At 35.6% G+C, this 72,089-nt stretch overlaps 1 protein-coding gene across 1 annotated transcript; it reads right to left on the reverse strand.

The window, feature by feature from the left end:
* Positions 1-19,094: 19,094 nt before the first annotated feature.
* On the reverse strand, positions 19,095-54,804 carry LOC138694204 (gelsolin-related protein of 125 kDa-like). Its single transcript, XM_069817764.1, has 5 exons — positions 54,707-54,804; positions 42,793-42,900; positions 42,415-42,507; positions 35,957-36,294; positions 19,095-22,116 (listed from the first exon to the last, which is right to left on the reverse strand). The coding sequence occupies exons 3-4, from the start codon at positions 42,502-42,504 to the stop codon at positions 36,025-36,027; spliced, it is 360 nt and encodes a 119-aa protein (XP_069673865.1). The 5' UTR covers positions 42,505-42,507; positions 42,793-42,900; positions 54,707-54,804; the 3' UTR covers positions 19,095-22,116; positions 35,957-36,024.
* Between the last annotated feature and the right edge of the window lie 17,285 nt (positions 54,805-72,089).

Below are 72,089 nucleotides of genomic sequence, written 5' to 3' on the forward strand. Positions count from 1 at the left end.
TTCTACAATCATGCCTTAACGAAATCCTAAGATGGTCAAAAGAAACTGGTTTTAAATTATCTCCAAGCAAAAGGAAAAGTATACTATTTTCAAGGAAAAAAGCTGATCATCGTTCCTTTAATCCACAATTGAACGTCATAATAATTCCAACTGTAACAACATTAAAATTATTAGGAATTATATTTGATAAAAAACTAACATGGTTACCTCAACTCAAGGCTCTGAGAGCTGATTGTCTTCGCAGAATTAATATTTTGAAAATACTGTCTGCAAACAATTGGGGAGCAGACAGCCATGTATTAATGTGTTCTTATAAGTCCATTGTTCGAGCCAAATTGGATTATGGAGCTATAGTTTACAGTATAATTCAGGAAAGCCTACTATTTTGAAAATGCTCGATACAATACAGACTTCAGCTCTACGTATAGCTTTCGGAGCATTTAGAGCTTGTCCCACCACAGTATATTTATAGAAGTTGGTGAAGCGCCATTACACATTCGACGAAAACAACTAAGCATTAACTATGCTCTCAAGACAGCTTCCCTTCCAAATTCTAGAATGTATATGTATGTTTTCTCCTCTGCCTTTAATCATAGAGTTCTTCCGCAAGTAACACATTCAGTACCATATTCTACAAGATTACAGAAATATCTCAGTGAAATAAATATAGAAATCTCTCGGACATCGTCTAAAGAAATAGAAACAAGTATACCACCTTGGAGGATCAAAGTACCATATGTAAATACAGAATTATGCAAATATCCAAAAGAACAAACGAATAAAAACATTTATCAACTATTGTTCAACGAAATCTGTGGAAAATATCCAAATTATCTTCATATTTATAAGAATGGTTCCAAAACTGAAGACGGCACTGCATGTGCAATAGTTTATCCTACCCACATCATGCTGCATACATTACCAACATTTTATACAGTTTACTCTTCTAAACTATATGCAATTGAAAAGGCCTTTGAGAATGTACTAAAACATCCTGATGGCGATCGGTATCTGCTCTTTACGGATTCTCAATCTGCCATAAAAGCCCTACATAACTCATCCTCTAAATCTCCACTCATCAACGAAATTCAACATTATTACACTGAGATCTACAATCAATCAAAGCAAATTATCGTAATCTGGATTTCCTCCCATCAAGGTCTGCATGGAAGTGAACAGAATGAAATGGCAGCAAAAGAAGCAACCCGTCTTCCTATACAGGATATGGACATTGACACTTGGAATAATGATATAGCCACTCACCTTAAAACTAAGTTAAATGATCTATGGTACTCCAATTGGCTTCAGTCATCTACTAGCAAACTCAGGGAAATTAGAACTGCTTCCAGTTTATCCTATCCAACTAAACATCTATCAAACGGAATCAAGTTTTCATCAACCGACAACGTATTGGACATTCCAAGCTCACACATGGTTATTTATTAAAGAAGAAACCTCCTCCAGTTTGTAACACTTGCACTGAAACTCTTTCTGTGAAGCACATCATCCAGGACTGTCCTCAATACAATCAGTTACGACAACTAAAAATCCCCAACGATATAGCAAGATCTCTTGGTGAACCTTCTTACTGCAATAGTGTCATACAGTTTTTCAAGTTAACTGGGTTGTTTGATAAAATTGTGTAATGTTTAGTGTAACTTTCTAAATGTTATGTTATTGTTAAAATTAATTCGGGTCGCGATATGACTTTTGTTATATGTTAAAGCGACAATAAATAAATAAATGAAAAAAGAAGAGTATGACAAACGTGAATGACTTAGCCTACACAGAGACTGAAATTATCTAAGAACTCCTGTACAGAAGACAGAACTTAGCCAGTTACAAATGCCTTGCAATAAGGAAGCAACACACATTCGTTCCAGAAGACAATACGTAGCCTGTTAAAAGTATGTTTCTTTTACAAGGTACGAAATATTCTTGTACAGGCTTAGAAGATGAACACTCAACTGAATTTGAAAAAGATTGGACGATCATATATTTAACAGACAAAAGTTTAATCTGGAGGTTCCTGAGTTAGAAAATATCTTTCTTGCACCAGCTGATGCATTTCCTTTAATGTGTGTAGCTAATAATTTACTGTAGGTTGAGCTGTTATGTTGAACCAGCATACAGGAACTTCGAGTGTGACAACAGTTCCTGGCTAAAAAGTATAGACCAATTGTTCACAAACATTAACGTTTCTGGTAACAATGCTGACTATTATATATCCTGGAAACTAGATGGGGCGTGTTATTGTGTCAGTTTTTGATTCAGCATCGAATAAATTTAATCATCTACGTGACCAGTAGGTAATGGATTCCTCAAGCATTTATTTATTTATTTAACTATTTATTTATTTATTGTTTGCTAATAATTGAAACATAAAATATAATATATACAGAAAAACTTTAGCTCCAAGAAATAACTCCACCGATCAAACAGTACAATCCCACTTAATAGTGGCAATAGTACACAAGGAATTTACAGTAACACAGGTTACAGCTTTAACACGTTCAACTTCAGTTAACAATTTAGAGAAGCAACAAGATTCTTTCCTGCATTCAATGTTAAAATCACACAAAATCTGCCAACAGCATTTGGAGTCTCAGGTGCTTTAACAAGCATTTGTTCGGGCACAGAGTGACTTTAAACAACAGTTTTGAGCTGCTGATGAAGTTTCTGTTATTTCGGTAGCTGTAGAACCCATAGGGCAAGTAAGACCGAATCTTGTAACTAGCTTAGGAATGGAGAAATTTTCGAGAAATATTCTTAATTTCCCAGCATAGAGACGAAAATCATATTGCAATAGTTGCATGAAAATTAATGGAAGAAGGAATGGATTCTGGTCAGAATTTTCACAGAAAACCAGCCATTAATAACATAATGTAACGACATAAAAGTGGGAATGTAATGACGCAACAGAATGCGTAACTGAAGTAAATGTTACATTGTAACGTTTACAATGCACTGTCTCCAAAAAGAAAGTTAGAACTTACATAAATACTCTATTTCATTTTCTTCATACAAGAATTATGAATATATACAACATAGATGGTTGGAGTTATGTACTCTACGAGACTGATGTTTGGAGGAACAGCAGATCTCCATTTCGTGGCCCACAGATCGAAGATTTAGCTCACACCGGAAACTGAATATTTTCTCTATGTTAGTCTCCTTTCTCATTGTAGACATTAAATCATATCTTGGAGATTGTCAGAAAAGAGTTTCGCGTTTTGCAGATGATTCCAGAAATGCTTGTATTGATTTAGCTTCAACTCTTCAAGATAACTGGGAAAATGATCCGGAAATTTGAAATTAATCTTATGAAGTGTGGTCCACATATAACACTACAACATTAAATTCACGGACATTAGTTAATAGCTTCGACGGATGTTCCCAAATATTCTATGCAGTTAACAGAATTATGAGCGGACAGTCATAACATAAATATTTGCCGAACAAACCGGAAAATATTGGTAACACTGTCATATCTACATCGAGCAGTATTCTAACCCATCGTAAGTTGGATATCTATTTACCCATGAAAACATTCATATCGGGCAAACGATCATAAGGAATATGTATTTTAAAGGACTCTGGAAAGTGTAGAACTTTCGTTTAATATCAGCAAAGACGTCATCTCTGCGGTAGCTGAATAGTCAGACCTCCAGCTTGTCACGCTGGCGGCCTTGTTTCAAATCGCGGTTATTTTTGGGATATTTCATTGAAAAATTTATAATCGCGCTTGTTGTCGAACAAGGACGCAGTAGTGTTTTCTCTGAGCTCTTCCGTTTTTGCCCCTTATCAGACATCATTATCATTCTTTCATCATTTCTCCACTTCGTCGTCAATTCAAGGCATTCCTTGATCGGCGGCCATCCATACACGCTAGGTCCCTAGTAGGGACGAGGTGGATTGCATGGTCGAATTCTGTGTACACAGCGAACACTAGTGTATTCGGACGGTGTGTGTTTGGGAATACGCCTAACTTGAGGTTTAGCACAATAGATCAGAAAAGGTCGCAGTGTTCGGCCACATTGCCCTCTTCCCGTAAATTTCATTCAAATTCCAAGGAAATACGTCACCTCATTCAGAAATCAAGTGTTTTTGCGGATAATTCTGCAGATCAATTTAAAAATGAAAAAGGCGATAAATTATATTTGTGCAATGACACTGTAAAGATCTGTTCAAACAGCACAGGCAAACACTTAATTCTCTGACTGTGAATCCCGGAAATAATGCATTCTCTGACACGATGAATATGTCAACTCACCGGGCTATTGGAACAAATAGCAGACGACATTCTTAAGCACTGCAGAGAGGTACACATGTGTTCCTTAAAAGTGTTCCTAATTCAAAAAATCAATTTAAGTATGGAGAATATAAAGGTGAGCAAAGCAAAAATGAAGGAGTTACACAGAGACACTTAAATTAACTAACAAGGGTTGTGCGTGACATCGAACGCTCAGAACCGCACGAAAATGTGCTTAAAATATAAATCGCTCATCCCAAAAACAGTGGTATGAGTCATTTCAATACACAACTCAGATGTTGTCTCCTAGCGCCATTCGACGGTTGTAAGTTGCACCTGCACTAAGAAACACTTACTCTAGTTATGTGAAGAGTATAGCTGCAGTAGGAGGCCGTCTTTTGGAGTGTTCGGTTTAGGTTAGAGTCTAACAGTATACATCAATATCATGTGGCGAATTAATCTCATGAATGTTGTCAAAATGTTAGAGGCAAAGTTGCGACGTGCTGAATATGGAAACGTAATCGGAGTCGAGAATATGGAGTTCACGAACGTGTTATACTGTATAGCATAATAATACACAAATTCAATGGGGATGACACAGAAATGCATGAGGATACGTTGGTTAGATATAGTGATTTTGAAGGACAGAAAGAGCCCGTACCTGAAGTTAGCTCTTCCAGCAGTACAGTAGCGTGCAAATTAATCCGAACACGACATATTTTCACATTTTCTGTCATTGTTGGCCTCACAGCTGCTCATACCGCCTTAATTGACATCTGTAGCACGTGTAATTCCATTGTTGAAGGTCAGTCATTATTTTTTTTATAATATGTGACATTTTGCCTGTTGTTTTGTACTTATAAGCATTTCAGTTGTGTTGAAGACTTAATACTGCAATCCTGTGTACATTCTGTCGTCTTCACAAATGGATACAACTCCACGAAAACTGTCTAAAATTATAACATTAGCAGAGCATTCTTCTATGACACAGAGGCAAATTGCTGCAGAATGTCACATCGGTTTGGCTACTGTTAATTCGATCATAAAAAGATACAGGGAGACTAGATCCATCACACCCCGGAAAAAAGGAAACTGTGGCCGGAAAAGGAAGACTTCACCTGCAGATGATCGTTTAATTGTCAGGAAAAGTAAATTAAATCCTAGACTATCTGCTGTCGACTTTACCCGCGAGTTAATGGCTACCACTGGGGCGAATATTCACGTCACAACAGTGCGGCGTAGGCTTTTGGAAGTTGGACGAAGGGCTCATAAGCCTATTAAGAAGCAACTGCTAACCCCTGTTATGTGCAAAAAACGCTCAATGTGGGCAAAGTTACATCAATACTGGACAGTGAATGACTGGAAGAATGTACTTTTTTCAGGTGAGTCTCATTTCGAGGTCCACGGCCACCGTGTTTCTTACGTACGGAAAGGATCCGAAAAAGTAACAGCATCTCATCTCCAACAAGCACCAAAATACCCCCCTAAAGTAATGTTTTGGAGTTGTTTTACAAATGAAGGGCCTGGAGCATTAATACCTATCAAGGGAATGATGAATTCTGACAAATATATTCACTTATTGGAAACCAGAATCGTACCCCAGCTGCAAAAATCATTTCCGGATGGCAGAGGTATGTTCCAACAAGACATGGCACCATGTCATACGTCTCGAAAAACTACAGAATTCTTCAATAAGAAGAATGGTGAGGTACTCCCCTGGCCAGGCAACTCACCCGACATCAACCCCATTGAGAACTTGTGGTCAATTTGCAAAAGAAGAATGCAAAATATGGATTGTTCTACAAAGGAGAAGATGATTTCTGCCCTCATTGGTGTATGGTTTCGCGATGAAGAAATGAAGAATATTTGTGGGAAATTAGTGGAATCCATGCCAAATCGTCTGAGAGCTGTTATTAGGAACAAGGGAGGCCACATAGATTACGAGGTATGTCTTAGATCCTTTTTTATCCCGTTTGAGTGTTTTTTGTATAAGTAATTACGTTGTTCGGATTAATTTGCACGCTACTCTACAAGACTTTCATCCCCAGAGGAACAGGAACCTTCAAATCTCCACCCAAAATGTAGAGGCCCAATGCATTACAAGATATTGATGACAACATACAGGAGAACATCTATGAAGACTATTACAATTGTGGCTTCAACTCCTATAACACTATAAGTGCATTCGAAGTAAATAAAATTGCAAGTTAATATTAGATCATGTGACTAGCAAAAGGCGAGTTCTAGTTCACTTCAAGGGAAACAGGCTGTCACAATTAAAAACTTTAGAAAGAATATGTAATGTGAAATTTGATAAATCAAGAGCTTATGGAGCTGAAGTTCACTATTAGCTTCTCCAAATGTGGGCACTAGAAGCGTCTACTGTTTGGCCTGGACAATTTCACAGCTTCCATTAATTTTATCAAGGAACTGAATATGCCATTTCTTCCTTACATATTACTCTGTTCGTCACACGTAAGGACATACAAGAAGATCATACTATTCGTCAGAAGGCACAAGGGCAGTGGTCGGAATTTTCCGTGCACTGTGATGTCATACCACAGAGCCGCCACGCTCTTTGCTCGGCAATCTCTGGATACTGAGCACAGCGTGGAGAGAAGGTTGAGCTGAACAGTGACGTTACGGGGCCTATCTACTGACAGAGCGCGATCCTTTCTTCTGAGATAGTATGGGAACAGCACAATTACAATACATTTGTACGAAAACAAAACCGTAAAACCGTGATAAATCAATGTAGCATAATATTTTGGTTTGTATTCAAATTTAATCTACTTACTATAACATGAAATTCAGAATACAGCCAGCTGCAGAAGCGTTCGCATATATAAATGAGGCTCCGAAACTCTTGTTGGCATTCATGAATGTTGAACAGCAACATGTGTTGGTGATTTGTGGTGTTGTGGTTATGTTAGCATTAGATTATAATTATTTTAGCTATATTATTGTATAATATATAAGTAATTGAACAATGAAAATTATAAAACTGGAAGATATTCTTCCTCAAACAAAAGCACCTGAAGATGATAAAAATGAAGAACAGCACATTGAAAATGACAGCAGTGAAGAACCTGATTCAGATAAAAAAATAAGAAAGCCACTTCAGTCTCTTGTGGACGACCAAAATCCGGAACAGTATGGAAAGAGAAAAGAAAAAGTTTCTCATCAGTTATTAAAACACAAAGATTAAGACTATCTAAAGAGAAAAAGGATCTACTAAGACAGGAATTTAAGAATGTTAAAAATCATTCGAGAGCTTTGATAGAAGATAAAAAAGGAGAAAGAAGAAAGACGTCTTCGTAGGCAGAAAACTTGAAACGACAAGAAGAAAATAGAAGGAAATCAGAAATAGTTGAAGTGAATAAGAATACAGCCAAAATAAAGATAATGAAGAAGAAGCACCTACGACAAATTGAGAAGAGAGATACAATAGTCGTAACAAAGTAACAAGAAAACTATTACCGATACTCTCTACTTCTAAAGTTTAAAAAATATATTAAGGGATATGAATTTGAGCCGAGCTCGACGTCTCAACGGGCATACTTCTCCGTTATACCACCGATAGTGTGCACTCTCCTCATAGGATACTGACAGCGTCCTCTTTTTCCCTTCACTTCTTCTCTTCTAAATCCTAATTGGCCGGTTAGATTATGATGTATTCGAGAGAGAGGGAAGGCGAGTTTTCCTGTTTACGGTTAAAAGTACGGAACGACACTCGGGAACAAGTCGTCGATTGGAAAGGTTAAACTTGGGAACAGATTGTTGGTTTGAGAGATTGTGCTTGGGAATTCGTCGTTTGGAAAGGTTCTATTGAGAATGTATTATCGTTGTTTGTACTATGTGCTCCACTCAGATATTTGCATCATGTAGTTAGCTTGGCTTAGCCATTTGGTTGCTTTCTATCTGTGTCTTTTCATACACTTGATGTACTGATTTACTGTTGTTGTCGTAATACTAGCTGGAGAGCTTATTTACCCAGTAGAATTATATGTAGATAGAAGGATACTTGTTATATATATATATATATATATATATATATATATATATATATATATCCTTTCTATATATTGCTGGGATACATGCTTTGACTTTATTTATGGGGATAATTTAGTGCATTTTGATACGATAGTTTCTCCAGTTTACGCGAAGTGTATTCGCGGGCCTTTATACATTACTTAGTGTATGCACAAATTATCTGGAAAACTGCGTGTGGAACTTTTACGCCATATTGAGATTTTCATTGTAATTTCTTGCGTAAATATCATGAGTGCGGGACTGTTCGATATCGGGATAAAGTATCTAATACACCGGAGGTCAAAATGGGTTGATTCTTAACTAGTTTTGATATCGACTTTCCGATTTATCATCTACGCGGGGTTTGACTTATTGTCATCTTACCTTTATAAATGTCTCTTTATCTCTCTCTCTCTCTCTCTCTCTCTCTGCGATATCAAATGTGTGTGACGTTTCCAGTGCGGAATATCTTGTAAGTTATGATATTGATAATTGTGGAAGTTATTACTCAACTCAAATTAAAATTATCAGAGATTAATGGAATCTCTAGCACGATGTCAAATTTTGCACAGTCATGTATTATATTCATTCTGATTATTTCATCATATTATTTTCTTTACTTAATCTTATTAATCCATCAACTCATTTATGTATACATATATATTGTTGGTTAATTATATTTATTGTTATAAATTCACACTGTCTTATTTCGAAAGTCTTCTACTGCGCACATCCCGAAAACCCAATGCATATTTAACATCTGTCGAGTTTCACACCATATGGTGAACATTTTAAAATTGAAAAAATGGGATGTTTAGGACATGTACAGAAGAGGATGGCAATCGACTGAGAAAATTAGTGAAAGATATGAAAGGGCAAAAACTAGCTGATGGTAAGATCATTGGGGGTAGAAATAGAGTGACAAAAGACGCAATTGATTTATTGCAGATGTATTATGGCAATGCTATCAGAAATAATACAGATGATATAAATAAAATGAAGCGGGCTGTGTGGGCAACGTATTTCCACAAGTTGTCAACCGACGAGCAACCTCACCATCAGCTCTGCCCTAAGGGACCAGACTCTTGGTGTAAATACAATGTGGATAAATCAGCATAAAAACATCATGGATTACCAGTAGAAGTGATGACAAAATTGAAGCCAATATACAGAGACCTTGCTCATCCAGACTTCCTGAAGAAGTGTGTACACGGATTGACACAAAATCCAAATGAATTCTTCAACAATTTCGTGTGGTTGAGGGTTCCAAAAACTACATTTGTGGGCTTGAAAACTTTGAAAGCAGGAGTCTATGACGCAGTAATCAGTTTTAACGTAGGCAACATAGGACGAGCTAAGTGTTACAGAATTTAGGTATAGCACCGGGTTATAATACATTGACATTTCTCAGAGAGTTGGATGATATTCGAGTGGCAAAGGCAGAACAGGCAGTTGAATTGATGTCCAAGGCAGCAAGACAGAAGAGAAACCTCAAAAGAAGAAGAGAAGATGAGGAGGCCAACAGTCCAGATTATGGAGCTGGAAAATTTTGAAAGGTATATGTAAACTTCAAATGCAATTTTCTCATTTTTAATTTTTTCAATATGAAAGTGCACTTTACTAAGAAACTACTAAAGTTAGGAAGCTGAAATTTTGTGTGCTCCTTCCCTAGAGAAAGCTCTTAAATCGCAAGTAAAACTTTTTGTGTATAGTTTCAAAATTTTCTCTTGGCGAAAAATTTTCTGTTGAAAATTTCATACAAAATTTAAAGTTTAAAAAGTAACATTAATTCAAAATAAATTAAATGAGTATTGGTTTTTGCTTGCTTTTGCTCACAGAATCATAGATAATAACATAAAAAAAATCAGAAGTCTATCTCCAATATTTCTTTAGTAATGTGCACTTGAACATCACCAATTTAACATAGCAGAGATAGGAGTACCGGCTCAGTACAGTCTCCCCTGAATCTATTTGTGTTCAAGGGAACTGCCGTAACGTATTGCAGAAATGCAATGTGTGTCGTTGGATATGTCATAGTACGTATTTTTTGGCCTTAAAAGGGCAGCTTAATGTTGGAGCATGATGTACTCCTAAACTTCATCTCTCAAACTTACGAATCTACGCAAAATGAGGTCGTAAGTGTAATAGCGAGATCTGAATTCTGCATCAGTTTGCAGTCTCGCGTAGAGGGAAATGTAATGTCTCTCGTGTTTCGGTTGTAATGCTTTAGTGAATCTGAGAGTTTCGAGTAATAGGGGAAGCGAAGTGCCATTCGCGAAAGCGAAAAGGGCAAGTTTGAACCTTTGCTTGTAATCCAAGTTTTTCGTCAAAAATAACTTTCTTATCCATTTAGACCACGTGTTAGCAGGGCCTATAACATCTTGTAGTAACGTCCAAGGATTGGTGCAAGGAGTCCACGCCTGTGGAGTAACGGTTAGCAAGTCTAGCCGCGAAACCAGGTGGCCCGGGTTCGATTCCCGGTCGGGGCAAGTTACCTGGTTGAGGTTTTTTCCGGGGTTTTCCCTCAACCCAATACGAGCAAATGCTGGGTAACTTACGGTGTTGGACCCCGGACTCATTTCACCGGCATTATCACCTTCATCTCATTCAGACGCTAAATAACCAAAGCTGTTGATAAAGCGTCGTAAAATAACCTAATAAAATAAAAAAAAAATTGGTGCAAGGATTCATAGCGGGAGACAGTGATGGAATGGAGAGGGGGACAATGACCGAATAGCGTGGGTAGAAAGTGGCGGGCTTGTGAATGTCTCTTGGTAGGGATTGTTGACTGCGGAGGTGGCGTAACTGTTAACGCGCTGGTAGAACATCATTGTGTCCGTGTCCAGCTTCGAGTACAGACGTAACCACGTGTTGTGATGAGCCGTACCGAAGACGTGTACTTCTTCCTCAAATTGTGCAGGGAGAATTTGAAGGCGGATACGATAAGTTACTGTAAGGAGTATGGACTACTTGCTAGTCATTACGAGTGCCCAATATGGGAAAAATATGAAATTAGCGCCGAAAAGCGATGCTACTGATGGTGTGCATTGGCATTGTTTCGGGCAGGGGAGTGAAGTTGCACATCGTGTTAGCCGTTCAGTGAGGAGTGGAACGTCCAAACTCTCTCCTAAGAACTTGGGGGAATTGCCTGATCGAAACCTTTGTATCCAGCGAACACTAATGTACTGAGAGTATGTCGGTTTTGAGAATGCGCCTAACTTGAAGGTTAGCCCAATAGAACATAACAGGTCGCAGTGCTGTGCCAAAGAAAGACGTCGAAATCAAGTGCTATTGCGAAAAATTCTACAGATGAAATTATAAATAAAAATCCCACAAAAATATTTACACAATGATACTAAATAGCTCTGCACATACGACACGCTGTCATTTAATTCTCTGACTAAGAATCCATAAAATAATGCATTTTCTTACACAATGAAAATGTCTACTCTCCGGACTCTTGGAGCACATAGCAGACGCCGTTCTTAAGAACTGCAGAGACAGGAACATGTGTTCCTTAAGAATGTTCCTATTCCAAAAAGTCAATCTAACATTGGAGAATATAAAGAAGAGAAAGGCTAAAGTGCAGGAGTTATACAGAGATTGGGAAATCATCTAGGAACCCCTATAAAGAAGACAACACTTAGCCAGTTAAAAATGTGTGCTGCTTCAAGAAAATAACACATTCGCATATAGGCTTGGAAGATGAACACTCAACTGACCTCTAAAAACATTGAAATACCATATATTTAGCCAATGTATAATCACCAGGTTTCTAAGATGGAAAATACACAGATTGCTGCAGCTGATGCCTTACCTATGGCGTATGTTGCTTATAACGTACTGTAGTTTCAGCCATTATGTTCAATCGGCAGATAGGCCTAGAAACTTAGTGTGACTGCAATTCCTGGCTTAAATGTAGGGAACATTCCCGTCACAAGCACCCCCTTTCTAGAAACAGTGCTGATTATTACAAATCCTGAAACCTGCTGAATCATGTTATGTTTTTTTCTGTTTTAATTCAGCATTGAATTCATTTAATGGTATATCTGGCCGGTATGTAATGGCTTCCTCAAACATTAATACATCATTCCCCTTTGTGATCCAACAATAAGTGCACACATCGGACGATACAGTCCGGCTTATTAATGCCAATAGTACAGACGTCACTTACAGTAACACAGGTTGCAGCTTCAACAGTTTCAACTTCTGCCAACAGTTAGTGAAGCAAAAAGATTCACCCCCCTATTCAATACTAAAACCATACAAAATCATTAACAGCATTTGGAGATTCAGGTGCCTCAATATACATTTGTCCAGACACATGCTGGGGTGAAACAACAGTTTTCAGCTGCTGATGATGTTTCTTTTCCTTTGGTATCTCCAAACCCACAAGGCATCTAAGACCCAATCTTGTAACTAGCTGTGGAAGAGATTGTTTCGAGAAATGTTCTTAAGGTTCCTAGCATTGGAAACGAACATCGTAATGCAATGCTTGCATGAAAATTATTGGAAGGAAAAATGGAACCTGGTCACAAATTTCAGAGGCGACCGGTGTTTAATAACATAATGTTATGACATAAAATGGGAATGGAGTGTCGTAACTGAATACAAATGTCGACCATTTGTTTTATTGCAAATTTTTCAATACACTCTATTCAAACAGAATGTAAAAACTTGTTTTACTTTTCTATTTCAGTTTCGACGTACAAGATTTACGGATATGTTCAAAATGTGATTGTTGGAGTCATGTATTCAGCGAGATTTCGTTATGTGTCTGGTGTTTGGAGGAACACCAGTTCTCCACTTTGGCGGCCCATAGATCAAAGTTTTAGCTCACACTAGAAACTAAATGTTCACGATGTCAGTTTTGCTTTCTCATTAACAGTGGAATTCATATCTTGTAAATTGTAACACGAAACTTTCTTGTTTTGGAGATGAATTCCAGAAATGCTTCCACAGCTTTAACTCCACTTCTTGAAGATGACTGGTAAATTGTTGCGGAACTTTGAAATTCATCTACTGAAGTGAGCTCAACTTAGAATACTAATTATTAAATTCACCAGTAATTCACCGACATTAGTTAATAGCTTCGACTAATGTTTCGAACTATGCTACGCAGTTAACAGAATTATGAGCGGACAAACACAAAGTAGTAATTTGCCGAAGAAGCCGGAAAATATTTCTACCAATCTGAGATGGATATCAAGCAATATTGTAGCACCTCGTATGTGAGAATTATATAGAATATGTAAAACTTTCGTTTCGTGTAAAGAGAGACGTCGGCCTCGTTGAGAAATTAAGTGTTATTGCAGAAAATTCTGCAGGTGAAATCATAAATAATGCCTACAATATATCTTCACACAACGATAAATAGGCTACCTGTCCATCAAGGACCCGCGAAACTTAATTTTCTGACTGACAGTCCCTCAAAGAATGCATTTTCTGACAAGTTGTTAATGTCTACTGTCTATACTATTGGAGCATATTGGAGACGCCGTTCTTAAGACCTGCAGAAAGATAAACATGTGCCCCTTAGTATTGTTTCTATTTCTTTAAATCAGTCTAAAATTGGAGAACATAAAGAAGAGAGTAGCCAAAAGATCAATGAATTACACAAGTAGAGACTGTAAAGTTTTCTATGTACACCTCTACAGAAGACAACACTTAGTTAAAATTGTGTTGCATTAAGAAAGTAACACACATTAGTGTAAAGGCTTGGATGATTAACACTCAACTGACCTCGAAAAAGACTCCGTGACCATATATTTCATAGACAAATGTTCTTCCCCATTTACGAAGAACGGTAAATTCTTCACATAGGTAAGAAAGACGTCTACGTCTGAACCACCTTCGGATATAAAAGGTAACAATTGCAGTTTCGATATGAGCTAGAAATGAATTAGAGGTGGCTCAGTGTTTACTGTTAAAACCACAAAGAAATAACTTGTTCTTAGAAAACAGATATATTCACGAAAGAATTTCCGACACAATAGTATTCAAAATTCAAAATGTCCCCAGCTTTCCCACTAGAAAATGCTACAGCGTTACAAATGAAAAAAGCTTAACCCACCTGATTTAGGACAGAGTAAATTTGAGTATCCAAGACTAATGTCTTCAGGCATATTCAAGTGTGAAAAGGCCATCACAATCAACTCACTAGATCTCGAAACTCCGAATCCTGGCAGTCTGAATATCGGCAATGGTATTCGAATGCAAATACGTCGGAGCAGTCAGTCGTACAAGAAAATCAGAATATAGTGACGTAGAAAGTAAAGGTACGTTGATTAGCAGAAAAAGGAGAGCGTAATAATTCTGTGAAGTCGAAGAAATTAACTCGCAGCACCTGATATTGAAATGAAGAAAAACAACAGACGTGGGCAAATGTTGAGCATGCAGAAACTCATGTGACGAGGGACATACCAAGGAGAAGAGAAGGAAAACTCAGCGCATGACAGAATTGTTATATACAAACTGCATGAAAGACTTCAGTATTAATAATATTCTTGTCTGGAAATTGCTTATCTGTAGGGTTTCCTTCTCGTAGATGAGAGACCTTCAACCTACACTCCTTTGGAGTTCCATCAACTTCCAACGTACCCTGTGGAGGGGGGCCCTTACCAGGTACTACCCACCGGGCCAGTGGGACCTGGAGCTCACAAATGGGCAGGGGCGACTACTCCCTGAGAAGAGCTGACTCCAAGAGTGTCCCTTCCTGTTACTCTCATGGTGTAAATCACAATTACATCCCAACATGATATATCCTCTCGGTGCTAACCAGTGCCTTAGTCAAAATCCGTTGAGTGGCGATATTATTCTCACCTTATGAACAGCTGCATACTCCCAGTTCTCCTGTACGGAAGGAGAGTGGAACATGCTGAGAAAGTGCCAAGGAAATATGGAGAGGAAATGATGAACATCACACTCAGACACAAACTACGTAATGAAGACATAAGGAATTAAATAGATCTCAAAGACGCAGGAGGAACGGCCGACAAGCTGAAGAAGAAATAGGCAGAACACGTGATGCGACTCAATATGAACCGATGGACACATTTTTACGACGTGGGACCCAAGGATTGATAAACGCAACGTTGGAAGACAGAAGACAAGGTGGGCGGACGAACTCAGATCAAGATTCGACCATCTATGGTCAAGGACGGCGAAAGAACGAGAACAATGGAAGCTCAACACAAAGTAACTTGCAACCCAAGCAGTGAATAGTGAATAATGGACTCTTCAATGTAAACCCAGACAGCATCTTATACACACCATGACATTATAAATGTGATCACCATTCCCGGAGTAGCCAACAGGGAATTGCTTGACAATCCACCCTGCATAGTCAGGAAGTCCTTCACGGGATTTCGTGGTTAATACTTAATTATTCCCACCATATGCCACAACTCATTTATATACAAAATTCTAAATTTATAAATCGCACAAAGCGTAGAATAAAGTTACTCATTCTAAGTGCCAAAACACAAAATGTACTTCTGCCTTGAAACATTTCAGTCTTCAAACGAATAGTCTTACAGAACTTAATATTTCACCATTGCAAACGTGTCCAATCAGTCACAATCCGGTATGATCTGAGATATTTCCAGAACGAGTCAAATTTAGTTTGAAATTCGCTTGTAATTTACGAAAATTAAATATGCATTTCATTTTTAGTTATGGACTATTCTGTTCGGAGGTCAAGTCTTCAACCGACGTTATTTGATACAAGACGATTTTTAGTCCAGTTCATAATATAGATTTCGACTACTATTTTGAAGCCCTTGTGAAATAAGCAATAAAATTCTATTAAACAAACCATAAAATAAAATTTACTTTTTTATACACTAATTTCTGCCAAGTAGTCATTAACCCGAACTAATCACAAGACTGCTGAAGATATCTCCAATGAAATGTCTCATCATTAATGATAACCATTCACTCCCCAAAACTTAAATCTGCAACCCTGGAGGTTGGAGACACTCATTTGGAAACTGCAGCTCTTCCGGTTGGCCTCAAGAGAAATTCTTTATCTGTTGTGCATTCTTCACACTTCTGTAGAACATACTGAAAGCTATATTGAAAACGAGTTCATTCTACGTTCCTTACTATAGAGTCGGTAGTATTACTGATGAATGAAATGTCTACTAGTAGCAGTAGGTTAGATGTAACTTGCTTTAAGCCGTTACATTAGCATAGCTGAGTGCACGGTACCATTTTCCGCACTCTTCTTAGGGAGGTGGATATGAAAACAATCCTTTCAGCTCCTCTTCATGGTGTGTGATGTGTTCTTCCATTCTTCAGAGGACACTCCGTACTCTCGTGTACATTGATGGAGTCCAAGTTAACGTGATGAGATTAAAAAACACTTTTCCTATTCTTCCACACATGCTGCAAGTCCATTTTGTACGTTCTCTTGAGGGATAAAGCACAATCGCTAAATAAGCGATCTAGCCATCATTAGAGACATAATCAATCTGATAACATAGTTAATACACACATTATTATACTGTAAGTCCTCACTAGTTTTGAATATTTATTCAGTGGTCAATCAGTTCCATTCCAATACTCAAACACCGTTTTAACGAAGCTACAACCGCATTGTCTCTTACCGACAAGCACAGAATCATTGTGTGGACCACACATTTGCATAATTTTTTCAAAAGTAAAAATATGCTTCGCCACTTCAAACTTCACCTTCATTGACCAGCTAGTTTCTTAATGACGTCTCTGCATTTACACATCGACAGTAAGTTATCTTCTTATGGAAATTGAAATATTAGAATTATCACTTTCTATAGTTCACATACCCTACCACACAATCGCAACACAATTTGAACAGCCTAGTTTCGTTATTCATCCAGTGTTTACATTTTTCCAAACGGATATTAAAATTGCAATGCAAAATAACTCAAGCGAAGTATGCCAAAAGTAATGACGGATTTAGTTTTGAATTATTGGAAAATGTTCTAAGAGACAGCGGTATGAATAAATCTCAATATGTTCAACATTAATATCAGAGGATATCTTACAGAGTGGTGCAGAAAGGGCTACATACGGAGATTAAGGAAAATTAATCTTCAGTCTCAGATACTACCAACAAAGCAGATCACATTTAATTCCAGTCTGCAATTACCTAACATACAGAGAAATCAGATGGAAATTACTTTCAATTTCAACGACTGAAGAGACGTCTTAGCAAATATCTGCGTCGCACATCAGGATAAAAGAGAGCTACATCTTTAGAGTTCGGGCATATATTATTATTGTGTTACATGCCATTAGACAGGAAATTATCCATATTGATTGTGTTGAACAGCAACCTCTTATGTCAAAAAAATGAATAAAATGTATCTTCTGCAGAAACAACTTAAGTCATGGATATAAAATTTACAAGAAGAGATTGAAATAATATCTTATGTCTGATATTTGTCCATAGCGAAGATATTAAAATGTTTTTCTCTCTTCTATAAATTTGAATATTTTGACATACGAGGTTGCTGTTCAACACCATCGCTATGCAAATTTCAGCGATATAGTACTTTTCGTATTAAGATTACCAACACATCCTGAAATTGATCATGTGATAAATAAGTGGGCTACAACACCTCAATGCTAGGTCTGGCTCAATTTTGACAATCCTGAAATTATGTAAGTACAATATTAACTAAAGGTATCGATATGTGATTATTCCCACACCCAAGACGAAAATTGTATACCATTTGGGGTAAAAAATAAGCCATCTTCTTCATCCTGTTTGATTTACGTACTCTCCCGGATTTCTTATTTTCGGAGACGAATTAAGTTCTTCAGTTGTGCCACTTAAGGGCATGTTTTTATTTTTCTTCCCTTACAAAAGAGGTAGACAAGATGAGTTAACTTCAACGAATAGATGTGTTTTGTCATATGTATCTCAGGAATAGATGAGAAAATGCTCCAAATGTCAGCACATTTTACACTAATACAGCCCTAGGAATCCCCATTATTACCAATATTCCTACAACATATAATAATCCATAATAAAGTTATTGTATGTCAAAGAGTACCCAGGACGTTTATACAGAATATGAATTCGTAGTACATTGGACTCCAGGTTGATATTTATTACATGATATATTGTAGAGTCAGAAATCTCGTGAGGCTTCATATCCTCGGGCGCACTGAACATAAAGATAGTGATTCTTTTTAATTGACCAATGTATCACATTCTGTGAAAATTGTCACGTTATAAATAAAACGACCTGATGTTCGTTATGCACGAGAGGGGAAATAGTTGGGGGGACTTGTGAGAGCACACTCGCGCATGGTCTATCTCAAGACTCGAAGTCACCGAATAAACCCCCCTCCCTAAGTACAACATTTCGTTGTCCAGTACCTACTCTGCGCATCTGTCTGGGCAGCATCAGGTAGTTTTACTCGTTTTACTAACACTGTAAATTCCAGTTTATCATGTGAGGACTGGGGATAATCAGAGTAGGAATTTCAAAGAAGTAGCACATTATTATAACAAATTTCCTAAGTACTATACTTCAAGAGTTAGGCTTTAAAATGCAGCTAAAATTCGTGTTGCATAATTGTTATTGTAATCATTCCGATGAAGGTGAGAGTAATCTGGGCATTGATTCTCTTTATGATAGAAATTTAACAAAACTGCATTACAAGTCATTCTGTAGTTTCCGAAAGAAAGGCAGTTTCCAGAATTGTTGGCAGTAATTGTAATAAGGCTGAAAACAGCAGAAGAGTAATGTTATAAACAACAATAATCCAAGATATTACTCACTGTAAAATACAATAATCAATACTTCTTACTAAATCTCATTTTAATGAAAAAATACATTATACAACCATCAGCCAAATCCTTCATGATTTTATGCAAGTGACATCAATATAATTTCACAAAACTCATTACATTATGTTTCATAATTAATAACATGTACCACCGTCCGTCTACATAATAATTCAGTGTATCGTGTACATACCAGCAACGAACTAAATACTGATTATTATTTTTATTAATTAGCATCATATACCTCCACCATCTACAAAATAATTCAGTAGGCTATATTGTATATATTTCAGCAAAGTAGTAACAAAAACTGATTATAATATTTTTAATGAATAACATTCACCACCATCAGTCTAAAGAAATAAGTATACGCCTGTCGTGCATATACCACAGCGAACGCCTTAGATTTGTTTCAATCCCTCATTCTAAGAGTATGCTTTAAGTAAACATACAAAAAGCAAAGCTACTTCAAAAAAACAATACTACAATAGCAACTTCAGTACACTTTGATTTAGAGTAACTCAAACAAGCAAAGAACACCTTACGTTCACGTTTTCATAACTCATCCCAGATTTATAAGCTGACCTGGAATTTTAGGGTAACTGCCGTGAACATCAACTATTATTAATACAGGAAGCTGAGAATAAAATTTAAAATTCGAGAAGGCAGTTGGAGGATCAGATAAGAGATAATTGTAACAGTGAATTAAAGGAAAATCCTGGTTTGTCAGTGCTGAGGCCTGTGAAGCTAGGCATGGGAAGAAAGAGTGACGATCTCCCTGTTGAATTTTAATCCTCCTGCTGAAATTTGAAAGCAAAATGTCAGTAAGTTCATTTACGCCCCTCTAACCTCTGTGTGAAGCGCTCCATCTCCGCTTACAAACTGAAATTCACTGATAAACTCAGCTTCACTGTGTATAATTTCGAAAAGATGATTGACATGTATTACATAGCAAATTATGAATAAAAATGTTGTAATTTTTTATTTGTGTATAAATTGAAATAAAACTTTTGAGGACCTGTTTTACTAATTTAAGTGCCTATATATTACTATTTTACAAGCTCTTTTTATGTGCCTGAACACACATTTTTTAGTCTCGAGAGTCCCAGGCCAAGTTACAAGTAAACATTCTCAAAGCAATGTCACTGTAAATTAACTAATGCAATAGCAACTACTGTATACTTGGAAATTACTGTAACTTAAACAAAGAACAACTTAAATTCGTGTTTACATCACTCAATATAAAGTCATGAGTAAACACATATAGCACAATGCCACTATAAGTTAACTATAAAAGCATCACCAGTACAATTTGAAATTAAATGTAACATAAACAATAAATAAACGTATATAATTAATACAAATTGGTTGCAGTCAGAGTGCTCCAGTTGACGCTGTAACTCAAGAAGCAGATTCTTCACTACCTTCAAACATTTCAACGACAATATTTAGGCCTATTTCTTATAAATCAGAGTGCATTAAGCACAGGCAGCCGAATTTCTTGTTTCGTTACAGGTATAAAATTATAAATTTTCAATTACATTTCAAGTCCTATTTGAATGCTTTCAGCCTTGAATTGTACATGCAGAATAACAACGGAATTTGGAAGTGGCGCCAAAGGAGCTCCTCTGCAATCCAACTGTTATTTTTCACGAGACAAAGACGATATACTCGCCTAAACGCAATATTTAAGTGGATGGTAGTTGATTTCAAATAATCACAGGGCCACGGCATGATGATTAATTTTTATTATTTATTCATTTTTTCAAAGAAATAAATAAAAAAATTCTTCATTATTTCATCTCAAATTATTTAAAACGTTAAGATGTTTCCAAGATGATTGTGAGATTTCAAATAATCGCATGTGACTTCATGATCAACATATTTGTCACATTTTATTTATTTATTTATTTAATTTCAGTAAATAATGAAAATGTTTGTCTGGTTATTTGAAATAATTATGAAATCACACAATTGCATCACAAGAAATAGATACAGCATTTCCTGATCAGATCACTAATATTATTTTGAATGCAAAAACATACGATGGTATTCAAAATGCATATTCATTTTCCAATAACGATGTGTTGCGGGTTGCATCGTTCTCCCGCTAACACTCAAGAAGAGCTAAGTATTAGGCCTACAGAAATGCAAGTGAACATTTTCCCTGCACAGGTGACTCCTTAAATGTTCCACGTTAAAAAAATACAAAAAAGATGTAAATGCAAGAATTTCTCACGTCCATATCAGATTTTTAGCATATTACCTACTGCCCTCTTCATTTGCATATAATTCCTCTAAAAATGCGTCCTGTACTACTCCAAATCGGAAAAGAACAGTTGGACGTAAGGTATTACAATTTCTCAATTAAGTATTCGGTTTGAATTACTGATAGGCTATGTGCAAAAACAGAGAGGTTATTTAACAGGTTAAGACTTAATTTTTTTTTCCTCCACCATTGTCTTCAAAGTCACAGCAAGTAATTGTTTTTACGTGATATTTAATGAGTTATATTATCTGTACCTCTTAGCATCAACAGTAGAAAAGCTGTATTATTTTGATGTAAGGTTTACAAAAGACTTCAGGATAATAAAATTCAACTTCCATATATATGTTTCACACACATCTTTCCACTTGAAATCGCCACTGATGTTTACAAGACATTAAATTTTGTCGAATATAAGCTTTACATTATTACGTAGAAAGATTTTCCACATTAAAAATAATTGTTTGAACTATTAACGCCTTCAAAACAAGGTTATTAATAATACGCAATGCAAACATAACAGTGATGTGGTCACGCATATGACAATGAATTAGAGAGAACAAATCTCGCAATAGCTTCTCCAACCACACATATTAATTACTATTGTCCGGATATTCGGTGAAATATATTGTAAAATTTAGTGCCGATTCAGATCCGAAGAAATTTATGAGTGAGTTTTCTGCAGAAATACATTGTACATGAGTACTCAGTCATTCCATAGGCCTATGAGTCATCCGCTCTCTTCTTCACAGGACATCAACATGGAACGGTGCAACAGGAAACCTGTAAAGAAAAAGAAAGACGTACATTACTTTTATCCTTTCTCTGCTTTACCTTTCGATTATTTGTTTTGTCATCATCTGCCGAACATTTTACGTAATAGCCTATAGAGAGATTCTTCTAAACATCATCTCCGTTCAACATCTATTTACAGGATTCAACAAAGATCTGTTTTCAGAAAATGGGGGGGGTGATAGTAGGATAATAAAAATAAAGTGCATAAAATTTGCTTATAATACGGCATTGGCGTTGGAAGAGGAGATGAAGGGATATGCTAATAGCTGTGAGCAGTATGGGATGAAGATAAATGCAGACAAAACGAAAATCATGGTTATCGGAAGAAAAATAAAGGCGGTAGGTGTGCGAATTGGAATTGAGACAATACAACAAGCGGGAAGCTTCAAATACTTAGGGTGTACTATGAATATTAACATGAGCTGCTGCCAGAAAGTCGAAAGGAGTACAGCAATGGTAAAGGAAGCTTCTAATGAAAAATGAGCATTATCACCAGACGTTTTCAAATAGAACAAAGAGACTAGTTAAGATGTAGACATACAGTACCGGTGCATGTGGGAAAACTGCTTCGTTCACTGAAGTGTGAACTGTTAACTTGCAACTTGCTCGATTTACACCTAGCTAGTATTCAAAGTAACCAAACGTAGGTCTCTAATTATTGATATATTTAAAGGCGAATTAGGTTACACAGTACTCGCAAATCGGCGACTAGTACTCTTCGTGTGGTTTTTCACAGTTACTTAGGCAGATGCCGGGTTGGAATTTTCTTTTCCACGGTTCATTTTCCCTTCCCCTCCCGCGTAGAAAAGGAATTTAGATTTCATATCATATCGTGTATCTTCTTCATCTCATTCAATATCCATATTCAGGTCAAGATGCAGTCTTCATCCGCTTACGAGAGGGTGCGTCTTCTCCCCATCTGTTCCCGGGTTCCCCTTCCGCAATATATCGGTCAGGATTTATTCCTTAAGAGCACTTCCAAGGGCGCTTCGACAACTTGGAAAGGCCGTTGGAATAGATTCTGTGATACTTAGTCACCTTGCCGGTATGAACTTAGAGCGGGGAAAGATAGGAGGCCCACATTGGATGAGCGGGTGAGGGGTCACATGCTGCCGGTGGGCTGGTACACCTTCAACCTCATTTATCCAGTAATATTCGGGGTGCACAATAGACCTCAGTATTGCCGACGTGCCAAGAGTCGTCCTAACCCACCCGTGGCCCCCGTGACCTACCCTAACCCTACTACTCATCACAATCCGGCGAGGCTGTTATGTATCACCTCATAATAACTTTTGGGAATAGGACTGTAGACATATACCGCTCAATCTTTGCTCTCGTTTTAATAATAATAATGATAATAATAATAATAATAATAATAATAATAATAATAATAATAATAATAATAATAATAATCTTGAACACAGACGCCGAAAGAGGCATACAGAGTTGAAAGCTGTAAATAAAAGAACTGAAAATAAATGAAGCTGACCTGAAGTTCTTCTAAGACTTTTCTAAGGTTGCCAATTAATACTAGGGACGCGGCGACATAAAACGACCTACCGACAATAAAAAAGGGAATAAAACTTATTCTCAGGACTCCAGCATGTAAAATATTTGACCGTGTTTTAAGCTAATGTTGTAGCAGCCACTGAAGCTTGAAATTTAATGGCGATATGGTTCATAAGTGCAAAGGCAATTGCTTTTCTTTTATGAGGCACGCTCATGAGGGAACACAGATATCGGACTTCTATATATTTTCTTCCCGCTCTGCCTTCAAATTTTAAAGCTCAAAACTTCCCGACGCAGCGTCATCGTGTCGCACATCTGCAACGACTGTAGTCGAACTAAAATATATTTATTTACTTATTTATTTATTTGTTTGTTTAATTGTTTATTTATTTATTTATTTATTTATTTATTTATTTATTTATTTATTTATTCTGGTGCAGTTAAGGCCATTAGGCCTTCTCTTCCACAACACCAGGAATACAAATACAATAATAGAAATAAACATAAAAAATACACTATATACAAAGTAAGGCTACACAAGAAATAAAGAGAGAGAGAGAGAGAGAGAGAGAGAAAACACTATAAACAAAGTAAAGCCAGACAAAAATATACACAGGTTGCAGTCACACAAATTTTAAATGAGTGATTAAGTATCATAATTAATTGTATCCTAACTAATTAACCAACATAAAACAAGAAACTTGCAATTTTAATCTAGATTAAAAAAGAAAAAGAAAAACAAATCAATACTTCTAGCAATACCTAAAAACATTAACTAAGACAAAATTTTCCAATTTAATTCTGAATTGTGATAAAGTCCGGCAGTCCCTGACGTCATTAGGTAACGAATTCCAGAGGCGAGGTATTTCTACAGTATAGGAAGATGAGCATAAAGGCGTTCTATGATGAGGGATAGAAAGATGTGCTTGATGTCGGTTTCGGAGAGTTTTAAGAAATGGAAAGCGCGATAACAGATAATTCGGAGTAGAAGTAACTTATGCATGATTCTAAACAGAAGATACAGTGAATGTATTGTTCTTCGTTCCTTCAGACGCACCCATGAAAGTAACTGGAGGGAAGGTGTTATATGGTCAAATTGCAGATGAATCCTATGCACACATTATGAACACGTTGTAGTCTCTCACCTAAGAGTGAACTTACATTAGTTAGCAAGGAATCGCAATAATCAAAATGGGGCATTACAAGCGTCTGAATAAGATTCTTTTTTAGACTAAGTGGTAGAAATTCTTTCATATGAAACAAGGAGCGAAGTTGAGAAAATATTTTTTTGCAAATGTGTGTTACTTGAGTGTTCCAATTTAGATCGCTATCCATAAAAATGCCAAGATTTTTAACTGTTTCACTGTATTTAACAATAATCCCATTCAATATTAGGCCTATATGTGGTACAGTACTACTATCAAGAGTGCTTCGTAGACGATTATGTCCCGTTACGATTGCTTGCGTTTTACAGCATCTGGATTTAACCTTAATCCAAATGTGTGTGCCCACAGTGAAATCGAATTCATGTCTTCGTTTATTTTATTTACTGCGTCACCATTCTTGTGGGGCCCCCTTTCATCGACTTCAACCGTGAGAATAAAGTTGAATCTTGGTTTCTAAAAGGCCGTCATGCTGTAACAGACGTCGGAAGAGAAGAGCGTAACACAAAGGGAGAAACTTCTGAAGGAATGGCTATGCTGTGCAAAGTCTTCTGATGTTTTAGGAACCGGTATGTAGTTTTGTAAATGCCTTTGTTGCAAATTAGGCCTGATTATTAATTTTTTTAACCCAAATTGAGTGATTTTATACTAACATGGATTTAATTTACATTTCTTTTGAAAGGTACATTAAGATGTGAAAATTAGTAAGGGTTAATTATACTTTTAATACGCTTTTCTTTCTGACTATTGTTTAGGCCTTGAATTACCGGTATACTTGGCAGTAATCATCTCTCCGTTTGCTCCAATGAATTTTGCACAGTTACAACTTCCTCTCTAGAAAAAGGCAACTGATTGTTGTTATTATTATTATTATTATTATTATTACTATTATTATTATTATTACCATTCATTATTAATTTCACTCTTTGACTATCTGATAGTATATTTGTGACCTAGTTGAGTGTAAGAGGAAGCCATATGCCCTTAAGTCTGCAAATATAAATTAAGAATAAAATTTATTATTATTATTATTATTATTATTATTATTATTATTATTATTATTACTTCACATGGGAAGTAGTAGCGAATATGAAGCCTGCAAAAAAGAATATTTTAATTGGCTAAGACTATCATTTTTCTTATAGCCAACCAAAGTCGAAATTGAGCCACAAATTATTTTACGTGACGTTAATTGTTTACGCAGTTCCAAACACAAATGAAACTGAACCAAAAAGTCGTATTGTATGTCCCTGGGCCCGTAGACTTATGTGTTTGTTTTATGGCCTCGCTCGCATTCTTACACTTTGACTCACATCCCAAGAATAATAAAAGTCTCAATCTGCCTCCCATTCCATCAAAGTTAATGCTCGTTTCTTCAGAAACTGACGCAAAGCTTTCCTTGTACATATTTTAATTATGAGGGGACAGATTTTAAACGCTGTCATTTCTGGGTAGCTTGCAGCCAACATCTTGTCAATATGAATTCCTTGGACTGATCCGTCTTCCGTGACAATGATGGAATGTTCGGTGCCATCACCTGCAGCAGTGGTAGTCAATTTTATTTGTTAACGTATCCCCAAAACACCTTTTTTACCTATGTACCCCATTGCAATTCTATAAGAAATAACAAAAGATTATGACTGCTGTATACAAAATAAATAAATAAATAAATAAATAAATAAATAAATAATAATAATAATAATAATAATAATAATAGTTGCTTTTTTCTACAGAAGAAGTTGTTGTAGTTATGCAAAATACATTGGTAACTACTGCCTAGTGATTACTGCCTAGTGTACCGGGAATTCAAGGTCTAAACAATGTTCAGAGAGGAAAGCACATTAAAAATATAATTAACCTTTATTAATTTTCTCATCTTAATCCACTTTTCAGAAGAAATGTAAAATAAATCCATGTTAATATAAAATGACTGAATTTGGGTTAAAAAAAATAATAATTAGCTTGCAGCAAAGGCATCTACTAAACTACCTGTACATACCGTTTCCCAAAATATCAAAGATTTTGCACAGCATAGCCATTTCTTGAGTATTTTCTCACTTTGTGTTACGCTCTTCCCTTCCGACGTCTATTACAGCATGACGGCCTTTTAGAAACTAATATTTAACATACTTGTCCAGGTTGAAGTCGATGGAAGGACTCCCCACAATCAAGTTGAGCTGGGAAAATGCCTTACAACATACTGGCCACTCGAAATTCCAACTCACGATCGCTTTTACCATTTACCAAGGGGAATGCACTTTTGAGGCTTTGGTAGTTTTTCGATAGACCTATTTAAATAAACTTTGTTGAAAGTACATTAGTTCAAAATAGCTTCATCTACATTCCTATGTGGAACTTAAACTCCTATACCGACCTCGTCAAATCTTCCCTACCTTTAGATATTGCCTTCCAGTTAACAATTATTCATTTCCTTATATCTTTATATACACAGTTCTACAAGTTGAATTCTTATTGTACATATTTATTTAATAAAACTATTATAAAGGTTACTTTTTGACTCTTCCTCGTATTGTAATTATTTTTCAATTATACACAGTATTGGCACAAATTTTTGTAAAAAGATGTGCGTTTCCTTGCATTCGCTGTTTGTATATAATTTTATCCCGATGATGTACTAGTATATTATCTACTGCATTCTGAAGTTCAATGTTCTCTCGTAAAATATGGAGGTGAAATATAACGTCTAAATTCCAGTACTTTAAGATGATAATAATTAAAGAAAACGCTAGCAGACGGACAGAATTTCGGAAATGCATTGATTATTTTCAGTGTGTGCTTTTATTACTGACCTGAAGATGTCATAAGTGTTTGTACCTTTCATTTTAATCACATAGGAAATATTTACGTTAAAAAAATAGTGATCTATTTCAATGTAATATATTATATCCTAAGTAAAAATTTAATACAATCTATGTAACATAATTTCTGAAGGTTAATTCCTAACCACGTGCCGACATTTAGGATACACGGCCACTAGCTACCAAAGATAATTGTCATAAAGATCTCAGAATGAAGCCATTGCAAAGAACTGCGAGTTACATGATAATAGGCATGGTACCAGATAAAACCGTCTAATACAAAGGAATGCTCTAAAACGTTACCAGTTGCAGGACACTAGGCATAGAATCACATAAAATGGTTCCAGAACAATTGGCATGGAACCACATAGAATCGTCTAATATGTACGAATACTGAACATGGCAGCATTAGTGGAATCCCCAAGAAGTTAACGAGTGACAGGACAATAAGCATAGCATCACATAAAACCATCTAATACAAACATATTCTGAACATAGCAGCATATTTTAAAAAATACTTAAGAAGTTAAGATTTGTAGGACAATCGGCATCGAACCACATAAAACCGACTAATGCAAACGAATGCTGAACGTGGCAGGATTAGAAGAAGCCTAAAATAATTGCAACAGAAATGCACCATATGCACATTGTGCGCTTTAATCTGTATACGAGAGTACAGTGGGTAAAAGAAGTCTCTGTACACCAATCGTAAATAAATTCTTTATTAAATAATATGTACCAGGATATCACTTTATTTCTACTTGCATTTTTATTGTACCTGCGTTTATGAATGTACTTGACTCCCACCCCTTTCACTAATGTCTTTGCTCCAGTCAGCCACACAAACTTATGGCCGCTGTTACATTCGAAGTCTGCTAGCAGTGAAGTAAGCAGTACAGAGTATAGTGTGTTTCAGAAATATGATTACGTTTTCTATACAAGAAAGAGCCTATATTATTGAAGCTTATTTTCGCACAGGTACGGTGTGTAGCAGGACTGAATAACTTTATCTGTGTGGACTGAGCAGAAGTGAAGATTAGAGTTACCGAACGTATGGCACGGTACTTAACAACATTATTAAAACAAGAGTTTTGTTTTACTGTTTCTAGGTATGAAGGATAATGGTGGAAACTTGAATTACAATATAACCGAATGTGAACAACAGTTTTCTTCACGCTTCCCTGATTATGTCATTAGAAATATTTTTGTAGAAATGCCATTAATGTGGTAGAGAAATTTAGAGCAACAGGATGTACAGAAGGGAAGAAAAGTGTAAGACGGCCAACGAAGGTGACAAAAGATGCTAAAGAAAGAATGCAGCGAAGTCCTAATAAGCCGGTCAAGAAGCTAGCTGTAGAAATTGGGGTTTTTTACGGAAATGCTCACAAAATTCTCACGAAGAAATTAGGAATGTTTCCATACAAAGTATCCGTAGTTCAAGAGCTTAAACCTCCTGATTTCACAGCAAGACTTCAATACTCTCATTGGTTCCAACAGCAGATAACAAAGAATTCCTGAACCTGACCTTTCATACAGATGAAGCATGGTTTTATCTTTCTAGGTATGTGAACAGTCTAAATTTCCGGTTATGGAGTACAAAAGCTTTCAATATCCGGTAATTTCATCATTATACAATTTTGTTATTCTAGGTTTAATTTGTAATTCAGTAAATACAAAATATTCTTTTTTTTTTACTTCTATGATAAATTGTCTAGCTTTCATTAGTCAGGTAATCATTTCGTACTTTGATTTTTTATTATAATTGTAATTATAATATTAATTGTAATTTTATTTTTCATATTATAGTTGTAATCCCCTGGTAGAGGGGCAGAGAAGGTCTGATGGCCTTATCTCTACTAGGTTAAATAAATAAATACTAAATACTAAACAAACAATCCGTATGAATTTATTGAAACACCCTTGCACGAAGAGAAAATTGGATTCTGGGTTGCCATGTCACGAAGAAGGATCATAGGACCATTATTTTTCGATGAAACTGTAAATGCTATGGTATACAGAGAACAATTTTTGCAAAAATTCTTAGAAGTACATGATGATGAATTGCAAGAGGGATATTTCCAACAATATGTTGTTACTGCACATACTGCTGGCAGTACAATAAACTTCTTGGAAGAATTCTATGACACAAGATTAATAAACGGAGGATATGGCCCCCCAGTCGCCCGATTTGAGTTTTGGTTTATTTTTTGTGGGTTTACTGTAAAACAGCCGTGTTTGCTAAACATCCGGCAACAATAGAGGAACTAAAAATTACATTCAAGAAACTATAAATTCAATTTCAGAGAATATGCTTCAAAATATCTTAATAATATGCATAAAAGAATTGAAGCCTGCATTGTAATGAACGGCAATTATTTTCAGCAACTCGTTTAAAATTTCAAATTTGCTTATTTTGAATTGAGGTGGCTAGAAACTAAAGGATGCAAGTGACATTTCTAATAACATGAGTTAAGTGCATCCAGGTTAAGCTAAAGCATCTAAAATTTTAGTGGCAAAGGAATATATCTTTTAACCGCATCATACATTAAAATTTAAATTAATAATTTCACTGATTTTACGAAAGCTTAAATACTTTCAACCCCATTTTCTCAAAAGTAACTTAAGTGCACTGACATCCCTTTGCTTCTTACCCCCTCAATTTAAATTCACTCTCTATATTGTATGTTAACACCGGTAATATGCTGAATAAAGTAGACATTACATAATGAATACAAAGCCTGAAGAGTTGAGTTTGTGAAAAAAAAAATACTACTCTATTATATTTTGATAAAATACCGTAAAAGTAATGATCAAACTGAAAATGGTAATACCGTATTTCCCTGTAACATAAATGGATACACTATTTTTCTCTTCTCCTATAGCTAGTAAAATGATTTCTTTACATATTGCACTAGTAACACCAAACTCCTGTAATTGAAGCGGGTTAACAGTGTTTCCGAGTATAGCCAGGTTAATGTTAAAAATATTGTTAAAAAGAAAGTGATATCCCTGTACGTACGTACTAAGAAGAAAATTCTGCTTGATTGTAGTAGGACACGTGTGCACATGCATATGATTCATGTAGGCCTATATAAAACAAGGCGAGGCTGTGTGTGTTCACTTCCCTCTTAAACATGCAATAAATTAACGATCGCTAGTTGAAGGCGAAGAAAGATCTCCTTACATGCGTTCTTTTTATTGCTGTAACGGTCTTATTTAACGGCTTGACGTGAGAACTGAACTCTATCAATTTAGTTACGGCCAGTACATACTTGATTGTAACTAGTAAGGCGAACGGTATGCAAGAAAAAATTATGTTTTATTTAACGACATTCGCAACTGCCGAGGTTATATCAGCGTCGCCGGTGTACCGGAATTTTGTCCCACAGGACTTCTTTTACATGCCAGTAAATCTACTGACATGAGCACATAAATGTCATCGACTTCGACCGGGATCGAACCCGCAACCTCGGGCACAGAATGCCCGCACTCTACCCACTGCGCCATCTAGGTCGACGAGTGCAAGAAGTAGGCTATCATAAAAGTGTACATTATGGAACTTTTATTAGCTATTCGAAGTTTAATTGTGAAGTTAAGAAAAGAAGGAAAATCCATTAGAATAGCAGACAGCGTCAAGTAATCCACCTTCTTCTACTCAATAGTATAACAGGAATTTCAATTATATTACTTGTCACCACAGTGCCAAAGAAAATCACACGCAAGGATCATAGGTATATCATCCCACTAGCATAATCACATTGTAATAATCAATATCTATAAGTAATTGCCCAGCACTATATTAAGATTAACCGCTTTGTTATGGAAAATATTTCAATGTCATATATGACGATATTCCTGTTAAACAACCGCTGGTATTCCTTTGCATGATAACACAAATGAAGGGTAAAAGAAAGAAATAAAGGGGATAAATCCATTTTCGGTTTTTAAATGAAACGCTGAAACATAAGCTTTGCAATACACGTACATATCAGATTTTAAATAAAGAGGTTCGGTCTATATGAAAATGAAAGAAAAAGAAATGAGCCAAGCGGAATAAAGGAGATCAGTGCAACGGAAATGCTTAAATAATGGGATCAGTCCAGTATAGGAGCATGCAAGCAGAAACAAAGAGATCAGTCCGCGCGCCTTGTTTACAATTTGATGCTTACTGTCTATACAAGTTCAAACATATTTCAACCTGTATGTAATGTTATTAACCTTCTTTTTGCCTCAATGTAGCATCATACAGTGTCTTGTAAAGTTGTATTTGTTAGCAAATGTGTGATTTTTTACTGTTGTGTCCTACTTAATAATGGAAGAATACGATGATTTTGCGATGACCATGGGGAATAAGCAAGGTAAGGAGAAAGGCTTCTAGTAGGATGACAGATGTACGAAAAAAAAAGATTAACTTAATGACACATGTTCTAGGAGCAAACTCTAATTGCTAAATGAAGTGTTTTCAAGTTGAGCCAAACAATACCAAAAACTCAGTACTTCATAATTTTAATCTTATGACTGACAAGGATGAACAGGATTCATATTCGTGTGGACTAATAGGCCTATCTGTTCATACTGTAGCTAGGCGTCGCAATAGAAAACCAGAAGGAGAAGCAAGAGTTAATGAAGCAACATTTAAATACAGAGTAGGCCTACATGGAATTGTAGGTGATAACAAAGTTATTAGTGAGTTTGATGTTAGCAAGAAAGCATTTATGGCCATGCGTGGAATCGAAAAACAAAGTGGAACGCCTTATAAATGCTTTGAAGAAAAGTGGAGTTAGTCCGAAAAATAAGCAAGGAAAGCACAACATGCTTTGACGGTAAGTTTTGACTTCATAGGCTTGGAAATATTATTATATTTTTCGCCATTTTTAGTAAGTTTTTTTATCAATGTTTTAGGGCCGCTACCAGTGAGTGCAGAAAAGCATCGTGACTTACACTTGTTGGCGAAGTTTTGTGGGTGGAAGGCACAAGTCTATTTTAAAAATCTCAACATAAGTGAAAAACATTATGGGAAAACAGACTGTCAGAAATTATTGTTACTTTTGTTTTGACGTGTTCAAGCAAAATATATTACTGAATGTTTTTTATAAGAACATAATTAGCAACATGTTTTAAAAATAAAATAAAATGAAATCATTCTCATAAGTAAGCAAGGTAAAACGTGGATTCCTTTACGAGAGATTACTTTATTTTTACAGTGACCTAAATAAAGGAGATAAGTCCATGGGACTGAGCCCCTCAATTACAAGAAAAGATTGCACTTGTGTTCTTTTTTAAATTAAAACATTTTGATTGGAATGCTTTTGTTGATTTTTTCTATATACATATAATTATATGAAGTTTTCCCAATAGATTTAACTGAAGAAATAATATATTACAAAAATTGTAAAAAGGTTACTGGGTTTCATATACTTTAAAATGATTTCCTGTAAAAATCATAAAATGTGGACTTATCCCCTTTATTTCTCCTACCCTTCAAATGTGGACTGTTACTGTATGCGATCTACCGCGAGAAAATAAAGTATTCTGAAAGTAAGCCTATAGTCCATCTTCTCATCGCGCTTTGGTACTAGCGAAAGCTATGCTTTTCCTGTTTTGAGTGAATATCCCTCGACGAATTTTAATGTCAAAGTAACCTAGCATAACCCGCATACTATATATATATATATATATATATATATATATATATATATATATATATATATATAGAGTGAACCGTAAGTATTGTCATCAATTTCAGGGAGTTATTCCTTGAGACATTTCAAACAAAAAAGTTTAATCCAGTTCTCCTCGCTTTTGCTTCCTTTACGAGATAACAATTTGTTTTATATGAAATATTACATAGCGTATTTTGCGAAAGATATTTACTTTAATTCTCAATGTGCCAAGAAAGCGGAATACTGTGATCATAAATGATTGAAACATTTTCGATTTGTCCTTTTAATGTGCAGAAATTAGATCCGAACAAATGTAACATTGTAAAATTCCTTTGGAGAACGAAACGCCACATTTGTTCGGATCATATTTCAGCACATTTAAAGCACAAAACTGAAATTCTTTCAATCTATATTTATAATACAATATTCTTTTAAATTAACTGAGTGATTTTTCCAAAATACCGTATAAAATGTTTCATATAAAACAATTTTTATCTAAAAAAGGAAGCAAAACCCAGCAAAAGTGTACTAAATTTTTTGTTTTAAATATTTCAAAGAATAACCCTGAACGGAAATGCTATCGAGCTCGTGATTATGATTTTTTTTGTTTCATGTTCTGTAAGTGCATGCTCAATAACTTCCAGAAAATTACGCTCCCAAACCTGATTTTAACTGCTTGAGAATAAAGAACGTAATTTATATAGACGTATACCTATCTCATGACATAGTCACTGCATTTGAAATGATCCTGAAATAAAATATTTTCAATGACACAAAGAAAACAAGAACAACACAAATTATTATAATAGCAATACCAATTGTGTAACACGTAATCACAGTATCAACAAAACCACACTCAACAATACTGTTACCATCCCATTTGCATGCGCCCGTTCTTAGAATCAGACACAAAATATGTAACAGTTGTTGTTTAGTCAACTGTCCGAAGACAGGTCTGAACCTCACAAGTGATACCAAGAAGGTACAACTTATGAGGAAACTAGGCCAGGAGATAATGTGGTAGGGTGTCCAGTTCCTTTCCCCCTCCATTGCGTACATCGCCGACTAGTTACATGTTACACTAGTGAGAATTCAGATGCATACAAACAATTATTCTTCCTCTGACACATATCGTCAAGTGAGATATACTGCCTGATAATAGATGTATGGTATATATCGGGCAGAACCTCAATCAGAGGATTGTATAACAGTAACACTCAAAATTCTCGCAATCACACTGGAATTTTCGCATAATAATTACTAACGTACTCCCATTACTGAAATCACGAAGACATAATTGCACATTGATTGTTATACCCCACTCTTGATCCTGCTCGCACATTCACATTCTCAGAATCACACCGAAACTCATAGTAACATTGACACACATACACACACAATTCACGTTAACGCACTCACATACACCCATAACAACAATCACACTTACTCGTATAGGTCTAAACACAATATCACACACAATTTCACTACACTCATGAATACGCTGCGGATTTAGCATATTTTGCATGCTCTGTCCACCCCTTAAATTAGTGATAAGCATACAGAACATTAAGAGCCGGTTTCATCACCAAATGTTAAAAATGCACTAACCTGTTGCTTGTTAACACATGCTACAATTTTAACAATTGTATTAACATCTTTTCGTGCAGTTCGGATTCAACAACGATTTCCAGACGGATGTTAACTAAGATTTTTTTAAACTTTAGCGAAAATGGGGGATAGAATGAGCCAGGGAAGCCTTGCCAAAATTAAAATTAGGCCTACTCTGAACGAGTTTCATCCGCTTCATATTGAGAGAACTTGTACAATATTACGATCTCTTTGGCAATTACTATTTGAGGGGCTCGTGTGTAAAACATGGTAACTGACATTTTTGTCAAAAAAAAAAGACATATGTAGCGTACAATATGGTTTCTTACATTCTGCGTCTAATGGAGTAGTTTATTTTCCAACATCTCAACAAATGGCAGAAGTATACAGATTTTACTTTCCTGGTAACTATAAAAAGTTGCTTCTATAAAAGTTTACCTACCTATAACTTCAAACACTAAAACGTCACTTACCATGTTTTACTCCCGAACCCCTCATTTGTTGAAAATGAACAGCAACACTGTTGATGTGAAAAGAAATAAAGGATCCCGTTTTACTAATATAGAAAAGATTTTTGTTGGATTTGGTAACTAAATATAAAAATAATTCGGAATGCAAGAAAACAGACGGTGTGAAAATCAAAGCTAATGATGACGAGTGGGTGCTGATTCACCCAGGAAGTTTGGAGTAGCAGCCGTCAGATTAATTATACGTCATGATTGCATAACTAAACACCTACACAGAATAGGTATCCTCCAGTCACTTATTTGTATATTGTGCGGGCTGAATGAAGAGATTGATGGGGAGCACCTCGCCAGATGTCCAACCATCCAGAAAGAAACTGTCTACGAAAAAATCGGAGCGAAGCAGGACGAATGGCTTCATCGCCAAATACCCAGCATTAGAAACTTTGTTCCTTGCATATTTTCTGTGTTTAATGCATGTTTTCCCAAGTTTTTTAGAATATTTGCACGGTTTTTGGTGCTTATGAATCTGCAGCCTACTAATAATAGATCACACTGCCATATTCACACAAACTAAAGAAAAAAATTAATGCAAGACAGACCTTTAGCCGAACGATGGCACCGGTGTCGTCGTGTGTAGCTGGGAAAGTGTTACTTCATGTGAATAATATCAGACAACTGGGAGGTCTTCTTCTACACTGGAATCCACAACGCTGCGAAGCATATTCTTATGAAGTTCTTCAGTGGCGTTTTGTTCTTCCATCACGTCCTGTTCCTTGATTTCTTGTCTGTTTTCTTTTTTCTTGATTTCTTGTTCCTTTTCTTCTGTCTTGGTTTCTTGTGTGCCTTTTCCTTCTTTGACATCTAGTTTCATTTGTTTTACCTTTTGTTGTTCAACTGATTCTCTGCGCCCAATCGCCTTGCAAGAATCGCATTGCACCTGTAAAATAATCAGATTGGTTCCTCAAAAGTTACTGTAATTTGTGAAGTACAAACACAAGGTTAATTTCGGATTTTCTATATAGAAGCTTTAACTAACTTGTCATATCGCAACTATCTGCCAGGAAAAATTACCATTGGGTTTCAGTTTTCCATTTTGCTTCTCTTTAACCGTTCACAGTATAAAACTAAGAGCTCGGATGTCTACCACTGTGGTCTCGTGGTAGCGTGTTCGCTCCAGAACCCAGCAGGCCGAGGTTCGATTCCCCGCTTGGGATGAGTTGCCTGGGTGAGTTTTTTCGGGCTTTTCCCCTTACATCTATGGATGAATATCAGGTAACTTTATCAGACTTATGGAACCACACTCATTCTCGCCACTTCGTTTCCCTCCTCATCATCCTTTCCTAATCATTCCGGTTGTCTTCCTTGGTTTTCAGATCGCGCCTGCTGAGGCCTTTCGAGGCTACTAACACTCTGGATATGTCAAAGCGTGGTAGTTGGTGACGGGAGAGCTGGCCTACACCTCAAATCTTTGAGACTCCGGGAGGAATGGTGTACACCTCACACCGTTTGAGGGGGGAATGTGGGGGGCTGTTGGGTTGGAATGGTACACGGACTTGGAGATACAGCAGGACTGGTCGTTAGGGTGTTGGCGGTTAGGTCGGTTCGGCGGGGGTGCGGTCGGTGGGCTTGCAACTCATCCCAGGGTCTCACAATAGACCTCAGGTCGCGGTGCATAGGGATGTTTCCCTCTCGGCCTCACAGAGAGAAAAAAAGAGCTCAGATCTCGCCAATCAGTAATTGCATCTTTGTTGTAGTGGAAATGAAAACCAGTCTGGTATTTGCCTTGAGAAGAACTATTCTCAGATAGATTCTTAGTTATGAGTCAGAACTCACTAAAAACCCCGAACTCTTTGGCCGCATAAGGCACTGAAAACCGAAACCTCCCGAAAGAGTTTAGTGCTTTATACTAAGCGAGCAATTTGATCAATAAGGAACATTTTGTTTTCAGTTATTTTGTGGGTCAATGTGAATATTCGATTTCTCTCAACGTCAAAGACCTGGTTCAAGAATAACTCGTTTAGCATTATTCTTAAAAGCAATTGTATTCAAATAATGAAAATACTATCATTTTGAACCAGGGAGCACACATTTAGATGCAATTCGTTTGACCGTTAATTAACGAAACACAAATAACACATAAATCCCTTGTGGTGTAGGAAGATATTGAAGATTGGCCACGAAACACATATTGTTGCCAAAAATATCGAATTTATTCAAATTACTGGAATAATTAATGTAGTCCTATAACTTTGCAATGATCAGAAACACACAAGATCAGAAGTGTGGTCGGAGGCACCGATTTTGGCAGATGACCTCAATGACATTTCCAGTATGCGAGCCAATGTTTTGTGAGAACTGCAAGAATGAATTGCGATAAGGTTGTCTGTCCTTGTTTATATGTTCACATTCGCCTCTCGTATCGTTATTATGAATTAATAATCACACCACGGTACAGTCCGACTCAAAGAATACCTTAAATACATGTAAATGACTTTCGTTCGCATTGATTTTACAATATGTTTCCTACAATTTCTAAATTAAAAGGAAAAAGCATTGCATTGCGCATATATATATATATATATATATATATATATATATAATCCTACCCTTACCAGATCAATATACAAGATTTGTCCAGCAATAATCTAGGGATCTTCTACTGGTGGTGCGACAATTCAAGTTAATAAAATTACGGTTCTTATTAAACAAAATATAATTTGGTTAATTGGGAAAAACTGCATGCTGCGAAAGTTAGATTTATATAAAGGTATAATAAATAGAATTGCAATGGATATTACAAGGGCAATAATTTCTTACCACGCACATTATGAATAGAACAGAGAAGAATGCATTTTAAAATATTCGAAACAGTACAAAATATTGGAGAAATCAACTTTGCCTGCACAAATTGCACCAATTGAAAAATATAATTACCATTCACAATAAATACTGTATTTTATGGATTGTAAAAAGTTGTTTATTAATCTAGAGGTATTGGCTGATGATTATACTAAATTCCAGGACAAAATTCATTCATATGTAGAAATTGCACTTTGGATTTTACTAAATTTGTAGGCCTACTATCAAAAGGTGTTACATACCCCTTAAATATTGTACATGTGTTACCTGTGTCTATGTATATTTGCGGTATCCGATGTTTCATTTTTTTTTAATATAATTCATAGTATTGAAACTGCCATATTGAATTCACACAAATTGTATTATTTTTTGCTTTTCTATGAGTCTTCCTATAATTTTGAAATAGGCTATGTAACCGAGACAAGCAACTAATATAAAACTAATTCACTGCAAAGAGAAATATTCTGAGTGTAACAATCAGCTTGAATGCAATAGTGTTTCTCTAATTAATTTATCTTGTTTTTCTTTAATTTTTCATCAAAGTACAGAGAATTGTGTAACTTCTTTCACCAAATGTTAATATCTGATATATTTTAACGTAAAATTTGGTGAATTAAAGATATTTATAATAAATAATCTTCTTCTACTTATTTGTTTACTATTACTAATGTATTTTTGCGAGGTCCAAATTGGGACACTATGAGTCCAAATTAGGCAACCGGTTTCCCAATTTGGACCATTTCCATGATTTTGGTTTTATTTTTTTATGTTTATTATGAATTGTGTAATTTAAAATATAAGACTATAGGATGAAAATACATAGAATGTAGAATGTACTACAACATATTTTGATTTAATTTAATCATTATTAAAGACATGGGATTAAAAAACAAAAATCTGGTCCAATATAGGCAACCTTCCCCTATAAACAAAGACAGACAGCCTTATCGCAATTCATTCTCGCAGTTCTCACAAAACATTGGCTCGCCTACTGGAAATGTCATTGAGGTCATCTGCCAAAATCGGTGCCTCCGACTATACAATAGGAGCCAAAGTGTTCTATTGCGAAAACTGTGACTAAAGTGTGACAATATTTTATAAAAGTTTTGTTTCGTCTCATCTTAGCTGCTATAAAAAACTGAATTCATGGTTTTCGTTCCACGTTCTTTTTAAAGTTTTTCAGTTTTTTATTTGGTCAGCCAACGGGAGAAGAAGGATAGAGTTTAGAGTTTATAGTTAAATAATGGTATTCAATTGTCTTGATATGTTTTGTTTTCAGTGTATATAAATTGTTTTGTTTGATTAGCCCTTAAACTATGGTTATTTTGAAATGTTTCAGTTCTGTTTAATCACACTATAGAACAAATAGGGCCTAAATTGTTTTCCTTTTATTTCTGTAAGATCGTAAATCATTAAGATAGAAATGCTGAAGGTCTTAGCCTGATTACAAACTAACAATGATGTATTTCGTTTTTTTGTGTTAATGAAATTTCTGAAGATTTTTTAAGTGCCCTAGTGGTCTTGCTTGGGATCGAATACATGTTCTGTAGTCCATATGCCAACACACTACTCCTATTAATGCAGAAGATATTGTGTATTGGCATTTATTTAGATGTGGGTTGTTATTTAACAATATTATTCTGCCGCCCATTCATGGAAACTACGTGGCCCAAAGAAGGAAACGAGTCCCCTTCATTGGGCCGATGATGCTTACTGTTATTTTCCAAATATTTCATTAACATCGAATACTTATAACTTCTATTTGATCGTAGTGAAATATAGTTAAGTTTGCTTGAAAAAGGAAATAAATATGATTTCATCCGAGGATATTATATGAGATTTCTTTTAAGTGGCCCATTGATAGCAACCTTACCCTATTCTGTTATTTGTTTTGTTAAGCTAATCCATTCATAAGTGTGTTTCTAATACATAAGCAGGCCTATTTTCTTCATTACGAAACTCGTTCGTATTACAATAACGTGTATATTTTTACACACAGAAAAATATATTAATTTTTTGCACTTTAATTTTTAATTTCCTCATGATTCACAAAGTTGATACTGTATAAACATTATTTAGTAGTTACTATTTCAATACAATATTCTGAAAACACATAAAAACAAAATACTAATAATTGTGTGCAATTCTAAATATTTGATTTCTTGTATTGCGTTCACATTACATGATAATAATTATTACATTTGTGAAATGGCTACAACTTGCGAAATATTATAAATGATAATATAATCTAAAGTCTGATTAGTGTAATATGTTACTATTCAGCGATGTATGCACTGGAGGGGGAAAGAGAACTGGCCACCATAACCCATTATTTCCTGGCTTAGTTACCTCATAGTGATGCCTCATTGTTGTCACTTATGAGTTTGAGACCCGTGTTCGGACAGTTAACTAAACAAAACAACAATATTCAGTAAGTCAGGTATTTGTAATTAGTAGAAATCACGTTATTATTTTATTTGTTCTTTTAAGTTTTACTATAGCGCAAAACGTGTGAATGGAGGAGTAAGTTATTTGGCACAGGATCATACACCAAGCAGGTTCTGAGGGGTATAGGAGTCGGGGTAGTGAATGAGGGGTTCGCCACTTCCGCCTATTTCTTCTGCCCCTAGTTTAAAAATCATATTATTTTAGGTGACATTAATATTCAAATTTTAGAAAACAATTTAGATAACTCTGGCAAGAGATATTTGAATATTATGCATGAATTATGTTTTTTAAAATACTTAAATGCTCCTACTCGATATAATGCATGCCTTGATCATATATTCTTCAAAACATCTATTAGGCCTAACTTAGATTTCAAATCTGGAGTATATAATAGTGCAATTACAGACCATTATATGGTATTTGGACTAGTCACTATAATTATAATTATTATTATTATTATTATTATTATTATTATTATTATTATTATTATTATTAGGCCTATTATTATTATTATTATTATCATTATTATTATTATTGTTACTATTATTTCTATCATCGACATTGTTATTGATATCCGTAAAATTTATGTAGACTCTACTGAACTGTACCCGAGCACGAGCATATGCTCATTTCGGGTATCTATTCATATGTACCATTTCAAATGTAAATTGTGAATAAATTTGAATTTGAATAGTAGAACAAAGGTATTCAATTGTCATGGTTGCAGACCAGCACAATTTCAAGAAAAGTTTGCTAATATAAGAAATTTGTTTAACAAAATCCGAACTAAATATTTGAATGTTAAAACAGCTTTGTTCCTGAACCATTTGGAGCAGGTTTACATCATATTTACAAAATAAGCTTTCATAAATTAACATTTCTGTTTATATTTAATATGGCACTAAATAAAATACAGTCTGCATAATTAAAGTTTGTCAGCATCATCAAACACTTACCTGAACCAAATAATTAGATAACTCTATTTTTCGCACTGAAGTGAAAAAAGAAAAGCTTTTATAGTATTTGAACTAAATACTGGTTACAATGACAACACAAGTAACGACATTTCTACATATTATGGTACAATATTACACGTTCTGCTATTTAATATTTTTTCTACGGTGGAAAACCTATGAAAGTGCAAAAAGTGCATAAATTAAGTAGACAGGAAAATTGATGTTTGAAACTAGTTTTAAAAATAATTTACAATAATGTATAGCTAGCCATGGCAGCACTCACAACAATTTTCTTTGACTGCATTTGAAAGAATGGACAAATTTGGATTGGGAACCATTTATTTTATTTATTCTTTTTATTTATTTATTTTTATTTATTTTTTTATTTTTTACTCCTCGAATTCATTGACGCTAAGTGTTCAATGACTAAAGAAAAATATGAACAAGATTTCACTTGCTCTGGGTAATCTCGGATTGTTGGTGGAATAGGTGGCTTGATTTTCTTAAGTGTTTTCCGGAAATATCTCAATGAGCTTGTTTCCTCTGGCCTATAAAATGGGAAAAACCCTGTACAGTGCTGGTTGTAGAAATATTAGCATTTGGAGAAAATCGTGAAAAATATGAAGATTTTGTAAAATATGAAAGTTTTAACAAAATCAGACCAACTATGAGAAACGTTTGGTGTTAATGGCATTTGCCTCCTAAGGAGAGTGTGCATAGGCCTATTATTTTCATGCAAACGAAATCATACTGTGTACGTATTACGTTGGAGCCTCTATGTAGCAAAAACTGACCATCTGTCGGACGCTGGGAAGCCTTGTGTTCTGCCGTTGTCTCTCCCCTTCAGGGCTCTCTCCCCTAAGCTTCTCCTTGAAGTCAGACATAATCTGCAAAAAATATCAAACTTCAAGTGAGCTGATCACATTTGAGCAATTTTTTTTAGCCCTTTATATAGAGTACAATTACAAGTTTACTGGAACGAACATTTTATATTTCTAGTGCAAATCTTTACAACAGAAAATAAATAACTGTAAATAATTAATTAATCACCTATTACAGCTAATATAATTAATAACTTAAACACTGTCAGCGCAACAGCTCCCAAAGTTGTGTGATTAATGGGACATTTTATCGAAGTATCAAATTCGAGCAATGATAAATACAAAACTAACCGTTTGGCCAAACGGCACAACAATGGTTGTTCTGATTTGTAGACTGAAGATAGCCTATGCGCTGGGAAGACTCTTTGGATCACGGCTGTCACTGAATTTGTCCGAAACCTGAAAGTAAACACTGTCAAATTATCGGTTTCATGTGAAACAGAAGCAGAATTGGAATATCGTTATCAGTTTGGTAAACTTCGCCAAAGCTGCTGCGAATATTTTCGTACAAGACAATAGTATACTACAGCGCCAAAGCGGGCACATTTACTATCGCTTCGGCGAACGTTGTCTCAGTTTCAGTGCAACTTTCAATATTTCAAATTCAAATAACTGCAATTAACCTCTGATTGAGGTTCTGACTGATATGTAGGCTTATATATAACCAGGCAGTAGGCCTACATCTCGCTTGACTATATGTGCCAAAGGAAGAATTATTGTTTGTATACATCTGATATCTGATTAGTGAAATATGTAGCTACTCAGTGATGTATGCAGTGCAGGGGAAAAGAAACTTGCCACACTACCCGATTATTATCTCCTGGCCTAGTTGCCTCATGAGCGATGCCTTGATCGTTTCACTCATGGGAGCCAGACCTGTCTTCGGACAGTTCACTAAACAACAGAGCTGCAAATAAGATCTGTACTCTTATCCAAAAATGTGAAATGAGCAATTCTTATGCATTAAATATGTAAGAATTGCTTGTACTTCCTCATAAAAACTATACCGTAGAAGGTATTGTTTTTCCTTCACTGGCGTCTGTGAGATATGTTTATTGATAAACACGTGATTTCAATTTGGTTTCACAAAATCTCTCAAAATAAAAATGTTTGATACTTACCTCTACATTCTAATGCATATTTTAGTCCTAACCCTACTTGTTAAAACCCCCCCCATAACCTAACCTAATCTAACTAAACCTACTTGTTATTAATGTAGAAATCGATAGGTCTAGGACGCAACACTAGGTAGAGGGACCATATCTCTAGTAACTCGCCCTGCACCTCTCGCATGATGTGTTTTTAGTAGGTTATTTTACGACACTTTATCAACATCTAGGTTATTTAGCGTCTGAATGAGATGGTGATAATGCCGGTGAAATGGGTCCGGGGTCCAACACCGAAAGTTACCCAGCATTTGCTCATATTGGGTTGAGGGAAAACCCCGGAAAAAACCTCAACCAGGTAACGCATGATGTGTTGGTAATTAGTAAAGAGAAAGTGAGATGTGTCTTCTTTAGTGTAGTTTTTTGTGGACAATTTGCCTTTCTCCTCTACAATACCAAGATAACATAATAGAACTCCAGGACGTACTTATTATTGTACTAGAAAAATAGTCTGTTTCACTAGCATTGTATCCTGGACCTGTCTAGTGTTATTTAACGTGTAAAGGAAGGGGCTGCAACAGTGATTTATATATAAGTTACAGGTAACTAGCAATCGATTTTTATGTTTTAAGTATTTATGGCTCCAAACTAAACCCACGATTTTATCAACAGTAATCTCACTAGAGCTTTTGATTTATCTAGAGAAAATCAAACCTCTAGTGGGATTTAATTCACTATTACACGATTAGAAGAAAGTATATGAAGATTAGAAAAAATAAAGTACTCTATTACAATAAAATATTAATTGACTTATTAAAATTATACTTCACTAATGTTAGCTTCACCAAAATGATTGAACGGAGTCGCCATTTTCAGTTCACTATCTATGCGGTAAACAAATAATGATCACAAAGCATGTTTTAGGCCTATAGTAAATAATTTGCAGTTTGAAATGTTGGCAAACAAAGAAGCAAATGGTAGGGAGGTGATGAAAACAAAACAAAGTATAACTTATAAAGATTAGAAGAAATAAAGTACTCTAATAAAATAAAATAGGTATTAATCGACTTGTTGAACTTTCATTTCACTATGTTAACTTCACCAAAACATTTGAACGGAGCCGCCATGTTCAGTTGACTATCTATGCGGGAAACAAATAACGATCGCAAAGCATGTTTTATAGAACCGTAAAGAATTTGCAGTCTGAAATGTTGGCAAACAAAGAAACTAATGCTAGGGAAGTTATAATATTGTAGCGATAAACAGTCATGATTGGTTGAAACACGTCCTTTCATAATGTTTTATTGGTCAGAAGTAGTAGGCCTATGACGTATAAAAATGCAATAGTCACTATAATAGTATTACAAGGCCAGAGAAACAAATGAAAAAAAAATGTGCCTTTTTCAGTGTAGCTCTTCTTGAAATTACCGAACTGCTCGTTTACAAATTTGATCTTAAAACGGGCCTGAAGACTTGAGGAAATAGGGTGAATCTTCCATTTCCAGGGGTTTCTATTGAAGGCGACTTTGATAGAATGTTGCAGTTCATATGCTCTGATATTCGCTTCTATTCTACTCACAGCTGACAGAGAAGCAGGTGGTCGATTTGGATGAGTTTTGTTAAAAAGTGTGCACATCTTTTGTTGTGTACGTTTTCTGGCACCAAATCCGTCATCAGAATCTGTTCTCTCATTTTCTGTTAATTAGATATTGTTTATGTTTATTTTATTAATAAAATTGCTTTCAGAACACGAACACTAACAAAATGTAACAAGAATAAAATTGTTACCATTGCAACCAAACTCGTATTGGTTCGGTATAAAACGAATAAAGTAATGCATAACAATATTTTCTTTCAAATTAAGTTATATTAAAAAATAAGGTGTAACTTAAGAGTGTTCTCGAAGACGTCATAACTCGTACAGTAGTCACAAAAATATTTTGTTTCATTAATCTATTTATTACCGGTACTTTCTAAAAGCAAGATCTGACGTGTCTGAGCTTTGTCCAAAATCCCCCCACACTAAATTTTTATTGTAATTATGCGTTAATTAAGATAAATATATACAGGATGAACCGTAGGTAATGTCATTAATTTCAGTGGATAATTCTTTGAAATATTTGAAAGAAAAAAGTTTACTGATTAACTTTACAACTTCTTTACTGTGTTAGCATTTTAGGAAAATACTTGGTAATTTTCTAAAAAAGTTAACACACTGAAGAATTTATAAAGTTAATGATTTTATAAGTGTTAAACAATGAAAAAAGTATAATACATTTTTACTCGTTTTTACTTCCTTTTGGAGATAAAAATTATATTATATTAAATATTTTGTAGCGACTTTTGAGAAAGCCATTGATTTAACTCAGTCAATTTAAGAGAGTAGTGTATTATGATAATAAATGCTTGAAATAATTTCAGTTTTGTCCCTTAAATGGGCAGAAATCTGATCCGAAAAAATATAGCATTGTAAAATTACTTTGCAGAACGAAATTTAACTTAGTCTACATTTGTTCGCATAAAATTTTTGCACATTTAAAAGGCAAAACTTGCATTCTTTCAATAATGTGTTATCATAATACACTACTCTCTTAAATTGACTGAGCATATTAGGAATTGATGGAATAGCTTTCCCAAAATACGCTTTGTAATATTTCTTATAAAGTAACTTTATACCCGAAAAGAAAGGAAACGCGAGCAAAATTCTATTAATCTCTTTTGTTTGAAATATCTCAAAGGAAAATCCCTGAAATTAATGGCATTACTTATGGTTCACCCTGAACATGTATAATCATACCTTATCCTTATTAATTTTTATGTTTTATCTTTTATGTTCAGAACAGAATGAAATGTTTTCTCAAAAGCTCTTAGGCTTACTACACTGCAAACAAAAATAGTTGATCTTTGCGGTCTCCGATTCGTCTTAAATGAATATTCTTAATAATTTTGACTCGGCTTTAAAATCTTAGGAAATGTAATAAATTCTTGACATCCTGAATCTCATTTATCGAACAATTGTCGCTCTTCCAGGTACCACCCTAAAATTTAATATCAATAAAATGTGCATATTTGTTGCTTCAATTTATACAAAATCGTAGTGCGTATGTAGGCCTATATGAACGGGCTATAATGGAAAGAAAGAATGCGAAACTTACACTTAGCTTATGTAGATTTCACAACAGGAATCGTCAAGGATTCGTAAACCACATTTTCAGAGCCATCTCCACTACGAATGAATTCCAGTATAATGTCGTCTCCTTTATGCACCATGTAACACAGGGTTGTCAGACACAGCCTAAACGGAGCGGAGCGCTCCACTATAACTCGTTATGTGCTCCGGTGCTTCCACAGATATAAGCAAGTTCACGCTCCGACTGGACGTCTCTAGCACCACAACCGGTTTCGGAGCTTACAACTCTGACACTATACTGATGTAACACGTCATTGCGCATCACTATACACTGTGTATATACGAGATTTGGGGCATAAGTCATAGCAACTATTTTTTTGTGGGAATTCGAGCGTGGGTGTAAAATGTGAAATAAGTTACACAGATGAAAGGACAAGGAATGGACGAAATTTACGGACATTTAACAACACTCCAACATTTTGCTCCTCATATTTATTATGGTCGTTGCCATAATATTGCAGGATTCCTGTGCCAGAATCATTACAGCACACCTACCCGTTATATAGACCATCAAAGTAGCAATCCAACTCGTGACTGTCCGGTATGGAAAGGCATTATTTCCGATAACATCTACCAACTCTCTGTGGAATTCTCTGGCATACGTCCCACGGAGAACGGCTATTTTGATATACAAGGGTTGTTCAACACGAGTTACATCCATCCTGCACGGCGCTACACTGACAACTGATATCTCGAATAACATGGTATCGTGTATAGTTCCTGGGGTAGCTCAGTCGGTAGGGCGTTCGTGCGCGCGCGTTCAAAACCTGTTTTACAGGGAGCTACTAGCTGAAAGCCAGATGTGTATAACTGATATCTCATTGTCATTACTCTATACTCTCTGTTCTATACAGACAAGCACAGAGCCATCTTGTATTGTAGTCACACACTATGACTACACGGCTTCCCTTCGACATATTACGACATTTTGTTATACCATTCCTTACGTTTGAAGAAATATATATGGCCTAGCCTATACATATATACAGGATTATTCACGAGGATTTACCGTCACTTACGGAGCTTATTTCCGAAGACATTCTGAGCAAAAAATGTCATGTAAATATGTGTCCTTATCTACATAATTTCAGAGTTACACTAATTTGAAGTTGTTTGTAAAATATCATTATTCTTAAGTTTTAAAGGAATAATATTACCGATATAGAATGGATTAGGTAGTATTTAATTAGGTAGTATTCTGAAACTAAAAGTGTGATGTGAATTCCATGGTTGCTTCATACAGATTTTTTTTTAGATTTTTAACTAAAAAGTTACATTTTTCTTACGAATTCATCACAACAATTATTACAAATCACGCCACTCATGTAAATTATTTAAGACTGTACATTAGGCTGCATAATTAAACTGTGAAGAACCAAATTCCTAAAATCGTATGATTTCTAACAATTTTTCTGATAAGTGCTAAGAATGATGTAATTTTTAGTTAAAAATTTAAAAACAAAATGTGTCCAAAGCAATTAACACATTTTTAGCTTCAGAAGATTAGCCAATTTAATTAATAATACTTCTGAATACTTCATACTCTATTTGTAACCTAACCTCTTACATAATACTACACACCTAATCTATTTTACTCTACAATATGGAATTTCTCGTTAGAGATTTTTCCTTCTCTACACCTCCACAAATGCTATTGCTTTGCTTTTGACTTACGTCTTTTGACTTTGCTTTGCACATACTGTAATCTATTTCATTTGCTATACTGCCGTCCCTGCTACGTCGAGTCGGGAGTCACCTCGTGGACTAATCAGGAAACATGGCAACAACATGACAAATGACCAACTCATTCGAACCAGTCATCATTAGGCCTATTTTTAGATTTTGATTCTGAACTGCGTTTTCTTTTCGTACCAAACTGTTTTTTTATGATGAAGTGTTGTTAGCTCTTTTCCCAACCCCCAAGCTGGAGGACCGCCCTTATCGGCTGTTCACGAATGCTTATTCAATACATTCGCAGCTATCTTCCATATCTGGAGCCGTCTCCTCTATCCGCAACCCGAGGACGCGCCAGTTATATTACCGGTTGTTCTGTATGGTTGTGAAACTTGGACTCTCACTTCGAGAAAGGGACAGAGATTAAGGGTGTTCGAGAATAAAGTTCTTAGGAAAGTATTTGGGGCTAAGAGGGATGAAGTTACATGAGTATGCAGAACTGCACGCATTGTATTCTTCACCTGACATAATTAGGAACATTAAGACCAGACGTTTGAGATGAGCAGGACATGTAGCACTTATGAGTGAATCTAGAAATGCATACTGTACTCCAACCACGAGAAAGTCTCCAGGGAATGAGACACAGCGGGGTGATGCTGTGAATGAATGTTTATGTCATAAGATGTCATAAGGTCACAACGTGGGTACTCGTATCTCTATTGGCTATCTCTCAAAGCACAAACGTTAACACTGATATACACATTTTATACCACCCTAGTTACAAAATTAGATCACGGTTAATTTCCTAGTCTTTTAATCCTTCCATACAGGAAATAACATTTGTAGGAGAGCGCATGATTTTTAAACTGATGTTATAACGGTAATATTATCTATCTACTTCGCTCCAATAGATGACGCAATAGTAAGCACATTCCTTTCGCGGTTTATCTCCTGGTTGCAGAACAGTATAGAGTGCTAGTTGGGAGGCCGGAAGGAAAAAGACCTTCGGGGAGGCCGAGACGTAGATGGGAGGATAATAGTCAAATGGCTTTGAGGGAGGTGGGATATGATGATAGAGACTGGGTTAATCTTGCACAGGATAAGGACCGATGGCAAGCTTATGTGAGGGCGGCAATGAATCTCCGCGTTCCTTAAAAGCCAATTGTAAGTAAGTAAGTAACTGTGTTTTGTGCAATAAGCATTGCATTAATATAGTGAACATCCCATATATAGTGCAATAAGAAGTTAAATATATTGTCAAAATGAGAAAATTGTGAAAAATTCGTTTATAGTGGCGCGATCATACTGAATCTTCAATGTGGGGAATGACTAAAATCACCAGTTTATCGCTGTAGGCCTATGCCTATGCAAATCGCAGAAGCCAGGAAAAGAATTAGTGCCTCCAAAAAGAATAGCTTTTCTAAAGAATTTAATATTAGGCCTAATAATAATAATAATAATAATTATTATTATTATTATTATTATTATTATTATTATTAATGTAATATGTAGCTAATCGGCGATATATGCAATACAGGGGAAAGGAACTAGTCGCCCTACCCCATTAGCCTGTCTTAGTTGCCTCATAAATGGTACTTTGTTAGTGTAATTTGTGAGGTTTAGTCCTGTCTTCGGACAGTTGACTGAACAACAATAATCTATAATAGTAATAAGTTAAATCTGTAGCCGAAATTTTTCTGGTAATTTTCGATTTTCCAAAAATAATTGGTGTTAACATGTATAATTAACCATCCTGAAATCGAAAACTGTTTTGAAAATTTTGTCTGTCTGTCTGTCTGTCTGTCTATCTGTCTGTCTGAATGTTTGTTACCTTTTCACGCGATAATGGCTGAACCGATTTATGTGAAAATTGGAATATAAATCAAGTTCGTTGTAACTTAGATTTTAGGCTATATGGCATTCAAAATACTTTATTTAAAAGTGGGGTTAAGTTATAAGGGGGCCTGAATTAAATAAATCGAAATATCTCGTTTATTATTGATTTTCATGAAAAATATTACATAACAAAAGTTTCTTTAAAAATAATTTCCGATACGTTTTACTCTATGCAAAATTTTGATAGGACTGATATTTAATGAGATAAATGAGTTTTAAAATTAGAATAACAACGCCATCTAAGGCGCTGTACTGAAATAAAAATAAATGACTTCGTCTATAAGGGGCCTTGGGCAACAGTAATCGAAAGCTATTAAACATAGCCTAAGAGAATGTTTCTGTGTTTGTATGAAGTAATATAGGAAGCTAATTAATTGTTTAATTATTATTTCACCATTGGAAAGTGTAGTTTCTCTAGATGAACATAATTCTACAATGTTATTACAGTAACTTCTGAAACATATAGCAAGTAATATAAAGTATACACATTAAAACTAAATGATATGTCAGTCTTCATTAAACTATGGTTGCATGTAATAACAATTAAGAAACATGTTAAAGGAATTGTCATTGCACCAAATGATTGCTCTCTGAACCAAAATTACCGCATATTAATTATTTAAATACAATTTAAATTAAGTAATATATTAAATGATTTATCCTTCTATCAAACATGAATGTTCCCTGGAACAAACGTCCTACTTTAATTATGTAATTACTTTATATTTATTTCTAACGGGTGCAGCGGAGCGCACGGGTACTGCTAGTAATAATAATAATAATAATAATAATAATAATAATAATAATAATAATAATAATAATAATAAGAACCAATGTAATAACAAAATTCCAGAAGTTGAAATTTTGTGTGAAACGTGGCAATGCGACACTACGATTACGCTACCTGACGTCATTTTGTAATATGACACACGATGCGAAGTATTATCACAGATCCTTAACACTACCAAAAAGTAAAAATTCATAGCTGCAAGCACAAAATTTTGTCTGTGACTTTATGTTGAGAAACATAAGTTACTTGGGTAATTAGTATGATTAGACCTGAAGTACAGTAATATCGAACTTAACTTACATTATTTTTCTCTTCCATGTTGTGGGATGCAGATTGATAAGCTTACATCACGAATTGTCCAAAAACACTAAATATTAAATGCATGTAGGCCTACTACATAACCGTGAAATTAATAAAATTAAATTCATTTTAATTAGGCCTAATTTCTGTTAAATGTGTATCACCTTGCATGAGAAATGTAATTTTGGTCTCTGAATTGTTAAGAAAATATGTGAAAACATAGCAAGTTTTATGCTTCATTGCACAACAAAATATTCTTACGAACAAAACAAATGAAGACAATACCTACGTTAATACTTTTGTATTGAAATTAAATTTAGATAACAGTTTCGCTTGCAACAACATGAATAACCACAAATGTATGTTTACAATTAAAAATGATGACGCTCGCACAACATGATGCCACTATTATTTCCAATAATTGGCAATGGAATTTCAACTATTCGTGATATAAATATGTTTAAAATAGGCCTACTCTTAAAGAACCAGAAAAGTTAACAATAAATTCCACAAATACTCATTACAAAAACTCTAGAATTAAACTGCTAGAAAACAAGAACCAATTGCTAGAAATTCTACCCACCTTAAAATGGCTGACCACACAGTTACAACCAGGCTTGCCATCACTTTCGTTACGCGTTTGGTCTTTCGGTTGCAAGTTTAAATCTTACGCCTACACTTTCACACTGCACTGCCCGCTTTGCGATAACCAACAACCATTTGCATTTGAATGTGTTAATAACGGAAAACGAGAATGTTCGTAATCGCAATATCAGTAATATAGTCGAAACAAAGAAATAAATAATATATCTAAAAACCAGTTCCTACATCACTTCTTCAAACTTATTAACTGCAAGAAAGCGAACACTCGCGTAACACATCTTTCCTTGATAAGAACTGGAAACGAAATGAATCACTCATATGGCGGCAAGTGACCAACCAAATGACGGTTGGTATTAGTGTTTACCATAACCATTCTTTTTAATGGTTTGACTTATTAGAAAATAAAAGCAAATATTGAACGTATGAAAGTTGAACTAATTATTTTATTGCTCGTTTCTTTAAAAGCGTGTGATTTATATTTTTGTATAATTTAAATCTTCGTACCTACTGCAGTTACCTATTACCTTTTCCAGACAACTTCCACACCCAAACTCTTACGTGATTAGTCAGAAGATATAGGTCTATAGGTCTATACCTACCTTATATAACATAAGGCTACATTTTAATTTTATATAGGCCTACGTGTCCTACGTGTATATTAATAGGGCCTATAATAAAATATGCATAAATAGTTTAATTAAAATTAATTTATATTATTTTATATTATGGAAATTATACGTTATGATTATTAAAGTTACAAATTTGGTCATTCAGTTATTTCATTTGACTTTTTCTGCAGACAGCGTAATTTTTAATAATTTGAAATTTGTTTAACTTAAGAACAAAAATCCAATATAATTTCCAGACAAAAGTAAAGAACGTCAGTAAAATGTGTGTAAATTCCACATGATATTATAGGCTAATTAGAATTTAACAATTACATGCAGTTTTATTAATTTTATATTAGGCTATATGTGAAGTGATTCAGTTTAGACCTGAAACTTAGCAAGAATATTTAATAAAATATATAGCCTATTTCTTTATTTAATATAGTAGACCTAAGTATACAATTTCGTTGCGTAGATAAAAATAGGCCTACTACTGAATTGGAAATTTCGTGCAGGTTATTGACTAAAAATGAAATGTGTAACTGTCATTAGAATGACGTTATGTGGACCCTAATACTGTATCTCAGAAATTCCTAATCGAAGTGTAAATTATGAAATATTTACGTAGTCAAAGTTATAACATATATTTTAACACAACTTAGGTCTACCTTACAAAATTGGGCCCACATCCTGTTAAGTTGCATAACAGCAAAAGTCAGGCGATTTCATGATTCTAATCTGTTTCGATTCAATATCAAGCAGTGTATAAAGAATTTAATTTAAAGGGATTGCAGTATTTCCCTTCCGAAAATACGAATAGCTTAGGCCCTATACAGGCTTAAAAATAATGGACCTCTCCCAATAATAAGAATTTATTTCAAAGATTGTAGGTTAATATAAGTAATTAGTCCTATATACGTTGTCTATTATTGTGTCTTGTTATTCCATTCTGATATTAATTATCTAATAAAATTGTGTACCATTAGCAAAATTTGGTATATCCGTTATGTGCTTACTCTATGCATATGGCAATAGGCTAATAATAATAATAATAACAATAATAATAATAATAATAATAATAATAATAATAACTCTTAATCAATAATGCTATGATACATGAAATTAAATTTTTCGATATTAATTACCACTTGTGAAATAAGAGGAAATAGCTCAAAGTAACACATTCAAATTTTGTTAAATAATTTTAAGCTTCTTGAACACGTCACACTACAAGAAATTAAAAATTAAACACCAACTAACCCTTTGTGTTCATAAACTTATAATTCAGTCTAAAAGGTGGTGTTCTAGTCCTACAAAGATCAAGCTAGGCCTATTTTTAAACTCGATTATTACTGTTAAGTTAACTATTTTATTTATTTTTTAACTTTCAAATTAGTAATTAAATAACCTACCGAGAAATAAATATGGCATATCCAACAGGAGTGCATGCATATAGCAATACTTTCGATAGGCCTAGCAGTAGAATAATAATAATAATAATAATAATAATAATAATAATAATCACAATAATAATGAAACATAAAATTTGAATAACAAATTAAAGTTCCCTTCTTTCATACCAACATTATTAACCTGAATTCACGGAGTGATCCGGAGAGAAGAAGCTCAAAATCAGTTACTGAGGGTGCAGTGGTACCAAAATTATAAGCCTATTTGCTTAGTTCTTAAGTTTTAATGAAGGTTGTAGCTTCAAAATACCAAATAGAATTTAACTCCTTCCTATTTCACTAAAGTATTTTTCTCCTACACGTAAAGTTCGCCCTATTGTTTTTTACATTAGGTATTAACATAAGCTCTACGAAGTGTTTGTTTTGATTTAGTTACTTTTAAATTTTGAGAGTGTAGTAATGGATTTGTCTGCCGCTAGGAAAACAAAACTATTCATCTGGTTTGAATAAATGTTTCGAATATAATCAATAATATTATTGATTGCAATGAAATACAATAAAATTGGAGTAATGAAAATTAAAATTATGTTACCTCCAATACACTCCCTCACAGACAAGAGAAGTTTTACCTGGCAGAACTGCTTCCGAAGCTGCTGCTTCCAGCCACTGCAGCTTACTAACTCTTGCAAGAACTCCAGCAGAAAGAAGCGAGCATGTGGGAGGAGTTCTACACGAGTGACGCCATGTTCAACGAGCGGGCACAGGGAGACTTCGGCTTGAGCCAATAGGCTTTCTGTGAACGGGTCAAGGCTTTCATGAACCACGCCCCGATTGCAGGTGCAAAAGATGTGGCGAACTCTGTGAGCGATGCCACGTACTGAGGTGCAACTTGGGGAAATTGTGTGCGGATGAGAGATAGAAAGTTTGGCGAAGTTTGAACATGCATTCAGTGATGGTTGCGATTCCTAAAAAGAACTATAACTCTTGCACATTGTGGGCTTTTCCGTATACTAATTATTAATAACTTAGAGATTCATTAAGTGTCGAATTGAGAAAGCACCCTACTCTTGGAACTCAGATGTATCTATATAATTGACGTAATTTTAAGATTTATATAAAAATGTTGAAATTTAAAATATCGCTAGAATTTAATCAGCCCCTATTTTGAGTAAGATCAATCTAATAAAAGTGTTTCTTTCATACAGTATCTGCCTACTTAAAAAATGTGTAGGCCTATTAACACAAACCGTAGGATTACTTGTGGTTTATTTAGTCTCACTTTAACTTTGAAACTGGTCAATGACTTTGTCTACTGTTAAGGATATAGACTATAGGCTACTGTTGTTCATGCACCTGTGCGAAAAATATTATTCATTCATAGTGTTCTACCCAAGAGCACAGGTCCTTCATAGCAAACCTAACATTCTATAAGCTTTCCTATTTTCCGCCTTCCTCTTAGTCCAAACATCTTAATGTTGTCTATCATCTGATATCTTCATCTGCCCCGAACTTTTCCTCCGTTTACAATTCCTCCCGGTGCATCCTTCAGTAGGCAGTTTCTTCACAGTCAGTGACCCAGGCAATTTCTTTTTCTCTTGCTGATCACTTTCAGCTTTATTCTTCATTCACTGGCTCTTTTTACTGTAACACAGCTTCATTTCTTATCCTATCTGTCTTTTACACACATTCCATTGTTCACCATATTCATATTTCAAATGCTTCTAGCCGTTTCTCTTTACTTGATCGTAGTCTAATGTCCATGTTTCTTCCCCATACAATACCACACTCCACACAGAGTACTTCACCAATTTCTTCCTTAGTTTGTTTTCCAGAGGTCCGCAGAAGATGATCATTTCTCTATTAAAAGAACCTTTCCCATTGCTATGCTCCTTTTAACTTCCTAGCAGCAGCTCATGTAGGCTAGACTAAGTTACAACCATCAATTATAATTAGTAAACCGATTCAATAATCTATATTTCGATGTCAACAAAGCATTCAGTGAATTTCCGCATAAAATTTTGTTTCGTGAGTTTAAAACTATAGGCAAGACTTTCTGCAAGTTCTTGTGTTAAAATAATTGAAATTAAGCTCCGTTTATTTCAAGCCGATATTAACAGTCTACTGACTGAAGTGATGCGCGAGAGAGAACCTCAAATTAAGCTACTGGGGACTTCAGAAGTATTTAAATTACAATAGCTTAATTTTGAACTATTTTAAAGAGTTTGTTTTCAGAATACTAAACAAAAATTGCAGAGTCCCTTTATTGCAGAATTAATGTGGAATTCAGTAAAAAATTATAATTTGTTTCCCGTTATGTAGGCCTACTGTCCTACAAAAAATTGCTTCTATCTAGCTAGCCTAAGTGTCAGCTGCATACTCTCCCTAATAAAATATATAGGCCTATTATATATTCTTGTTATTGTTGAAGAGCGAGTAAGTCTCATACCTAAACACAGTTCTCTCGAATGTTCTTAATTTTTTAGTTCTTTTTACTGGTTTATTTTACGATGCTGTATCAACATTCAAGTTATTTAGTGTCTGAATGAAACGAAGGTGATAATGGCGGTGAAATTATTTCGGGGTCCAACATCGATCGTTATCCAGCATTTTGCTCCTATTGGGTTGAGAGAAAATCCCGGTAAAACCTCAGCCAGGTAACTTGCTCCAATCGGGATTCAAACCCGGGCCATCTGAGAGCATGATCTTTCCCTCTCAACTTACAACCAATACAATTTACGTACGCCTAACAGAGCCAGTAGGCCTATATAGTTTATAGCTTATGTCAATGACTAATGTTGTAGGCCCATAACTTATTATATTTTATACTCGACCATGCCGAAATGTAGTAATTATACACCTGGTAGCAGAACTTTAATGCATGTCATTAAAGTACACCTACTCTTTAAAGGTCAGGTCTTTCAGCCAATGACGACTCAGGTTACAACAGTTCAGCCAATGACAGGTCAGCTTTCTACCGTTATAAAACCACAAGTATCGATTATTCTCGGATATGCAATCGAAAGAGAATTAGCGAAAAGTCACGGAGGCTGGAAATCCAATACTGTCGCAGACGGTTATGTTCTGTTACTATAATAATTAGCGTTAATTGTAAATAATATTCAAATAAATTCAATTTGTCATCTCATTTTCCAATGTCTAATTTAATTTCAATGTTAACTCTGTAGGTTCTTATGGCCTAGCAAGGTCAATGTGAACATCTGTTCCTCGGAAAAAATCAATACTTTCGCGTCTGCGTACATCTCACAACATACGGGACATTGGCCAAGGTCAGATACAAAGAAAATTAATAATATCAAGTTAGAAATATGGTCGAGCATAAAGTCATATGAAATTGGCCTATAATGGTAATTAAGAAGCTCGCATGAAAATTATGAAACGAGCGCAAGCGAGTTTCATAAATATCCATACTCGCTTCTTAATTACCTTCATTATAGGCTCGTTGCATAATGTACTATTATCAGAGATCCTATAAAATTCTTTTAAGCTTATTAATTTATTGTAGATATAGCCTATATCGCAGTATTGCTATTTTTAGTTGGTTACTTAACGACGCTGTATCAACTACTAGATTAATTAGCGTCGATGTGGTTGGTGATAGGTGGTAGGCCTATTTGGCGAGATGAGGCAAGGATTCACCATCGATTATCAGAAATTTGCCTTACGGTTGGGGAAAACCTTGGAAAAAGCCCAACCTGGTAATCAGCCCAAGTGGGAATCGAAACCACTTCCGAACGCAAATTCGGATTTGCAGCCAAGCGCCTCTACTCCGGTGGCCAGTAAGCTACTGTTATAGGCCTAGTCCTACAGTTATATTGAATGACACTTTATTTTATTTTAATTGTCACAACCATGTGAACTCATCTTCAAATGATTTAGGCCTATGCTACACAACATCCGAAAGTATTAATTCAGCATTTGGACGTAAGTGATCGTGTCAATGAGTTTACTACGTTACTAAATTTTATTCTCTTTTGACTTGTCACTGTTAATATCAATGATGCGCTTGAAAGTGGTTGTGCAAGTCGAAAGGTAGCTAAAGAACGAGAAGAACGTAGGGTCCACACCTGTGGAGTAACGGTTAGCACGTCTAGCCGCGAAACCAGGTGGCCCGGGTTCGATTCCCGGTCGGGGCAAGTTACCTGGTTGAGGTTTTTTCCGGGGTTTTCCCTCAACCCAATATGAGCAAATGCTGGGTAACTTTCGGTGCTGGACCCCGGACTCATTTCACCGGCATTATCACCTTCATCTCATTCAGACGCTAAATAACCTAGATGTTGATAAAGCGTCGTAAAATAACCCACTAAAAAAAAGAACGTGGGTTACTATTAAGGAAATTACGGAGCATATTAATAATTTACTAATTTCAGTTCCACTATCAACAAAAAGCAAGACACCGGTATTTAAAATGATAACATAAAAATAAATTACATTTCTGCCCCCCCTCCTCATAGCTATTCGAGTTGGAAATTGCTATGAGAATTTCTGACTACTTTTGTAACCAATGTATCTGAGGAAGCGTTCATTTTCCAAGTTAAAATTAATAAAATTATGAATTCTGTTAATAAAGCTTAACTTATGACATAACAACGCTTAACTAATTTAAGAAGTGTGGCTATCATGGTGATAAAGGCGTGTAAGCTATTAGCGAATGATGGTGTAGTGGTTTTCTTTCAGTAAGTTATTTGGGCCTAGGCCAGTGTTCCGCAACCGGTGTGCCTGCACAAGATGGAAGGTACTTATGACGGGAACATTTACCTATTATTGTAAGAAATTAATAAAATTAAATTGAAATTAAAATGGTGAGGTGACAAAACATGCTCCATCCCCGGGTGTGTTGTGTGTGGTGAAAAACTCAGTAGACTAATGCTGCTATGGTTCGCAGTAAATTGAAACGACATTTGTTAACAAAACAGTGACATATGTTAAGTTAAATGTCAAGAAAAGATGTGAATTATTTTCTTCGGTTATTGGAACAAAATAAAAAAAGAACTAGTGACGCGCATGACGACGACGGTACATGTTTCTCAAAAAGTACAGGAAGCTATCTATAAGGTAGCCAAACTTATTTTAAAGGCCAAACAAACACACAATAGCTGAAACTTTAATGCCTGTCTGTAAAGAAAATGTGAGAATAATCCTGAATTCAGGAGCTCCTCTCTCTCTTGACATAATCAGCCGCCGAGTTAGTGACATGTCCAGTGACATCGAAGATATTATGAATGAGAAAATAAAGAGAAGTCAGAAGTTTTCACTTCAGATCGACAAGTCCACTGATATTAGCGGTCACGCACAACTTCTTTCATAGGCCTACATTCGGTACATTCATGGGGATGTAATTGCATTTATTTTTTGCAAAGAACTGCACAAGCGAGCAATTGGTGAAGAAATATTTCGTGCAACTAATGAATCTTTGGTCCATAATGAATTAACATAGGAGTATTACGTTAGTGTTTGTACAGACGGAGCCGCTTGTATAACAGGCCGAGTGAAAAGATTCGTGGCTAAAGTAGGTATAGTAAATCCTAACATACGGAGCGAGCATTGTCACACTCAAAGCGAAGCCAAGTCTTTGCCATCTCCTCTGAAATTTGTGATGAGCGAAGTAGTAAAAACCGTGAACTTAATCAAATCGCGGCCTCTAATATGTGGATTTTTTCCGTTTTGTGTCAGAAAATGGGTCAGACCACACTACACTTCTGTCACATATAGAGGTGTGATGGTTATCGCAAGGTAAAGTGTTAGCACGAATGTTTGAACTCAAAGAGAAGGTAGTTGCATTTTTTTACAATTAAGGGCATTAGTAGGCTACGCGGATATATTTGCAGATGATGGATGGGTATCTAAGTTGACATAGCCTATATTTCCGATATTTTCGTACATTTGAATGAGCTTAGCAGAAAAATTCAAGGTAGGAACAAAAATATTCTGACTATTATGGATAGGATTTAAGAATTTATGAATAAGTTGAATTTGTGGATACAGATTATTGAAAATGGGTCATTTGAGATGTTTCCAACTGTATGGCCCCTTGCTGACGGTAATAAAGTGTTGATGGACTTATTAAAGAACATTTAGTAGGCCTAATCTTGTAGCAGAAGTTCAAGAATTATTTTGGAGAGAGTGTTCATTTTTCGACTGGGTTAGTGATCAATTCATAATGAATTTAAAACATCTTTCGAATAATATACTCGTACAAGAGGAACTGGCAGATTTAAAAAAAAAAACAGAACATTGAAATTAAAACTTCTCGAAATGTTTTTGGAAATATTTTGTTGTCATTGAGGAGTGAATACCCAGCTGGCAGTTAATATGTTATTGTCATTTTCAATTACATATATGTGTGGACTGGGCTTCTCAAAGTTAACTGAAATTGAAGCATCCAAGAGGGAGAAACTCAAATCCATCGATGAAGGAATGAGGCTCGCACCGTCAACGATTCCGCCACGTATCAGCCATCTGTGTGCAGCTAAGCAGACTCAAGTATCACATTGAAGGTATGAGTAGAGTTATTTAATTTAATACATATTAGTAATACTGTACTTAGAAATGTGTATTTTCAACAGTGAATTAAAGTTCATAAATTGTTAATAAATGCAAGAGTCAATTTCTGCTTCATAATAATGATAACAACAACAACAACAACAATAATAATAATAATAATAATAATACTTAGGCCTACTTACAACTGGCTTTTAAGGAACACGCAGGAATAATAATAATAATAATAATAATAATAATAATAATAATAATAATAATAATAACAATAAATTTGATTACATTACGTAATTATATTAAAAGAGTCACATCATTATGTTGTTGAGGGGATTAATATTTTGGTGTGCCGTGTTGAATCTAGGCCCGTCTAGACTGTGCCATGAGTAGAAAAAGGTTGCGAAACTCTGGTCTAGGCTGTGTTACTTCATGCTCTCCGAACCGCAGTTCAGGCATGATAGTTGCGTTTTCAAGACTAACAACTTAAGTACTTAACAAATAGGCTAAATAACTCAGATATAATGCGTTATCAAAATTTGTCTGTAGGCTAGGTCTGTAATCTGATCTAGGCTAGGCCTACTTATCATAGTTGCTTATTTCATTAGCATTTTAAAACGAAGAAAGTGTCTAATATCAACAGGTGCTACCTTTCCTTCGTAGCCAAATAAACTGTATAATTGAAGAATATTAAAAATAAAAGATGTTACGGGACCGGGTATCGAACCCGAGACCTTTGCCTAAGCATGCCAACGCTCTACCACTGAGCTATTCCAAGAACGAAACAATATCATATCTCGCATAATATACGCCCCTGTTCGTTAATATGAAACTATAATTTAAAGTCACACAGTAGGCCTATAGGCATAGTCTGTACTCTATGTTGGGTCTTTGACGTTTGTCAACCCACTTGAGTTAGGCCCATCATTAACAATTATAATAATCACTTGAGGTGTGCCTACGTGGACATAAAGGAAGGATTGGCCCGTGGTCTTGTATCGTTTCTAGAATGCTCAGTGGTAGAACGTTGTCGCGCTTAGCCAAAAGTCCCGAGTTCGATACCGGTCCCGGAAAAATTTTCCTTTTAAAATTATTCAAATCAGCTTTACAGGAAGCTAAACCTGGAAGCCAGATTCGCAAACTGCAGAATTGCCTATTTCCAATAAATTAAGGAATTACTCATCCTGGATGTAAGAAATGTCATACCTAACCTTGCGTTAAAATCTCCCAAGCAACAAGTAACAGAATTTCGTGAACATTATCTACATAGGCCCTATATGAAATGGAAGATTGCATAAAACTAAATAGTAAGGGGTAAGTGTGTAAAATATGCTACGTAAAATATAATTGAGATTCAGAATAGCCTAAGCGTATGTAAATCTTAGAATATGGCGTCATTTAAAAATAAGTAGCCTGACATTTACTGTCACAGCCCGTATACCTAATTATCTAAATAACTAATCATCTTTTTTCGAACACTCGTATCATATTTTATGGTTTAAATCCAACAGCTTTTGTATAAAACTTTTTTTTTTGTAAAATTAAAGTTTAAGAAGTTAAGCTTAGGCCTGTGTGTAATATTCCATACCAATGAACACTGTGTGTGCGTTATGCGTGCGTGCGTGTGATTTTGGTCGTAGATCCAAGTCGGGACAAGTTACCTGCTTAATGTTTTTCCGGGGTTTTCCCTCAACCCAATACGAGCAAATGCTGGGTAACTTTCGGTGCTGGACCCTGGACTCATTTCACCGGCATTATCACCTTCATTTCATTCAGACGCTGAACAACCTCAGATGTTGATACAGCGTCGTAAAAATAACCCAATAAAATTTGGTCGTAGATAATTTAATGTTCCTCTTATTAATGTAACTTAAATAGACTTATAAGTGAATCGTAAACTATATAATCTTTGCGAGTTTTGTGATCAAAATTAAAATAATATAGAGCGAGGCCCCTATATTTATACAATTGTCCAATCTTATAAGTTAGATTTTAAATTTAGAAAAGACGTATTAGGAGGTAGGCCTAATCGATAGGTTTTAAGTAATTAGATTTTGATTTTACTTATTTTAATTTAGAAGGTCTAAAGAAATTTTTGAAATTCTACCTAACGCAAAAACGCCATATTTGCTGAAGGACTGCGAAAGAATTAAATAAACTGCAGCTACGTAAAAGTAGGCCTATTGTAAAATATTCACGGGTGAAATACGACGAAGGAAGACTAATTTGTAAATTGTTTTACGATAAGTGGTGGCATTCTTAAAGCATTTGCGCAACTAACACCTAAAACAGTTGGGGAAGGTAGATAGACCCGATAACTCTACTGAATTGCTGTAGCTCTTATAAATCGTAATTAGTTCGTTTGTTGCGGTGAGAATTCCGAGCAGGATGCTTAATGTCTGGTTTATTGTTCGCAAAATGCCTTCTTCGTTCAGATTAACATCTCATACTTCTAATTTTAAATGACACAAAATCGAATACTATTTTCTTTATTGCTTTCACATTCCAACTTCTCTCGAGTATAATTCTGAAAACCAGTTTTAACTGTTAGTCCAATATCCGAAGGAGCGCGAGATATTGCATCATAGCAAGCGTCTGGAAACTTGGCATCATTGCATTTTATTGCTTCCCTCGCCTTTTTAATTTTTTTTTCCCAAAGCACGTAGGATTGCACACGCTACGCAAATGAAATATGTATCCTTTACCAATAGGAGTCCAGCTATGTGTCCGGCAATATGGCGGCGTTTAAAAATGCTTGCCCCGTAGTTTACAAGAAGGCAAGTGTTACTCCGCCCACCACCACCAGGTGTAGCGTTCCTTTTCTGTCTTGTACGCCATTATGGAAGTGTTGTGAAGGTATTGTTTTGCGCATAGGCTGCGTGGGCAACATAAACCGTGACGACATGTGTGACTCGCTGCCCGTCTCGGGCCAAGGTCCTTTGAAGGAGTTAACAGTGATCTGAGCGCTGAAAATTTATGCATAAAAAAGTAGGTCTACAATAGTGCAGAATATATTTATGGCAGTCATTACTGCATCAGAGTAAATAATAAAATATATTTTCAACCTCTTATTTCCTCTATCTGTGTCCCCAGATGCTAGGAAAGGAAATGACCCTCTCCAGATTGATGCTGTTTCGTTTTAATCGCGATAAATCGGTTTAGACTTCCTTATACCGAGTTCTAGAAGTCTACAAACAGAGCTTTAAGAAAACATTCAATATTTTGAGAGCACAACAAGAAAGCGAAGTCAAATAAAAATGGGTCCTTAATTAATAACTTACCTTCCGAAATGAAGTATGAGTATCTACTTGTACTTCAGTATCATAGAAGATGTTCAATGTGATTTTCATTCATTGTAACGACAACGTATGGTGACTAAGTGGCCAGACTTCAGCCTGTCAGGCAAGCGGTCCGCGTTCAAGTCCCAGTCAGGACTGAAATTTTTCATTGAATATTCCACAGTGACTCTTGTGGCGGACAAGGTCGCAGTTTGAGGGTCTTCTTGGGGTTCTCCCGTTTCCCCATATTAGGCATCTACATCATTCTGTCAACATGTAGTCAGCCGGTGTGCGTTTGGGAATGCGCCTAGTTTGAGGGTTAGTGCAATGGATCGTGAAAGATCGCAGTGCTGGGTTGTAGTTCCCCCTTCAGAAATTTCATTGCATTCAACTTCAACATAACCTTCTACTCTACGTCTTAGGAAATCACACCTTCTTACCCTTTTGTTCACTGCATTTCCATTATTGTACTGTAGCCTATAGTCAACAAGAAACACGAGCTCATCTTAGAAAATGTGCTGTTCTTACAATAAAAACTTCAAAGTCCTTGTTTCATACAAAATTTAAATTTAGGGTCAATGTTTCTCAGAATTTTTTTTCTTTTGATGAATACGTCATTGCAGAGGACTTTACTGTTTATAATACTGGATTAGAGTATCCATCATAGTTACCACTATCGCTATTATCTCTAGCCTATTGGCGATTTCCGAAAATGTTAGTACACTATATAGGCCACTGTTCGTTCAGTCTGGACAACTGCTGAATTACCTTTGAGCAGCGTTTCTCAAAGTATGTTCCGGGGTTCCGTGAGTCCTATATGATTTTAAATTTTATTTCATACTTTTTTACTTGGTTTTTTACGACATTTGATCAAATACTAGGTTATTTTGCATCGATGGGATTAGTAATAGCGAAATGGTATTTGGTGAGATGAGGCAGGGGATTCGACATAGATTACCTGACATTCGCCTTACGGTTGGGGAAAACCTCGGAAAAAATACAACCAGGTAACCAGCCCAAACGGGAATCGAATCCGCGCCTGAGCGCAACTCTGGATCAATAGGCAAGCGCCTTAGCCGACTGGGCTGCTCCGGTGGCTATTTCATACTTAGTGGATACTATAAAAATATATAAATATTACGAAAATATGAATCAATAATAACATGAAACGACTAATAATAATAATAATATAATAATAATAGCCTAATAATAATATTCCAAGAATATGCGTAATAATAATAATATTCCAAGAATAAGCGTAATAATAATATTCCAATAATATGTGTAATAAACGGAAAATAATACTTATCACTTTCTTCACTGGATTCTCTGCGTGAATTATGTGTTCACTAAAACAAAATACTGAAAAGACAAAATGCAGAAGTACAATAGAAATGACACTACAACTTTACGCCATAAAACCAGATTGCAGGCTTAAAAAGCAAATACATTCTTCCCACTGAACAGAATTATTGAGATACTAGCTTTAATTTGTCTGTTAATTATTAAATACTAATAAAATATTACAAGGATTCCACAGTTACACTTCAGATTAAAAGGGGTTTCGCGGAGGAAAACGTTTTGAGAAACACTGCCATAGAGGAAAGAGTTTACGGATGTGTACACATGACAACCGTAATCGCGATTTGGTCGATAATATCGAGTAGAGACTGTAGTCTACCACTGGTATTAGTGTTTAGTTACAGGAATTAATGATAACATAATTTGTTTTATGAGGGGACAGCCTATACATCCGCTTGTCCATGGCTAATCTTGCTCCATAGCTGACGAAAGGAATCCTAAAAAGTCCGATGTGTTGAACGTAGGGTAGTAGGCACATGCGGTACCCAGGACCTCCCACTCTCTCCAACTGCGTCTCGCCCCACAAAGAAACAGCTCAGGAAGTGAGACACGGGCAGTACAGCTAAGGTATACCTACTGTCCAAATTTCACGAGAGGATCCCTGCGAGGTAAGTATGGTCCTTGCGGAGTAAGAGGAGAGATTAAGCCATTAACTCAGAGTTCTTGAAAGAGCAGGTGGATGGGAGTGGTATCATTGGTCGACTGGGACATGGTGGAGGAATATTCTTCCACCATGGACTGGGACAAACAAGGCTCAGTCAATGGCCGGCCGGTTTCGTGTCGGGGATAGGATATAAGAGTGGGGGAAAAACGTGCATTACTTTCTCGGATCTTCTCGTGAAATGCAAACTTGTAGAAATGATCCATCAGGTTCATAACGTGACAATATCCCAACCATTACATTTGCCATTACATTTTAGTAGAATCGTCTAAACTACAACTCTCAGAAGCCCTTAATATAGTGGATAAAGTATGACAAACCGCTATCCAAAATAACAATTCACTAATTTCAGAAAAAGTGAAATGTAAGTTGGGAAATGTTATTTCTAAAATTCTGCCTATTCACAACTTCGTATTATAAATTATGTACTATCAAGTCACGACAAGACGTCTGAAGTTGGTGTACTAAAAAGTAGTGACTTCCCGTTCTTCAAATATGCACCTATTACATCGTGTGATGTTGAACGTACATTTTCCCAATATAAAAACTGTTTAAGTGACCATCGGAGGAGGTTCACTTTGCAGTCGCTCAAAATGTACATAACTCTTCACTGCAATGCACTTATTCAAGGATGATGCGAGTATGTTACATTTAAGAGTTAATATATTTCAGTATAAAATAATTGTGTATTTACATGTTTAGACATTTCCTACTTCAATGATTATTGAATGCATTATATTTTTTGAATGCAGGATATAGGTTTCATTGTAAACGCAGTAGGCCTATACTGCTCAGTGTTTACATGAGAGGCATACTCCATCCGTTGCACGGCCCCTTCTCCTACAGTCTATACCGCGTGCGCAGTAAACCTTACTATTCTCGTGGCAATTCCACGAAGTCTACTTATCACACTTATAACAATAACTTCTTTATATAATCAATAGTAGTAATATATATACTGTTTAATTACACATGAAAATGTATTAATTTGTTATTTGTATGGTTTATATTGTATTATCGTACAGAAGAGGTAATATGTATAATAACTCCTTTCCTCCTGTCCACTGTTTCTGTCGTCTCTACTTAACAGCATAGCCGCGCGCGTCTTCCGTTTTATAATAGGCTTGGAAAGCAAGTGCTCTGTTTACATGTTCCGGCCTTTTCTGAGCATGAGAGTACATTAATTCATTTGCCCCCTCAGTCACAAGAAATCAATAACTCCCATTAAACGTCACCAGCAATATTAAAAATATACAATTAAAAATTTAGAACAAGTAAACAATATCGGACCCGTCCGTTTTCACATAAGTAAGTCTTATGCGAGTTATGCTTAACTTCGCTCCGCTCACATCAGCCTAGTAAAATGAATTAGGTTAAGTTGATTCAAGAACATAAAAATTCTACATCATTGCGAATATATAAGCGATGTAAAACAAAAGTGTACATAAGTGGACTGAAATGCTTAGTATCTCATAGCGTTTATCATCCCAGTGTGCTAAAATAAATAGTAATTTCCAACAGATTAGTGATGACGAGAGAGCGCATTCCGGGTTTGTAAACAGCAAGGTTAACTGCAACATCGACAGCACATTAGGCAGTGCAGTGTACTGTACTCATACAGTCAAAACCACAACTAAACTTGACGATACAGTCGTTTCAGCTATTTATTTCTAGTGTTTCTGAATGCGATTTGAAATAATATTAAACCTCCTATTGCCCACATTTCACATCAAGTTAGGCCTACTACGTTTATTTACAATATGTACAGTCCTGTGTGTTACAGTAGTATTCCGCAACATTTTTCTACTCACGGCACACCCTAGACGGGCCTAGATTTAACACGGCACACCAAAATGTTAATCCCTCAGAAACTTATGATGGGCGACTGTCTTAATATTACTTAATGGAATCAAGTTAATAATAATAATAATAATAATAATAATAATAATATTGTTATTATTATAAAATATAAATCGAGTCTTGCATATTTTATTAACAATTCATGAACGTTAATTCACTGTAGAAAATACACATTTCTATTACTAATATTAAAGTTAATTCTACTCATACCATCAATGTGATACTTGGGCCTGCTTAGCTGTGGTTGATCTGTGGTGGAATCGTTGGCAGTGCAAGCCTCATTTCTTCATCGACGGATCTTAGTCTCTCCCTCTTTGATATTTTAATTTCAGTTAACGTCGAGAAGCCCATTTCACACATATATGTGGGTTAAAATGGCAATAACGTATTAACTGCCATCTCGGAGTTAGCCGGGTATTCACTCCTTATGGATATTTCCAGGGCAATTCTAGAAGTTTTAATTTCAATGTTCCGTCTGCTTTTAAATCTGCTAGATCCTCTTGTACGAGTAGGCCTATAGGATTATTCAGAAGATGTTTTGAATCCACAATGAATGGATCACGAACCCAATCGAAATATGGAGCACACTCTCCAAAATAATTCTTGAATTTCTGTTGCAAGATTACTAAATGTTCTTTAATTAAGTCCAACACTTCATTATCGTCAGCAATAGTCCATAAAGTTTGGAACATCTCAAACGACCCATTTTCATTAATATATCCACAAATCCTTAAATCTTATCCATACTAGTCAGAATATTTTCGTTTCTACCTTGCATTTTTCTCTTAAGCTCATTGAAATGTACGAAGATATCGGAGAGGTATGCCAACTTAGATACCCATTCATCAACAGCAATTAAATCCGCGTACTCATCCCCTCAATATTAAAATAATGCAAGTACCTCATCTTTAAGTAAAAAAATTCGCGCTATCTAGCTTCTTGTACTTCTTGTGAATTACGTACCGACGTCGTCATGAGCGTCACTTGTTTTTTAGTTTGATCCAACAGCCGATGAAAATAATTCACATCTTTGCTTGACAGAAAGGAATGTTTCGTTAACAAATGTCGTTTCAATTTACTGGGAACCATAGCAGCATTAGGCTACTGTGTTTTTCACCAAACACAACACACAACACACTCGGATATTGGGCATTTTTGTCACCACACCAAGGAAACCCTTAAGATAAATAATTACTGTATGTTATTGCAAGTGCTTAGTCCCCTTTTTCTGCAATTCATGTAGCTACTGAAGTCATTTAAGTGACGAAGGTAGTAAAATTATTTCCCATAAGTTATACAGTTTCTCGGTAACAACTGTTCTGTACCATGGACAGCTAGAAGGTGAATGATCTCCACCACGCCAGGTATATCTCTTAGGAAGGCCGTCGGGGGTATGAAAATGACGACCCATCCTGAGTTTACTAGGCAAGATGATACTGTGGTGATTTGCCATTGCTTTTCGCATAATGAGAATGAAAAATATTACAGAACATCCAGCCCCATGGATGGAAAAAAATTTCCTCCATTACCATGCCGGGAATCGAACAACACGCTCCGCACATAACCATCGCAATGTCGGATATTCTGTACCATAATATTTGCATTTTAACATCTGTGGTGTAAAATAATTAACACCATTATTCTGAAACGTCAAATTGACATTCTATTTTTATTTGCAAATTCCTTTCAAAATAAAATTTAATACTGTGCATCACTAGATCTCGCTGAAGAGTTAAGAGCATTGAAGTCACAATATCATCAATTACTTCAGTTTCCACTTTTTTATTTTAAATAATAAAATAAAAATCCTATTGAGTCGCAGTACATTTGTTTCTGGTTCATTGTTTCAATCGTATATATTAACTATGACATGCTTACTGATACAAAATTATCGTTTTAATTTTAGGATAATTAATTGTGTTACTTCATCTTGAGTGTAGTTAGGGGAGTTAGGCCTAAAATGACATACTTGGGTAAAATGACATACTATGTGTTTTGTGAAAACACTGTAAGCTGAGTTTGCATTTACAGCTCTATAGTGCACAGCAACTGGAAACAGTGGTTACATCCAAGTTTTAGCAAGCAAAGGCTCTTTTTGGTGAAGCAGGTGCAACTAAAGGAAAAAAATGCAAGACGATGTAATATTGTTGAGGTATGTTATGTATTTTTTGTCCTTTTAAGCTTCAGATATTGGCGAAATAATGTTCATGACTGAAAACATGAATATTTCCCTCTATAAAAAGCATTACAATATCCAAATTCATAAAGAGGTTAGGTCGTACTAACACTACTTCTTAACTTATTCTTCTCCATTCTGGGTAAAAAGACATGCCACCTACTTGGCTAAAATGGCATACTATGTCATTTTACCCAAGTGCATGTTTCTGACTGGAAATGAGAAGCCATATATTATGGGCGATAGCGATTTGCAAAATTGGTATCAAATTTGTTTACAATGGCTGATTAGTGATTACTTCTGTGAAATTATGTAATATATAGTGGCATCTCCCTCATTGCTAGACTGAATTTTTCGTAAAGCTAACTGATTTTAAAATAGGTGAGATGGGGATTTCTTTAAAAAATATAAAGCCATAAAGTTTCTAAAGTAAATATATTTTCAATATGTATATGCACTGAATTTTGTTACTCTGATTTATCCTCTTATAAATGAGCTAGGCTTGGAAAGTCCGAAGTTTACTTGCACCTACTTCATCAAAAAGCGCTTTTGTGGAAAACATTGTAAGATGAGTTTGGATTTACAACTCTATAGTGCACAGAAGTTGGCAAAAGTGATTACACGTCATGTTAGCCTTCCCTCGTCACTGCACCCACCGATTCCAGCCATTTGATGTCTCTTTCTTCGGGCCTTTGAAAACATATGATCAGGCCGTTACAAAGTGGCTGAGGAATCATAACACAGTTTCAAATTGCGGACTTATTTTCTGAAGTCTATGGAAAAGCTGCAACCATCACCAATGCATTGGGTGGACTTTGTTCAACAAGAATTTGTCCACTCAATTCGGACATATTTCCTGATCACTTATTTAGTCCTGCAGCGACCACAGACAGACCTCTAACGAATGCAGTCCCTACAGACGGGCCAAAGGGTGCAACACAGAAGAGCAGTTCAACAACAAGGAATGCAAAAGAACATATGATAGAGCCATCACCAACAACTGCTCCAGCAGCGGAAACGTCACAAACAAGGCCTTCACCTCATGTGACACAGCAAGAGATCTCCCCGATTCCCTCTGGCACTAGATGTTGTTAAATGTTATGTTTTATTTAACGACGCCCGCACCTGCAGAGGTTATATCAGCGTCGCTGAATGTGCTGGAATCTTGTCCCGCAGGAATGCTTTTACATGCCAGTAAATCTACTGACATGAGCCTGTCGCATTTAAGCACAGTTAAATGCCATCGACCTGGCCCGGGATCGAACCCGCAACCTTGGGCATAGAAGGCCAGCGCTATACCAACTCGCCGACCAGGTCGACTCTCTGGCACTAGATCTGTGGCGAGAAGAAAGAGAACACATGAAGTGTCCCAAATCGAGCATCTCTTTTATTAACCAATTAAAATTAAAGGAAGCTGAAAGAAGAGCTGTAGAAGAAAGGTGTTCAGCAAACAGAGGAAAAACACAGTTTCAATTTGATCTAAGCAATGGGGACCAAGATGAAGAGAGTGACTTCGATGGTGATGTTGATAACGATGCACCTTGTCTCTACTGCAATGAATTTTACAGCCAATATAAACCAGGAGAAACATGGCTACAGTGCAAGAAATGTTTCTCATGGGCACACAATGAATTTATTTTATTGGTTTATTTTACGACGCTGTATCAACATCTAGGTTATTTAGCGTCTGAATGATATGAAGGTGATAATGCCGGTGAAATGAGTCCGGGGTCCAGCACCGAAAGTTACCCAGCATTTGCTCGTTTTGGGTTGAGGGAAAACCCCGGAAAAAACCTCAACCAGGTAACTTGTCCCGACCGGGATTCGAACCCGGGACACCTGGTTTCGCAGCCAGACGCGCTGACCGTTACTCCACAGGTGTGCACACAATGAATGTGCAGGTGTATCTAAGAGAACAATTTTTTTAACTATGTAAAAATTAACTTAAGTGTGTCATTTTACCCTAGTAACTTGGGTAAAATGACATAGTTTGTCTATTTTCAAACATACCTTTCAGTTAAAGATTGTCAGTATTTTTCACTTTCTGTTGATTTTAATATATGTGTTAATGTTGTAGTATCAGTTATATATAATTGACCAAAACAAATTTGGTAAGAATACATATTTTTTTCAAGATTTCCTTAAGGTATGTCATTTTAGGCCTA

Source organism: Periplaneta americana, unplaced genomic scaffold, assembly GCF_040183065.1.
Source record: "Periplaneta americana isolate PAMFEO1 unplaced genomic scaffold, P.americana_PAMFEO1_priV1 scaffold_84, whole genome shotgun sequence".
Taxonomy (NCBI): domain Eukaryota; kingdom Metazoa; phylum Arthropoda; class Insecta; order Blattodea; family Blattidae; genus Periplaneta; species Periplaneta americana.

What these genes read in the sequence shown, in the direction of transcription:
- LOC138694204 (XM_069817764.1), bottom strand. Translation starts at nt 42,504, where the DNA reads ATGTCTGACTTCAAGGAGAAGCTTAGGGGAGAGAGCCCTGAAGGGGAG. An exon ending in TTCCCAGCGTCCGACAGATG is followed by an intron (nt 36,295 to 42,414) that starts GTCAGTTTTTGC and finishes ATTATTTTACAG; the next exon opens with GTGCAATGCGATTCTTGCAA.